We start from the raw sequence: 72089 nt of genomic DNA on the forward strand, positions 1-72089 counted from the left end.
TCTCGGCCGACATATGCAATCTTCGTACTATCTGGCGTGGGATAGAGCTCAAAATGAGACTCCCATCGTCCAAGCCATGTGCAGATTGCTTCTTCGGTTCTTTCCTTTTTGTCTCCCGTAAATGGCTTAACGACAAATGATGGTTCACCTTGTCGCTCATCAGGTCTATTAGTCTCACGTTGTAGACTAATGACACGTGCCTCAAGAGCACTCTGAGATTGCCGAAGTTCGGTCATCTGTTGAGCGGTGAAACTAAGGTATTGGGTTATTTGTGCCAAATACATCTCAGTGGACATTTGTCCAGGAGGATTCCCTTGAGTTCCTTCCGCTTGAGCGGATGACATCGGGTCGTTAATTTGAGCCATTAAAGATTATTTCTGGAAAAGAAATAGGATAAGGTCAGAGATATAGTCATAACATGTTGTCGTGATGTAAACATATCATGGGCGAGCATTAATCGATATCATTATCTCACGTCAATACCCCTCTAGACGTATGAGATGAGGTTCAAGATCAGGTTACTATGGTAACACAAAGGTGTTTTAAAAACCATGGGGGTGACAAATAAATGTCTTTCCCTGATCTCTATATCGATTTTTTCATGGTGGCTCCCCGAGGCTCAACCATGTATGTTCGCGTCATGAATAGTTTATACACGAAAAAAAATGTTAACAATAAACTATGTTTCGGTGCCCACATAAGTGGTTTCGGCTCTTTAAGTCCTATTACGAGGACCCCGAGGTGCACTTAGACCTTAAGTCTAAACATGTGTTATAGTCATATGTATCAAGGATGTTGTATGGTCTTGGTCATATTTGAACTCGAGACCTCGAGAACAAATACATTAAACACTTGAGCCAACCAAGTAAGTTGCTCTTCTCGAATGCTTAATGTTTGATGCGTATAAGAGATATGCGAGGCAATTGATCATATACGTTTTTTTAAAAGAACATATATGTCAAGGGTCCTTATTTCGCCCTCATTTACCAACACTATGTTGGTACGTTACCTAACCTCAAGTCTCGTAATTACGATGGCATACGCCAAAGTGCAACCTAATGGTGAAGCCAAATGAGCCCTCGTTTCGTAGTAGGCTCACGTGGGCCATCACATGGTCACGTCATTACGAATGCCTCTCGTAAGAACGAGCTCATGGTGGCATCGTATCCATGTGACGAGGGAAGGATGTTGGATACGTGCGTCATTGGAGCGACCTCACTTGAAGTGGGTCAAGCCCTACGTACTCAACATCATTATGGCTATTGCGTTTCTTTACGTAACGAAATCGAGGTCATCAACGGGGTTATCAACAATAAAAAATTGTTGAAAAAGGAATGGTGACAACGCCATTCTCACAAAAATGTGAGGACGGCCACCAACATCCTTTTCCCGACCATGACAACTTTCGACATAATCACGTAATAACGAATATACACATATGTTTACTTTTCACATATATACGATCAAATACGTATATATGTGACCACATATGCCTATATTAAACATATCGTTATATTAAATAGCCACAAATGATGTGATCGAGATACGTAATCGAGGTATATACCTCCACGCACACGAAACATCCACAAATAAGAGATCATCGTAATACGCAATGGAGGTATTGACCTCTTACGCATACGAGACCAAACGCATATCGTTTACAACAAATTAAGGTATTAAACTCATACGCAAACGTAACATATGTTCGTGAACGTAATACGTAATTGAGGTATTAACCTCGTACGCATACGACACTCATCACATATTATTAATATGTCAAACGAGGTATTGACCTCGTGCACATATGTAAACGTTTTAGATAATCAATTAAAGACCACTACAACATCATTGATTTAATGAAAAAAATTACATATAAACTAAACACATGATTAGATGGGAGAAGAGAGAATAGAAAAAAAAAATATGGAAAGAGTTACCGAAGTTCTTTGTTGATCGTTGTCTGGATCAAGGCCAACCGCACAATGATCGATCAGCATCAATCAAAAGACAAATGAAAAACAAAGAAACATTAGTAAAAAAATCTGATACCAAATATTATAGATCATAGTACTAATGTAAGCTTAAGATAAGGATAATGAAAAGATAGATAGAAAGGAGAAAGAGAAAGAAGGGTGCCGATCCACCCGACCACCCCCGAGCGAAGGGATCGAGACGGACTCGAGCCTCGATCGGCGTCCCATACCACCGCCGTGGCGTCGAGTCGTACCTGGTGCTGGCGCGCTCGCTACAAGAGTTGACCCACCACACGAGCAGAGTCTCGATGTAGTCAAAAAGATCCTCAAATGAGGGTAGCTAGGCCTCTTATTTATAGCGAAACCCAAGGCCCCCAGGCAAGTTCACACTTGACCTAATGGGTTGTCTCAATCCCGAGGATTAAAAGTAATCCTCCCCTTCTTTACACTCTCATTTAACCCTCACACTTATCCACGTGTATAGAATACTACGGTAAATTCTTACCACGGGATATTATATGGTCATGCCCGTAACACAGATGTTGTACACGAAGGCGGATCAGCCCCATAGGCGTGGTGGACGAGGCGGGTCAGCACGCAATGGAGGCGGCCAACAAGAGCAGGACCAAAGGCATAGAGAACGTGCTGACAACAGTTCTATACCCTCCACAAGCAGGGGGAGTGAAGGCGGCGCCGGAAACCGGCAAGGAAAGGCCGACACAGAATGCTGGTATTGTGGCAAAAAAGGCCATAGGGAAAGCGAGTGTTGGAAGAAGCACGCGATTCGGACAAATCTAGATCCGACAACACTGGTCGGGAGAACCGATAGAGCTCGCACTACGCAGAAGGATTGGAAGGATCCGGAACCAGGAAAACCGGAAAGGGGCCAGCCTTCGTGATGAAGCACAAGGCTAATTCGATGAAGAAGACTACTTCCAAATTGGAGGAAGTATGGTACGTTGATTCCGGAGCTTCGAACTACATGACAAGCCACGAATAGTGGTTCTCCTTTTTGGAGAAACCGGAGAGGACACTCCTCACCCGATTATGCATGTTAGGGAGGTCCCTTTGAGCCATGTCGGATAAAGGGGGAAGTTGATGAACATATTACACGTTTTGACAATCACAAAGAACCTGGTGTCGGTAGGACAAATCGTCGACTAGGGGATGCATGTGCGGTTTACGCACCTCAGGTGCTTCATCGAGGAAGAAGGCCAAATAATTGCGCAAGGGCACAGAGATGGGATGATGTTCATCCTTGACACAAACGACGTCGGCACCACCTTGTTTTTCAAAGGACAGAAGATTGAATCGGATATCGATCTTTGGCACAAGCGGATCGGCCACGTCAATTACTGGAGGCTTCAAGACCTACAATCGAAACAAGTAGTCTTCGGATTGCCGAAATTCAGTGACCGGAAGGCCCAAATTTGTGAAACCTGCCAACTCGGAAAGCAACACCGGCTTCCGTTCCCCACCGAACGAAATCGGAGCCGTAACAAGCTTGACTTAATCCATTCGGATGTATGGGGACCGACACAGAACGTTAGTCTTGGAGGGAGTCAATACTTCATCTCCTTCATCCATGACTACAATCGGCACACGTGGATCTACCTCATCCAGAGGAAGAGCGAAGTCATCGAGTGTTTTCAGAACCTACAAAGCTTAGTTGATTGGGAAACGGAAAGGAAGATCAAGTGCCTGCGATCGGATGGCGTAAAAGAATACTTTTCTGGCCAATTCAACAGTTATTTGTAGAAAAAGGGAATTCTGAGAGAATTCAGTTGTAGATACACACGGGAACAAAATGGTGTGGCCGAGAGGAAGAACCGGTGAATTGTCGACGTGGCAAGGGCAATGCTGGAGGAGGAGAGCATGCCCAAATTCTACTGGGCTGAGGCGGTTCAGATGGTTGTCTACATCCAAAACCAGATCGAAGATAGATGATGAAGCGCTTGAGACTGTAGATGAGAGTCCGGAATCATTTCGGTTGAGCGATCCGAACGAGCGACTGGTTCAAACCAACCAGTCAGATGAGGAACCAATGAGTAGTGGAGACTCTACCGTACTCTCCTTGTGCAAGGAATCGAGAAGACGGTTCACACGCAAAGAGAAGGGGAAGAAGAAGATTTCGGAATACGAAACCGACAAAGGTGAGTCGGATCGGAGCGAATCCGACTTCGGAAAGGAGGAAGGTGGATCTTCGGGAACGAAGTCCGAACCGGCCAAGAAGGGCCCTAAACTGAGTAATGACAGGTTACGCAGGTCTACCTGCCAGAAGAACCCTATAAAGCGGTACAGGTACAATGAGTACATGGCGCATCACTATGCGTACATGACCAAGGTGGCGGAAGTGCGTTAGCCGAAAAGCTACGTAGAAGCGGCAAAGGATGCGAATTGGCATGCCGCAATGGAGGAAGAAATGCGGGCACTCGATGCCAACAACACATGGGACCTCATTTGTAAGAGACATAGACTAATGTAAGCATGAGATAATGATAGAAAATAGATAAATAGATAGAAAGGAGAGAGAGAAAGAAGGGTGCCAATCCACCCAACCACCCCTAAGCGAAGGGATCGAGACGGACTTGAGCCTCGATTGGCATCCCATACCACCGCTGTGGCGTCGAGTCGTACCTGGTCTGACAAGGTCCAGATGGTCCGGTTTGCATCCTACTTTATGTAGATGATCTAGTCATCATCGGACTAGTACTTGATGAAATCGGCTGCGTGAAGTCCTAGTTGTCGGACGCATTTGAAATGAAGGACCTGAGGGACCTTCATTATTTCCTTAGGGTCGAGGTGATCCGGACCCCCGATGGCATATTGCTCTCACAACGACACTATGTGTTGAATATGATGTACAAGTTCGACATGACAGAATGTCGACTTGTCTCCATACCCTTGGACCGGAATCAGAAGCTCCATCCCGACTACAGACCAGCCTGCAATGAGAAACGGTTCCGACAAATTGTCAGAAGCCTTATATATTTGACAATCACCTGACCCGACATTAGTTATCCGGTTGGCGTGATCAGCCAATTCATGTAGAAGCCGACCGTAGAGCAGCTTCAATGCGCACATCGAATATTGTGGTATGTGAGCGGCACGAAGGACCGGGAACTGTTATACCAATTCGGTATAATTGAAGAGCTAGTCGAATACACAAATGCCGGTTGGGTTGGTGATGCATCGGATCACCGATCCACCTCCGGTTACATGTTTTCCCTTGGTAACGCGGTTGTTGTGTGGAGCAGCAAAAAGCAGCCAACAATGGCTCTATCGAGCACTGAGGCTGAATACCAGGGCACTGCCGTTGCCACTTGTGAAGCCATTTGGTTTCGGAAACTGTTGCAAGACTTGCAGATTGAGGTACTGACCTCGATCCTAATCTATTGCGATAACATGAGCAACATTCAGCTCGCCAAGAACTGCATATTCCATGCTCGGACGAAGCACATAAAAGTGCACTATCACTTCGTGCGTGAGCGGGTCTTGAGCGGTGAAGTGGAACTTCGGTGTGTTCAGACGGATTGGCAGGTTGCCGATATCTTCACCAAACCGCTCGGATCAGATAAGTTGCAGGACTTCACCGAAATGCTTGGCATTCAGCATCTTGATGTGCCGCACTTGAGGGGGAGAACGGGCAAAGGCAAAGAAATTGTTGACGGCACCAGACAAGGAACCAGAAAGGGAAGCACCAACACAAGGGGAGACTAGAGGAAAAAGGAAGTTGAGTTGACAAAGGAAGTCGACACATCCGAACAAATCAGAGCAAGCGGTAGCGGCGGCAGAGTCAAGAAGGATAGAGTCGACCGAAAGAAGAAGGCCAAGACCCGGACATGGTCCGATGTGGTGAAGGGCTTGAGACCGGAAGATGAGTTGGAGAACACCGACTCGGACAAGAGCTGGAACGAATCGGAGACAACTGATTCATTTCATTAGTTGGAATTGGAGGAGTCGGATCAATTCAAGGCCAAGTGGACGAGAAGGCAGCGGAAGTCGATGCCAATACGAAGGAACTAACTGTTGGGAGACAGGTCCCTCCGGATGGGAAGGGAGAAGAACAATGCTGATGAACAAACTCGGCCTCGGCCGAAACCGTATGAGGAGTACCCGGCTACGAAGAACCGGATGAGGAGTACCCGGCTACGGAGAGCCGGATGGTGCAGACCCGGTGAGGAGTGCTCACCGGATGAAGAGACATATTAGTAAATATGTTTATGAGAGTCCATCATGGCTATATTTGTAAATAGCCGAAAAGTCATATTAGTATAAATATGACTTAGGGCAAACTTTTAGTTAGTTGTTGTTATTGTTGTTGGTGAAAGGAGAGAGAGAGCACGGAACTGTGTACAGAGAGAGAGAGAGAGAAAGAGGTCGTTGCCTGTGTTGTAACCGCCGCCTGTGGCGAGGATCGTGAGCACGAGGTCGTGGCCTCCGTGAACTCACTGTTGTACATTCTAGCATAGTGATAGTTTGCAGCCTGTGGGCTGCCGTGGTTTTTCCCTTAGTTTGGGTTTTCCACGTAAACATCCTACGTACTCATCTCTTCTCTTGTGTCGTGCATTCATTCCCGTTTTCTATGTATGATTTAAAGCTCGGTTGTGGCCGAGCATTGCGCATAAGGAGCGTTGAGTTCCCGTCACTAATGGGTTGAAGAAGTGCCAAAGTCGCAGTAGCGAGGGAGCTGAAATGGGCCTGCTGAGTAGACAAGCCGACCGAGGAGGTCGAGGGGCGCAAAACCAGAAGGGTCGCGGCAAACAGGACCGGACCGGACGAGGAGCGTGACCAAGGCGGAATGACACCAGAAGGAGCCAGGTGGAAGGACCGGCTACCACGGACATTGGCACCACGATCCGACCTCAAGTTGAGCTTGAGGGGGAGTGTTGAGCGGCAAGCTCAACCAGATCCGGATCAGCTGAATAAGCCTGAGCCAGATCGGCATCCAGACGGTATCCGGAAACAAGAGTCGAATTGGTATACGGATACAACCGGCCGGATCGGCGAGCTGGATTTGAGCGGGAACCAAAAGCCTAATAGTATCCTAGACTACTAGGTAATCATTGTCTCGTAGTCAGAGTCAGTCGCTCGTGTGAGCATTGAAGTACATGGTACTTCTGTCAATCCTTCTAGGACTTGTATAAATAGTGTTGTTGAGCACATTGTATGTACAGAGGAACACACAAAGTGTTGATATTTTTTGAATCAAACTTTTATGTTCTTCTCTCTCTCTGTCTCTCCCTTACTTACGTACTCTTTGTGTGTGTTAAGTTTCCATTAAACTCATTTTCTCATCTTCTATTGCTACCCGGTTGAGTTGGTTTGTGAAATACTTCCGCACAATAAAATTCACAACAAGTCCAAGCCTTGCATATTCTTGGAGTACTCAGAGGATGAGTTCGGGTACATGATGTGGGATCTCCTTGATAAGAAAGAGATAAGAAGTCATGATGTTATATTCATGGAAGACAAGAAAATTCAAGACTGGAGACAACAAAGACCAGAGTCGTCTTCCTAACCAACTACTATTATGGAGTCGGCACTAGTCGATCCCACTTCCACACAACCAGTCGGCAGACAACAGCCAGTTGATGAAGCCAAATCTGAGTCAGTTGACATACAACAACAAGTTGATGCACTTGAATCTGAATCGGAAGATGAGCTGGCAAAAGGAACTGAATCCGAGCCGGTTGCCGAAGGAAGAAGATATCCTCTAAGACAAAGGAAGACCTCTCAGTATCCAACTAGTCAATATATTCTCTTGATTGATGAAGGGGAACCAGAATGCTATGAAGAGGCCATGACTGATGTACATAAGGAGAAGTGGTATAATGCCATGCCAGAGGAAATGGATTCCCTGCATGAGAACCACACCTATGAGTTGATGGAGTTGCTTGATGGAAAGAAGGCACTTCGAAACAAATGGGTCTACAAACTAAAGACTAGAGAAGACGGAAATACACCTAGGTATAAGGCCCATATTATAGTGAAAGGTTTCCAACAGAGAAATTGGTGTTGATTTTGATGAGATTTTTGCTCCAGTAGTGAAGATGGCCTCCATCCGGACTGTTTTGAGTATGGCTGGCAGTATGAATATGGAAATTGAATAGTTGGATTTTAAAACAACATTCTTGCATGGTGAGTTGGAAGAGGAAATCTATATGCAACAGTCAGAGGGCTTTGAGATGAAAGGAAAAGGAAAACTTGTATGTAGGTTGAGGAAGCACTTGTATGGATTAAAACAAGCTCCTAGACAATGGTATAAGAAGTTTGAGTCCTTCATGTTGGAACACGGATTCCACAAAACACAAGCCGATCATTGTGTATTTGTGAAAATGTATGACAAAGGTGATTTCCTGATTCTTTTGTTGTATGTGGATGATATGTTAGTTGTTGGATAAACTGTTAGGAAGATTGCAAGCTTGAAGAAAGCTTTGAGAAAATCTTTTGCCATGAAAGACTTAGGACCGGCAAAACAGATTTTGGGAATGCATATAGTCCGGGACAAGAGTAAAAACATGTTATGGCTGTCACAAGAGAAATATGTGACGAAAGTTTTGCCAAGGTTTAACATGTTTAATGCAAAATCCGTTTGATCTCCATTGTTGATGAATTGTAAGCTAAATTCAAGACAATGTCTAAAAACTGAGAAAGATAAGGCAGAGATGAGGAGGGTGTCGTATGCCTTGGTTGTTTGGGAGCCTAATGTATGCTATGGTCTGCACAAGGCCATGCATTGCATTTGCTGTTGGGACAGCTAGTCGCTACATGAGTAATCCTGGAAAGGAGCATTGGGCTACCATAAAATGGATACTCAGATACCTCAAAGGTACTTCAAGTGTATGCCTTAGATATGGCTCTGGGAAACCTATGCTCGAAGGTTTCACAAATTCTAATATGTCGGGTGATGTAGATTCCAACCGATCCACATCAAGGTATGTGATGACTTATTCAGGGGGAGTTGTGTCATGGCAATCAAGATTGCAAAAGGCTACGGCTTTGTCAAACACGGAGGGTGAGAATATGGCTACAATGGAAGCCGAAAAAGAACTTATTTGGATGAGAGATTTTCTAAGTGAACTGGGAATTAAACAAGAAAAGTTCCTACTTAATTGTGATAATCAGAGTGTTATCCATCTTGCTAAGAATGTTGCCTATCACTCTCATACAAAGCTGCCTATCCATCTTGCTAAGAAGGTATCATTGGTTGCGAGAGAGAGTGGAAGAAAATGAGTTTGTTTTAATGAATATCCATACTGACGAAAATGGATCAGAAATGAAAATCTTGTCTATGGAAAAATTTGTTGCGTGATGACGATGGACTGGTCTGGTTGACTCTCCCCCTACACGACTTAAAGGGGAGTTTGTTATGTAAGATTGTCCCTCCTTCTGGGGGAGTTGGCCGAAAAGCCAAAATGAGAGTCAACTGGCCAAAATCGGTCTAAATGAGAGTTGGATAGCCGAAATCGGTCAGAAAGCCGAAACAAGAGTCGGTTGGCTGAAATGGGATTCGTGTGTGTGAGATAAGTTAGTATATATAGAGAGAATCATATTAGCTGCATATATATGTTGGATAACTCACTGAGAGTATAACTATGTTTGTGTGTGTGTGTGTGTGTGTGTGATAAGTTAGTATATATAGAGAGAATCATATTAGCTGCATATATATGTTGGATAACTCACTAAGAGTATAACTATGTTTGTGTGTATGTGTGATAAGTTAGTATATATAGAGAGAATCATATTAGCTGCATATATATGTTGGATAACTCACTAAGAGTATAACTGTGAGAGAAGCATGAAATTGAACTTGAGAGAGTGTGAGCACCCGAGAGAGAACGCGCGTTGCAAGGGAAAAGCAACAAAGAGCGAACACAATAGTGGTTGTGTGAGTGACATAGCTCAGAAGCTAAGTGTCGGAGGAAGCAAAGAAAGAAGAGTGTAACAGAGAAGAAAGAGAAATAGAATAGAGAAGCTTTGAAAGCTTCGAAGGAGATAGATACCTACGAGTTAGGGTTTGGTGCACTCGACTGAAATTGTGGTTTCAAATAACAACCTGAGAGTACATCCATACCAAATCAGGTTCTATCATTCTATGATTGTATTCTTTCTTGTCTCATCGTGGAAATCTTTGTTCACCATGGTTTTTCCCCGAAATCAGGGTTTTCGACGTAAAATTGTGTGTTTCTTGTCTCGTTTATTTGTGTATCTGTATATCTGTTGTGCTACATCTAAGTACAAAACATGTCATGATCAACTAGTTCCATCACCTATGGACCAACATCCCATCTCATATTGAAGCAAGTGCAAACTAAATCATATGGAAGCAATGGTCCGGATCACAAACAATGGGATGGGGGGGGTCTAACATGTATCGATATATGTGGCTTCTTTGTTTAGCAACGAATATGATTTTGTGATTATGTACAACATACTTGTACATACATACAGAAAAGGTAAACTTGTTTGTAGTTCAAGATCTTAAGACATAATAATCCGTTTCTTAAATGCGCGAAAGCTCTCGGATGGGCCTTGATGTAATTTTTTGCTTTTTCTGCACAATCAAATAATTCTGAGCGAAATTATGACCAACATATCTAAAAGCCTCTGTTTTAAATGGAGTAAGGGGAAAAAAATGCTTCACACAGAATTTAGAGTTATATAATTCACTTTCAATATACAATAAGTGTGGAATCTAACAGCAAGCAGATAACAGAATAGGTAAAGGACTTATTGTTGTGTTGTATGATCTCAGAAAGCTGAAGAAAAACTTAGATTCCACTAACATGGGAGCCTTTTCACCCATTGCTCCCTGGTATCCACTTAACATTCCTGGCTTTAGCAGTAACTGAAATTCCATAGTTTTGCATCCAAGACAAATGTAGTCATTCCTGCATCACATGGACTGCACTAGACCCATCTTTCCTAGAGTTTTGCATGATCGATTCCCCCTTCATCATCAGTGCCGATTTTTTTAGCAGTGGGGTTTACCTTTTCTGAGAGATTCGTGACTGTTTATACTCGCAAATTCACTTTATTCACATTGGAGAGTGCTGGTTCACATACAGCTTCTGAATTGTAACAAATTTTGGGTCGGAGATTACTGGGAATTTTTCCTGCACCAGACACAAACAATGAAGACCATCTTTTCTTGAGTGTTTTGAACATTTTGTTTTCCCCTCGGACATCATCGGTAGTTAAAGTAGTAGTAGGGTTATCTTTTCTGAGAGGTCCATGATCATATTGCAGTTTCTTTGCATTGGGACTGTATCAGTTCACAATCTGGCTTTTGAATTAGAACAGTTTTGGGGTGAGGATAGTTGTAGACTTTCCTGAATCACATGGATTATGAAGACAATCCTTCATAATAGTCCTGTAAAATCATTTTGTCCTAACCATCAGCAGAGTATTTAAATTCAGCTTGTGGATTATAAGAGTTTTTGGGCTGATGAAAATGCAGTCTTTCCAGAGAATTTTGTAAAGCCAGTTTCTCCTCACCATAACTAAGTCCATTTCTCTTTAGTGAGAGGTTCATAAATCACATTCCTCTTCCTCTTGCTTTGCATTTTTCAGTTCACATTCTACTTCTAAATCGCAATATTTTTTGGGTTGAAGCCTAGTAGTACAACCGTTCCTCCTCCATCATTCAAACAATTAATACCATCTTTCTTGGCAAGAAATTTTTTATTTTCTTTTACCATAAAACATATGCTCCATTGGTATTAATAAAAGGCCCGGAGGCAGTATACAAATAGTACATAATATTGTTTCATCTCCACGAATATATATTATCAAAAACAAGACCAAATATAAGCTTTGGCATTTATCAATTCCTCCAACAGCCAAGAACAGTTTCTACTGGAAGCCCAATTACCAAGGCACAAAGTATTCCAATGCATGTAGCAAGCTTTGCTAGGTAGAAGACCACATCTAAAAACTAAAAACGAAAACAATCTCCAACCTAGTTGTCCACCCTGGCTGGTAGTTTGAAAACTTCATGTTCGCCTTTTGTTTCACATGTACTGAAGACCATACCCCACATATAAACAACATCTACGAATATCCAGCTTTTTCGATGGTTCAATCACACAAAGACCAGCATCTTTGAAGGAGAGGAGGCGACAATGTCACCAAATGAGCCACATAATAACACCTCCTCAGCAAACTTATCTTTCACATGATATTCCATGTTCTCTGTCTTCCCAATCATATATGGCAGGTCTGGATCTGTAAGAAGATTCACAATCCCAACATAAACACTTGCAAACAAATCAAAACTGATTCCAGCATTTCTGAATACTGTTGGGGAGAAATAAAATAGAAATAAAACACACCATTGATTCCAGAGTGTTGTTGCAAAACAAACATGGCTGCTCCAATTGACCATTTCGGGCTCTTAAAACAGAACTTCATCCCAACTAAGAGCACTGCAGCAGGCGAGATGGATATCCAAAATCAATTCCTCCAACAGCCAGGAATAGTTTGTACTGGAAGCCCAATTATCAGGGCACAAAGTATTCCAATGCATGTAGCAATCTGGCAGAGACTACCATACGTTCCATTTCTGTACCTACTCATAATATTCTGCTTCACCCCCCACACCATCTTCTCTCATCCTTATCCCTCAAAACAATTTTGCTTCTTAAGCCCACATCAACCATCACGCCGATTACCACCAAATTCCTGTATACATAATAATGAAGTGATTATAAAATGTTTCCTCATCCTCTCATATATTTGCTTCAACCCCCACACCATCGTCACTCATCCTCTCGTCATGAATAAACTCTATAAAGACAATAACTACATGACAACAACTAGAAGACTATCTTGTTTGTTGCACTCCCTAAGATGAAACCTAAAATCTTCTTCACTCCGTGCCATGCCACCAAATTCCATCAAGCATCATCCACAACAACCATCTCGCCTTCTCACTAATCGGCACCAAATTTTGGCTTGCCATGTCCTTGATTTCCTTCCATCAAGCATCCTACCATATAGACCGCAAACAAATTAATGTAAAAAATTCCCCCACGAACTCATGATAATATGCTTCTTCAACCCCCACACCATCTACACTCATCGTTATCGCTCATAAGAAATTGCTTCTTACATCCACAATAACCATCTCGCCTTCTCACTAATCGGCACCAAGTTTTGGCTTGCCATGTCCTTGATTTCCTTCCATCAAGCATCCTGCCATATAGACCGCAAACAAATTAATGTAAAAATTCCCTCACCAACTCATGATAATATGCTTCTTCAACCCCCACACCATCTACACTCATCCTTATCGCCCATAAGAAATTGTTTCTTACATCCACAACAACCATCTCGCCTTCTCGCTAATCAGCACCAAGTTTTGGCTTGCCATGTCCTTGATTTCTACCAACATCACTTATCCTAACAAAAATATCAACAGTCATCTATAGTATATCATGTTATTTATACTAAAGATGGTGCCGGTGGCAAGAATAACCACTGAGGTGGTACATAGTTCCACTTGACATCAGCGGCTTCATTCAACATAATAGGTATAGACGACCAAACTTTACGAATTCTCATTCTTTTCTTATTAGTTGTGTGACCAGAACCCTTATAACTATCATATTCACCTTTAACTGTATGTACCAATAAGTTCCAAAAAGACTTAACTTGATCCACGATATGAGTGTTTTCATCATTGTATAGCTTGGAGCACCTAGGTTTCCAAAGAATCCATAAAGCCAAAGAGGAGACAATTTGCCAGACGTGACTACGGGAGAAAAACTTGATTCCCTGCAAGGAGGTTGAAGTATAGTATACCTGCAAACTTGTGGCACGTAATGTCAAAGAAGAATAATGATGATGATAGAAAGTCATTTGTTGATCTAACCTTCCCCATAAGACTGCACCCCACGTAAAAATCCCCGACCTATACTTACGACCTAGTAGCCTAAGAATTCTAAACCAATTTTTTTTTGCGACAACACATTCCCAAAATACATGATGCAATGACTCACGTACATAACCACACATAACGCATGACCGATCAGTTACAGATCCCCTCATCAAATCACCTACTGGCAACACATAATGAATCATCAACCAACGAAAGTGTAATATCTTGTTCATACATTTAATTGACCAAAACTGTTTCCAAAACATCATCATCTGAGAAGATGATACATTACCTTCGTCCCAATACTTTTTTCCCGCCGGTATTGATTCAATCTGACTCAACATAAAGTTTCTCCCAAACGCCACCAAATATGTGAAGAATGGGAGGACCTTAGTGGAATTATTAGGCATGGGCAATTTCCAACCATAATCCGCAGGATCCCACTGCAGATCCACAAGTGGTCTAGCGTGTACAACCCAAATCTAGGATGCATAGTTAGCAATTAAGGGACTAGGGTCAATAACCAATTTTTCATCCAATCTAGCAATTACTCGCACTGGTAACTACTTCGCAGCAGACATGATTGTAGACTCGTCATCTACTAATACCAACCTACCATTATCCACCACTTCATAGAAGTGAATATTACCATTTTGATGATATAAACGAGCACCTATAAGTATATTAAGTGTCAAAAACATACCGTACCACCTTTGAAAATGATCAAGCTGCAAAGTTGGTACTGTGACCTGATACACCATGGACAATTGATCTACCATTATATTTTCCCCTCTTAAACTAGACAACCTATTCTTTCGGTCCTGAGCCAATGTCTGCAAGAAGTTTATCCAATCCACAATTGTACGGGTTGGACCATTATCCATTGCAGCCCAAGATAACCTAGGTCATAGACCCAACACACATGCAGCTTCATCCGTAAATAAAGGGTTCCATATCAAAGGTTGACGCATGAATTGAGTATAAGTTTCGGTGGGAAGAAAACAAGTGCTTGGCGAATACTTTCCCATGCTCGAAATATTCCGTTAAAAAAATCTAAGGATCCAACATTAGACTTCGGCGATGGAAAATCTGCATTAAAAAACCATCTAAGACTATCTTTCCATTGACCACCTGTTGATGGCTTGACATTATGTAAATGCCGAATCCATAGCTTTTTCCATAACTCCTCTCCTGGCATTAAACTCCTAACGACATGTTTGGAAAGTAAGGCTTTACTTTGCATAAAAGGATCAATCAAACCTAAACCTCCTTTTCGCTTAGATTGTATAAGAACTGTCCAAGCGACCTTTGCTACCAAATTGTTAGACGCATTGTTCCCCCAAATAAAATTCCATATTAGGCATTGAACTTTAAGCATTATTGTCCTGGAAAATAGCCATGTAGATGTTATATACCAAATCGAGGACAGAAGGACCGAATTAGCTACAACTATCCGACCTGCTAAAGATAGCTTTTCCTTATTCCAGTATATTAGCTTATTCCTTAATCTTAATAACAAGGGTGCAACCATATCCTCTGCCTTTAATCCCAAGCCCACTCTATAGCCTAAATACCTAATGGACTGACCTTTAGGTATCCATGTGAATCCTGAGGAAGGCACATTAACTAGCGGATCTCCCGGAGCAACCCAAAAACTTGATGACTTATCACAATTTATCAATGCACCCGATGCATCTGAAAAATCATCCACAGCCTTTTGCACCTGTGCTAAATTTAATCGTGAGGCCTGAACATATAAAGCTATGTCATCAGCAAACTCGCTATCCAGAGCAGCATACGACACTGGTAATGCTAACCCTTTAATATTTACATATTGAGAATTTAGATGTACAGAAAATGATTCAGATACTAATAGAAACAGGAAAGGAGCAAGTGGACATCCTTGTCTTACTGATCTTAAGATCAGGAATCTCCTACCAACATCCCCTGCAAATAAAAGAGAGTTATACGCATTATGATATAATGTTGATACTCCTCTTATCCATGCGTTTGGGAAACCCATCCTAACCAATGTTCCCTCCATAAAATCCTAGTCCACTCTGTCATAAGCCTTTTCAAAATCAAGAAATAACACTAGTAAGTCTCGCTCACCCATATTTCCCGAATCTAATATCTTTTGGTAGGCTTTGGTCAATCCATCACCTATCAAATCCCAATATTGGATATACCACTAGACTCCCAACCCATCCAAGCCAGGACAAACATCTTTAGCAAGGGCTTTAGCAGCTTTAAAAACCTCTTGAGAATTTAGCGGTTGTAAAAGACAATCTATCAATTGTCCAGATACCCTATTCTGAATCTTTGACCATATGATGTCCCTTTTAATCAAATCATCCTCAGAAAATGATCTAGCTTTCAACAAAGTCTCATAATAATCTGAGGTTATTTCCCTCATCTGACTAGAATGCGTGGTATAAGAGCCGTCCTGACATTTTAACCGAGAAATACTAACGGTTGTCTTATGATAATTATGCACTACAAAAAACAGTTTATTTACTTTATCTCCCGATTCTGCCCATGAAGACAATATATTATGATAATTAAAATCCGTTGAAATCGTTTGTAATTCCAATATCTGGTTCCCTACTTGTATCACACGGGAATTTATATACCTCGAATATTGTCTTCTCTCTTGTAGCTGTTGCAAAGATTTCAACCCCCTAGGAAGTCTTCCTATTTTAGTACAAGTCTTCCTATTTTAAAGAAATTTTGCTCACCATCAAACCTGGCAATTGTTAGATATAATCAATGATCAGCCCGAACTTTTAAATCTATCCCCATGTCTGCTCTTAGAGTGCACATTTTGTGATATCGCCCAAAATGAGGAGCGGCTAGTGTGCAAATCGACCATATGGGTCGATAAGGTGTTAATCTAGGAAACCGTAGATGCGTAGGACACAATGTATTTAGGAAAGAGCAAAATAGGTAATAGGATTGGCTAATCAAGTCAACAAGAATATTTTTTGGGCAAGTTACGATGTACTTAGTCTTGAAGTATGTGCCATTGACTCCAAGATAAGTACTATCTAGCACTAGTCTGTATCTAGGGAGTTGGGTCATATTAAACGACAAGTCAGTTGACATAAAAGGAATATCTCCACTACTATCAACTAACTTGCACATTTAATGTTATACTCAGACCAAACATAGAACATAATTCACTTTCTTACACAATGATTGGATTGATCATCAATCCCCACTAATTTTGTAGTGAGTTGGTCCATATCTTATCTAAGCTCTAGGGTGGGAGAGCATGTGTAAACTACCATTGTGAGCTACTCTCATATGTAATAGAAGTTTTGTTTTCATATATCCATCTCTATAATTGTAATTCTATATACCCATCTAATCAATTCTCAACAGTTCTAACATGGTATCAATACTGAGAGGTTGATCTAGATTAGGTATATACGGGTGTTTTCCAAGTTAATAATATCAGTTCGGATCACTCTATTCTTTTCCACTTTGGTCATATTGAGATGGGGATAGTCCAAGCTATATTGGAATAGGGGTAGTGCATTTATACTCATCCCATGTGACTCGAACCATTGCTGCATTTCAGCATACCAACAATGAGTGTCTCCATTTTCAGCCAGTTGTCTTGATCACATAAGTGCCAACCTTGGGTACCTTCGTTTAGGGAACTCCCAAAGACGTTGGATAAATGTCACTGATCGGAACAACGCCTCGGTTATTATAGGTGTTGCTCCCATCTCTAACCGGATTATATCGTGGGGCACCGATGCTTTGCTCCTTATCATGCGAGCAATCATTGACACTAAAGGTCTCTCTAAATCTTTCCAATGATTTGCCTTGTTAAGACTCGGTCCCCATGTCTCTACTCCATAGAGAAGAGTTGGTGTGACAAGTGTATCAAATAACCATAGCTTAGTCTGTGGCTCGTGGAACTGCAAATGTGCACATTGTCTTTCAAGAGCACCAAGGGCTGCATATCCATGAGAAAGTCGGGCACAAGTGGCCTCTTATAAGGAGAACCTAGGTCCTGTAAATGTTACTCCTAGGTATGTGTAGGAGCGTGTGTATTCCACCTTTTCCTCTCCCAAGAAGAATTTTGGTTCTGATCTTGTTACCCATGCTTGGGTGGTGTTAAACACCATCACTTTAGTTTTATTCATGTTGATTGACAAACCTTTGTCCGTACAAAATAGTTGTAAGGCATTTAGATGTCTTTCTAGTCCCTCCGGAGAGTCAGAAATCAGCACAATATCATCAACATATAGTAATATTTGTATAGCTATACCTGCTAGGTGTGCTCCGGAACCACCAAATCTCTCTATGTACTGTGATACCTCATCTATATAGAGATCGAAGAGTGTGGGGGATAGTGGGCATCCTTGATTCACGCCAATTGTGCTAGCCACCGCCTTTGACAAGCCCTTAAGAGACCGAACTTTTCTTGAAATAGATTCAAAGAGTGCATAGATTCCCCATTGCATATCTATAGGAACACCAATGGCCTCTAGCCGCTGCATAAGCCAAGCACGTGGCACAGTGTCAAAGGCTTTTCGAAAATCCACAAAGCAACAATAAATCCTCTTATTGTGGGCTCTGCCCTCCTCAATAAGGGCCCGGAGGGTGAATATGTGATCCAAAGTTGTGAAACCCTTCCGAAAGCTTGCCTGTCCAATTGAACGGCAGCCATTTTGCTCTGCCCATATACTCAATTCTGATAGTTTAGCCAAGTAATGGCCAAACATGATTGTCCTATAGTTGCTTGGCATCATGGGGTCTCCACTCTTGAGGATTGGCACAATGGTATGCTGAGTCCATCTAGTAGGAAAACCTTCGCACATGGCTCTATTAAATATGTGTGCTAGCAATGGGAGCAAGGTGTCACGGGCATAGATAAAGTGTTCACCCACCAATCCATCATGATCTTGGGCATTCCCAAATTGTAGCCTATCAATGGCATTTCTTACATTTTGTGGTGTAAAGAAGGTTCATTCATGTGGGCGTGAGGCATTCGGGTGGGGAAGAGGAGGTTGCCCCAGGATATCATATAGGACCTTTGCATATTCGTGCCACACCTGAGGTGAGGTCAGTTGTGTGGTGGGTTGCCTCTCATTAAAAAATTTCCATGCTCTTTTACTCTCTCGTCCTAGAAACAAGCGATACAAATGATCTTCAAATTTAGCCAAATACAATCTCTTCTTCCTCCTTATGAGGCGTTGGAAGGTTGCTCTCGCTTGGTTGTGTGTATAAATGCCCCAAGTTACATCACATTACAAGCATCTCCTTGTATCACGACATTCATCATCATACCAACTATTTTGTATTACTCTACCGAGTTTGGGGGGGTTAGCCGTTGTGTGAGGGAAGGCATTTGTGGCTGCTTTATGCAATGATTTGGATAAACCTTGGGTAAGTTCTTCAAGGGGTGCGAATGGATCCAAATCTAGCATGCCACTATATACACCACAACTATAGACATCAATTGTCTCGCGTGTGAATAGATACCTAGCCAGCCCACTCTCCTTAGCATATACATCCTTTGTGCATCCATCCTTTACCTCAAAGCGTAGATATGCATGATCAGCTCCCAAGCCAATAGGTCTTCCTGATATAGTGAACACTTTTATTTCAGGTATAAGAGATAGAGATCCCATTAGATAATCGGTTGTGCTTGTACCCCCTTTTGGGTTTCAACATGTCAAAGCATCTGATCTAGGCCATTGTAACAAGCCATTATATATCACAAGTTCATGCGCGCTTCCCAAGGCTAGAAAGTGTTTTCCGTATTCAGTTATAGCACTCATATCTTGAGCTTTTCTCTTTAGACCAACCTCTTCCGCCATAACTTCTCCATAGAAAGCCTCATCGGTGTTAAATATAGTTGTTTGTTCATCCTTGGTTCATGCATTAAAATCTCCTAATAGTATTATAGTCCCCATAGTAGCAAATCTTATGATATCATCATATAGTGGTAGATATGGTGAGTCACCTAGAGGTGCAAACCTTGAATAGGCAGGTGGAAAGTAGCAAATTGCAATATATAGCTCCCTAAGATCCCCTCTTTTTATGCATATCCACATGTAGCATGCATCCACATCCTTATGTACAACATGCACTCTACCATGGAGCTCCTCTTTGTATAGCATAGCCACTCCTCCCGAACCTCTAATGCTTCCTCATGTCCGAGGTTGGGGGCGACATATTGACTCCCATCTGTATCCTTGTACCTCGGGGAGTTTGCTAGCCATACATTGGTGAGTCTCTGTATACATAGCAATATCTGTGTTTTTCAATGTATCTTCAAAATATCCAACATCTGTCCGTAGAGAGCCATTGCAATTCCATATGGTCATGCGTAGGGTCTCATAGGCCATATATCATCATGCGGTTCTCTTCTCTGTAATAATGACCTTGCCGTCTCTATATACGGCCCATTTACCTTCCTTTCTTGCATCAAGCACTCGTGGCATGTTTTCTTTGCGGTGTGCCACTTGGGCTGGAGTGAGATCGTCATCTAAGTATATCTTTTCACCCTTGAGTGCCTTTCTTTTAGAGAGGAAAGCTTTTTTCTTGTCAACATCCATGAAGTGGATGATAAGGGCTTTAGCTCTAGACTCATCTCTTCCCACTCTCCACGCCGAAGCAAATGGAATATCTAATGCTCCAATCTTTGTTGCGAGATTCTTGGCATCTTCTTGTGGATTTCCCTTTTCGGCCCAACCAACCACTCGTACATGCAACGCATGAGCTTTCCTCTTGGCTTCTTCTTCTAAAGTAGCATTCATCATTGCCATCCTATCCATGGATGTTCCTTTTTGCTTTTTTACTACCTCTATCCAAGGAGCATTTGCTTTAATTTCGTTTTGGGCGTGCTCGGCTTGAGCTTTGGCATCTTTGGCAATGTCTGCCCATGTTTGCATTTCCTTCGTGACATTGGCTTTCACTGTAGAGATGCATCTTTCCACTGCTTCTTGTCCTTTTTCGAAATCCACTTTTATAGCTCCTAAGTCAACCTTACTTGAGGATATTTTATCCTTAAGATATTGTGTCATGTCATCCTTGAGCTCTAAGTGTGATTTCTCCACATGGCTTATTATGTCTTTCCGCATCTCTTCTAATAACTCAGCCTTGATAGAGGCGTACAATTATGATTTCTGTTTCTCTATCTCCTTTTTCATTTCTTCCTTTAGTGCTATTTCGATATCTTCTTTAATAAGGTTGATCTCTTGCGCAATCAAATGGCGTAAAAGATCATGTTTCTCATTTTTGACATTGAATGGAATGTCAGATGTATCAATGGCCTTGTCCACGAATGTTGGAGCTGCTCCACTGTGCATTTGCCCACCTCCATTGTCTGATGGAAAGCTAGATGGAACCAACTACATTCTATGGAAGTTCAAAATGTCTGCCATTTTGGACTCCTATGAGTTGTTGGAGACAATCATGGGGCCCACAAGAGGAGACCCTGAGCCCATGGCGACCTTTGACCCTACACACCCTACCACATCAATCCCTCCCAATGTTGATCTACTTTGAGCCTAGAAGAGGAGTGTTGATGCATTGTGTACCATAGTCACTGATGTATGTGACTCTGTACTAAATTAGTGCAACATACAACTAGGGCACATGAAGCTTGGAGCATATTGGCCAGCTAGTATGAAACTAGAAACTATACAAGGATACAAAACCTCGAAAATCAGCTTGCTGCAAAGAAGCTTGCTGATGGAGAGAAAGTAGAATCCTTTGTAAAATGGATTAAGGATCTTCAAGATCAGCTAGCGGTTGTTGGAGTAGTCGTCTCTCTAGAGGATATGGCTTGTCGGTGCATTCGAGTACTTCCTTTCAAGTATGATGGCATTGTGACAGCATTGAACACTCAGGTTTGACCCACTCCTTTAAAATTTGATGAACTAAGTGTGTAATGTTGCTTGAAGAGGAGCTTTGGCTGAAGACAAGAGAAAGAAGGGAAGATTTAGCATTTGTCTCTAGGACTAAGGTTAAAGGGGCATCCAATTCAAACAATGCGAATAGGATACCAAAGAAGAAAAAATTCAATGGATCGTGTTTCCACTGTGACAAGAAGGGTCACACAATCAAGGATTGTCGGAAGAAGATGGTGGATGAGAAGAATGGTTCTAGTAAGACTTCTTGGAGAGAGCCCAAGTCCGCCAACAACATCATAGATGAGCTTGAGTTATGGGTCGCAATTGAAGAAGTGTGTTCTTCAATTGAAACTCAAGTTGTCGACGACTCTTGGATTCTTGATAGTGGAGAGTCCCAACATATGACTAGTAATCGTGACTGGTACAGCTCTTGGACATCTCTAAAAGAGCCCATCAATGTTGTGGTCGGGAACAATGCTCGATGTCTAGCCAAAGGAACCGGAATTGTCCCCCTCAAAGCAACGACTGGCGGGACAAAGCATCTCTCAAGTGTTGTACGTGCCAAATCTCAAGAAGAATCTATTGTCCATTTCTACACTAACCGACAAGGGTCTTGATGTTCCATTCAAGAAGTCGGGTGCAAAAATAACAGATTCTGGTGGCAAGGTTGTAGGAATAGGGGTACGGCGCAACAATCTCTATGAGTTGAGCACGTTTACAATTTCTACTAACCACAACACTGTTAGGTGTAAAGGCCCGTAGTTCACACATTAGGTAATTATTCATATATGTGAACACATTGTTCACCTAGACAAGACACCTTCTTTTGTAATGTGAACACATCTCTTTGTTTGTAGGGCTAACTAATATAATAAACTTTTTCTTTCTTGTGTACCAATCAATGCGATTGGGTACACCAAAACAATCTGTGTGTCTTTACTCTCATCTCCCTACTTGAATGTTCACATTAGACCTTTAAGTGGGAGGTTGTTAGGTGTAAAGGCCCGTAGTTCACACATTAGGTATTTATTCATATATGTGAACACATTGTTCACCTAGACAGGACACCTCCTTTTGTAATGTGAACACACCTCTTTGTTTATAGGGCTAACTAATATAATAACCTTTTTTTCTTGTGTTCCAATCAAGGCGGTTGGGTACACCAAAAAAATTTGTGTGTCTCTACTCTCATCTCTACTATAGTCCTTTTTTTGTTGAACGTCATCTCTCAATAGCTGCTCCCTCAAACATCCCTCTTTACCTTTAACAAGTACTAACACAAATCAATGGCATGAGAGATTTGGGCATCTCAATGTTGTTGTGTTGAAGGAGATGAAGAAGTCGAATATGGTAGTTGGGTAGCCAACCCTATTTGACTTAAGTCATGTTTGTGATGCTTGTATGATGGGCAAGCATCAAAGATCAGCCATTCCAAAAGAGAGTCAAAATCGGACAAAGACTCCTCTACAGCTAATACACATCAACCTCTTTGGAAAAATGGTGACTTCTACAATGGGTGGATCTCTCTACTATATGCTGCTAGTCGACGATGTCAGTAGAAAGATGTGGGTTTACTTCCTTCGGGAGAAGGCTGAAGCTTTTAAAATCTTCAAAAGATGACATAAGTTTGTCAAGCGAGGGTCTGGAAAGTTAGTGAAGGAGTTACGCTCAGATCGAGGTGGAGAATTCTTATCTATAGAATTATGTGAGTATTGCAAAGAGCATGGAATTAAGTGCCTACACCCCACAACAAAATGGTGTTGTCGAATGTCTAAACCAAACAATTGTCGAGATGGCTAGGTGTATGTTGAAGGCACAAGCATTACCTGACCCATTCTGGGTTGAAGCAGTGAATACAACAGTTTACATCCTCAATCAGAGCTATACGAAGGCACTTCAAGGGAAAACACCTCAAGAAGCTTATTCAGGCAAGAAACCTTCAGTGCTGCACTTCAGAACCTTTGGGTGTACATGCTACGCACATGTTCCAGATGTGAGCAAAAAGAAGTTGGATGCTAAAAGCAAGAAGTGTATCTTTCTCGGATATAGTGAAGAGTCAAAGGCCTATCGACTCTACGATGTAGAGGCAAGAAAGATATTGACAAGCCATGATGTGATGTTCAATGAGGAACGACCACAGCTAGCTGAGAACAAGTTATCTCATCAATGAAGAAGTATTCCACCCAATCTTGACCCACTGTCCAAAAAAGGAAGCCGAACCATCTGTTGGTAATGGCTCGATAGTTCAGCCTATGCCAGTCCCACATGTAAAGAAAATACCTAAGTGGGCTAAACAACTCTTCAATGACAGTCCCTAAAGAGGAAAGGTTGTGTAGGTTATGTCACAAAGAGATAGAAGATGAACATCACTTTACATGTAAATGTCCAACTTATGCCAAGATAAGCGAAATACCAAAACATACTAGGACCCTCTCCCACCCTCTCCAAGCTATTAGATACTCTGGATATAAAGAGACTAGGTAGGTATATCTTAGAGCTAAAACAACATAAGGAGAATAAATTACAAACTGTTAATGATAACCCTTTTAATATCCACCAACATGAAACTAATGTGATTTTTTTGGAACAAGGGGAGACAATAAATGTGGACACACCTACGCCACTCGGCCTCTCTCGATGAAATGGAAATGCAAAGAACAACCAAACGCCCTCGGATGTTGAGCTTCAAAGCAACTCGACGAGGAGTGGGAACAATTAAGAAGATAAGGGAATGTGAGCTATGCCACCTAGAAGCTATGGTTGGGGTACCTCTTACATTGGGACCACAATCCACATCCGCATCGAAACCCTTTGACCTCCTGCTTCTTTTCAAGAGACTTGGATGGAAATGAAGCTAAGCCTAGTATAAAGCCATTTCCTTATAAAACATGTTTTTTTACTAGAACCATTTAGCTTAAGCTCTTCTTCTTCTTCTTTTTTCTTTCGATGAATAGGTAAATACCCCATTTTTGTTGTAATCCAATTGTCTCATGGGCCAATTTTGGCCTTAAAAGACGTTAATATAGCTTTCTTCTTTCTGTCATACATGCATAAGCACTAGCAACTACCACATGTCTGCTCGTCTTTCGTCTATCCACACCCTCGTACATACATAAGCACATATGTGACTAGCCATGCTCAAACTATCTTGCTTGCATCCTTGCCTTTCATGTCCCATGTGTGTAATGCATTAACTGATTACCTCCTCGCAGATAGTCGAATGCCGAGCAATTGTTTTGGAGAAATAGGAATCATGAGGTGCCCATTTGTTGAGTGGTTCGTCAATACATAGACTTCAGGAATCAGCAACGGTTCGGTTTCGGCTTAGCCAGTTTGGCCTTGTCCAACTGGTTAAGCCTTAAAACGGTTTGACGGTTCGGTTTGGCAACTGAGTTCAGGTTTGCGCCAAGCCGTTGTCTACTCCTAGTCTTTAGATATACTTCTACTCTCTCTTCAAAAATTAGTCATGGGTTCGATTCCTCTCTCCAACTTTCAGAGGCGTTTTTAGATCCCTGTTTCTAGAAGGAAAACTCAAAGATATATTGCAAGGAAGCCGTCTTTCACACACTGAATCTTTCACCTATTGCAGAAATGCATCAAGGAATAGGACGCTATTGCCATAAGGTCTCTGCATTCTATTGCTGTTATCCATCAGCTTGATTCCATCTCCATCTCCAATCTTTTGATTCAAGCGTTTGGTTCGTGTGGTAGCTTGCTAGAAGTGAACTTGGTTTTTTCTGGAGTATTGACACCATGTATTTCTACATGGAATTCTCTTGTTTTAGCACAAATTAACCATGGAAAAGCTCTGAGAGCTCTTCAATTTTACTATGAATCTCGTCGATCGAGTGGGTTCAAGCGAAACCGTGGTTTATATCCCTGTATAATAAAAGCTTGTGCAAAGCTAGGGGATTTGGAGCAAGGAAATTTGATCCATATTCATGTGCTTTGTGATGAATTTGAATCAGATGTTATTATAGGTAGCTCTTTGATTGATATGTATGCTAAATGTGGAAGCATTGAAGATGCACGAAAAGTTTTCAATGATTTGCCTAATAGAAATGTGGTAACATGGAATGCTATGCTTACTGGATATATACAACAAGGAGATGGCTTCTCTGCCCTTGACCTCATAAAGAAAATGCATGTTGACGGCATTCAACCTGACAAAGTATTATATTTGTGCATTCTCCAAGCATGCAGTGGTATAGGTTCTTTGTATGAAGGTAGACTCACACATGATCAGATTATAAGAGAAAAGATCAGTCTTGATTCACTTCTCGGAAGCACCCTTATCGACTTGTATTCAAAGTGTGGAAGCTTAGAAGATGCTTGTAAAGTTTTTGAGAACTTCACACATAAGAATATGGTTTCAATGGGGGCGATGGTTGCTGCATATGTTCATCATGAACAAGACATGTGTGCACTCAAACTATTCTATGAAATGCAAGAAATCAATTTAAACCCAGATAAAGTTACGTGCCTTTGTCTCCTAAGAGCATGCAGCAACATTCATTCATCTATTCATGGGAAGGTTCTACACGATTATCTCATCAGGAACAACATGGAATCAGATGTAATGGTTGCGAGTACACTTATGAGCATGTATTGTAAGTGTAGAACCGTGAGTGAGGCTCGACATGTTTTCAACACTTTGAAGAATCGAGATGTTGTCTCATTTGGTGTGATGATTACCGGTTATGTTCAGCAAGGTCTTTGTCATCTGCACTTGAGTTGTTCTGGAAAATGGAAAAGTCAGATGAAGCTGCATTTGTTTGGAGTTTACAAGCTTGCACTTTAGATGAGGGGTACCTTATTCATTGCCAAGCTGTTAGAGATGGGATGGAACTGTATCCAGCTCTTGTAAGAGCTCTTATTGATATGTATGGTAGGTGCAAATGTTTGACGGAAATGGACGATGCATTCCATAGTTTGTCAAACAAGAACATTCTATTATGGAGTGCAATCATCGCAGGCTATGCCAAGCAAGGGTATCCATCCAAGGCTTTGTTCATGTTTGATAAATTGCAAGAGGAGATGGTATTGCCAGACAAAATCACATATTTATATGCCATGAAGGCATGCATTGATGCAGAAAGTTTGGAGAAAGGGATGCAGTTATACTGTCAAATAGTGAGCTTCGGACTTGAGTCTGATCTAGGTATCGGAAGCACATTGATTGATATGTTTTCAAAATGTGGAAGCTTGAGAGAAGCACATGCTGTTTTCAATAGTTTGCCACAGCAGAATGTTGTGATATGGAGTGTTTTGGTGTCTGGTCATGCGCAGTCTGGACATATTTCTGTGGCATTTGAATTGCTCAATGAAATGCAAGAAAAGGGAGTCTATCCTGATACAGTCATATTTTTATGCCTTTTGAGTGTGTGTCCCTCTTTTGGCACAGTTGCACGATGTAAGCTCATACACGATCAAATAGTGAAACATGGATTTCATTTGGATGCGGTTCTAGGGAACTCTCTTGTTGATTTTATGGTAAGTGTGGTTATATTATGGAAGCTCGAAGAGTATTTGATAGATTGTCTAATCGAGATATCATCTCATGGTGCTCGATCATCTCAATATATGCAGAAAATGGAGTTATATCTACCGTCCTCCAGCTTTTTAAGACTATGCAGAAGGAGACCATTCAGCCCAATGAAGTGATACTTTTATGTGTTATTAAAGCATGCTGTAATGAAGAAGCCCTGCAAGAAGGAAGATCGACTCATCATGGAATTATACACAGAGGATTGGGGTCAGATGTGGTCCTTGGAAGGGCTCTTATTGGCATGTACTCTAAATGTGGGTGTGTTGATGATGCATATGGCGTATTTAATTCTTCAAAATATCATGATGTTGTATCATGGACTGCCATGATGACAGCATTCACGCAGCATGGAGAGGATTTCTCTGCGCTTGAGCTTTTCCACAAGATGAAAGAAAACAGAATAGAACCTAATGCGGCATCCTTTCTTGGTGTGGTAAAAGCATGTGGTAATATTGGAGCTGTAGCTCAAGGACAGTTGATACATAATTTGATTATGAAAAGTGAATTCTATTCAGATGGATACCTTGGCAATGCTTTAATTTATATGTATGCAACCTTTGGAAGGTTAAAAGATGCATTCAAGGTTTTTTCAACATTACCTGAACAAGATAGGATTTCTTGGGAAGATCTCATTGGTGAACTTTCCCAACAGGGAAATTTTGATCTGGCTAGGAGATGCTTTGAAATAATGCAGCAGAAAGGGCTTGTTCCTCAGGATACAACTTATTCTAATATACTTTCAGCTTGCAGTCATGGTGGTGAGGTAAATGAAGGAAATATTTACTTCAAGCATGGTGGGGATCAAGAGGTTGAAAAGTGTACAAAGACCAAGCATTTTAACTGCATGATTGATCTTTTTGGCTGTGCAGGATGTCTAGAGGCAGCAGAAGGGATGCTTTTAAGCATGCCGAACAATCCTGACATAATTGGTTGGATGACTTTATTGTCTGCCTGTAAAATGCATGGACGTGTAGATTTAGGGAAGCGATGCTTCCAGCATGAAGCAGCTGGTTATGCACTAATGTCAAGCATATACAATGATGCTCAATTATCAGAAGATGTAGATGGAATATTTGATCTAACCAAAAGTTTGGGAGCTTGGAAAATACCAGGGCCAGTATGGATTCAACTGGACGATAACCTGGACAAGTTCATAGTAGGAAATGATAGTTTTGACCACCATGTAGGTGACCAAAGCCAAGGTTCTGTAGATGGATTCAATATCATGCTTACGAGGGATGGAGGATGTATCCCATGTATAGATTCTGTATTGGAAACAATGCAAGGATCATGTAGATTGAAAAAGTCTCCGGACATTGTCTTCTTCTAATTACCCTTCAAAACAAGATATTGATATCAAGAAATTCAATTTGGATTCTAGTACATGTACTAATATAGTTTCAGATTCTAATGACGAATTCAAAGAGAGCCTGAGACCAAGTCTTTATATGTGACTTGCATGTGTTTAACCAAAATAACTTTGTTCTTGTTTGTAGGTGTCTCATTTATAATGACCCACTCCTAACTGACAGCATTGTTTCCCCACCATTTTGCACTCAATGAGGACTAACCATCTAAGAATCTTCCTTTACATAATCATGCCAAGTAACATGCGTTCCCCTTCTATTGATAGTTATCCACATCATTTTAATCATTTGGGACATTTAACTGCCTAGTTAATCTGATGGATGAGATCATAACAATCCAGCACCAGATATTTTCATTCAGAGAACTAAGAAATCAGATTGCAAAGCATGAGAAATGTATATACCTTTATGTGTGGTTTTTAATTGTTATGTGGTGTTCAAGTCAGACAAAAATGAAGAAATAAACCAAGTTAAGCATATGATGTTTGAAAAAGACAAAATCTTCAAGATATCTAGTGGTTGACATCCTTTGCATTTAGAACCAAAGGAACCTTCAAAATTTCAAAGTTGGTTTAACAGATTTGTTAGTTTTTGCATGAGATGACAATAGATTCGATAACTAAACCATAAAAAGAGCGCAGCCTTATATGATCTTCAAATATGCAATAACGTTTTCAAGGATTGAAGTGGACTATATAAATCTAGAGAAAGCCACAAATCACTTGAATAATAGGGAACAGATGGTCTTGTTAGATTTTTAAGCTTTGATGTGTCAATACACTTTCTTTGTTTGTTTTCAAAGGGCGGTTAAAACCATGGCGGAAATCATACACCTGAAACTGTTTCCATAGTTCTGTTTTCCTTTTTCCACCCCCCATCCAGTCTTGATTAGCCAATACTCTTCCAATGGATTTCCTTGCATTATTTGTGTTTTGGTTGCTAGGAATTGTTTGTCAAGAATCCTTAAAGAAATTCCTCCGTTACTTTTGTTTGAAATAAATATATTCCATTTGTACATGAAGAGGAGATTTCAATTGTTTATGATGGCGAATGTGGTTGTATTTGACCAAGTTGACATTGAAATTTGCATCACTATTCAAACATGCTCACAAAAAACTGATGACAAAGAGTAATGCTTACAAACACTGTTCCTGTTGCAGCAAGTGGCTCTTTCAAGAAGTGGGTTATATGAATTTGCAAGCAAAGGAGATTTCAATTGTTATGAATGGTTTTCATGAAGGTGAATGTGATTGATTATATTTGACCTAGTTGATATCGAAATTTGCATCGCTATTCAAACATGCTTGCAAAAGCCAATGACAAAGAGTAATGCTAGAAACACTCCTATCGTAGCACATGGCTCTTTCAAGAAGTGGGTTATATGGCATATACTTCGGTGAATATTGGTACAATGGGCAATGGGCATCTAATCCTTCAACTCAGCTCAGCTCCTCAAATCTCAAACAACAAATGTTTCGAGTGAGCATTAACCATATTGCATGATTTTGATGGATTCTCTTGTGAGAAGGTAAAACATGTGATATTTGCATGTCAGGGAGATTGGTTGTCCTGTCAAGGATGATTAAGGCATGAAACCCTCAAACCATACACCTCACCAATGTCACTATCTACCCATACATACCATCACGACCATTCATCCGTAGATGCAACACCTTCACCGATGAAACGACCTATTTATTGCAGTATAGTTACTCTCAGAAATTTACACTGTCACCAATGAATTTATACAAGGGATTCTTCTGATTCTTGTAATTAGTTACTCAGGTAAATATGCAAAAGAGGGAAGGACATTTTTCTGTTCTTCCCTTTTATTTGTCATAAAAAATCGAAGGACAAGCTTTGTATTGCATTCAAGTTTCAAAAAGAATAAAACTGTAAAACTCTAGAGTTGATTGAAAGTTTATGCTTTATCGGAGTTCTCACAATGTGTGATTTTGGTACTTGGACATTTACCACTCCATTCTAAATCATGCATGAATTTTTAAGTGTGCAAGGTTAAACAGATATGAAGAATGATTGAAGTCTCTGCAATTACTTGTTGTCTACATCATGAAGTCCTGGTGAAAAAGACACCCGAACTACACGCTCCTTAATACCTGCAATAAAGTTGTCTATTTCCGTTTCCTTCTTCTCATAAATGTAGAAGACTATGAACAATAGTGCAAACCCTGAAATAAGCAATAACGACATTAATATTTCTTAGACAAAAACAACACTAGTGTAATTTCCACAAGATTTTCTTTCTCACCTGTTAGCAGCACGTTTGAGAAGGGATATCTACCAAGAATCCTCACCCCCAACACAACTAACATTATCTGTGAAAGGGGTAACGGTTCAGTCAGAATGATTTCTAATGATCAAATCAGAAACTGAGCTTAGTTCTCCAACTACCTTCACAAAAGCGAGTGAATCGCATTTTATCACGGCATCTTCAATGGAGTTCCAGATAAAATTCCAGATGCTTCTCAAATTCTGTGCAGCCATGATCACAGTATCTAGGGATACCTCAAATGAAGGTGGAAAAAAGTCTCTTTTTCTGCCACCAAATCGGAAGCAAAACATCTTAAGATTTCTCAAGTTCTCAAACAAAGTATAACTAGAAAGGTCAAACAATCAAGATAAAATATAGAAAGTGGTAGGAATCGGGCAATTTGGCTAGAGACAAAAAAGAAGATAATAAGCATTAAGACAAGTGCTCAGCAACTCGGCAATATGGAAACGTTAACAAAATACTTCTTATTTTCATGAAAATCCTAAACTATCCTTCAGCTATCTCTGTTTGTCTCTCTAGAGCGGGAAAGTATAGAGTGATTCTTGCGAGATGATGATGCTATAATAAAGTCCATGGCTACCATAACCCATCAGTCGAGATTTTAGAAAGAGTCTACAAAATAATGTAGCATATTGGGATGACAAGTTTGGGAATTTCAAGCTATTTGGGATTCTAAAATCATTGAGGTGTTGTTCAGCATATCATGAAAAATGGGGTATTATGGTAAATTTTTGTATGATATATCTTACAGTGAAGCCGGCAGGTAGTTTTGGAAGAATAACCCAGCAATAAGCACCATACACAATTTTGATACTGCAGATAAGACTGTAACACTAGATATGAAGAGAAAATATATCAACATTGATATGCCAGTCCCAACTGCAAACGTGTGCTTCTCATTTTTCCAGAGTAATAGATCAGCAACTGCAGGTAAAAAGCATTATCTAATTATACCATAATATCTTGAACTATTCGAAAATGAAAAATACTTGGCTTTCTTTGATACCTTTGCCACCTCCAAGAAATTTGTGAGCTTTTGAAGTACTATCTAATCCTCTACTATTGATCACATATGCTTCAGCTCGAAGATGGGAATATGATTCAATAGTTCGCTTCATTCCTTCCTAAATCAAGAAAAGAAAAAGGCAAAGCACCTGAGACAAGGAAACCCCACATGAGCATATCGATGACTTTGATATAGCAAACCTCAAGGGAGATAATTGGACTGTATCCTAGGAGTTTAGTAGCCCTGTCAATGTTGAATGTCCGCCAAGAAGTCACTAATCTTAATCTTGAAGGGGTGAATTGTGGAGATGCATCAGAAACTGGAAGATGTAGATAAATCCACTCAACAAGGGAAGCCAAGGGCATCAATAATCCAACAGGGAGATGTATTTTTGGCCTGAAATCCAACTAATGAAATTCATCAATGTTTGTTGAGAACTTAACTATTGAACTTGCTCAATATATCACCATACCTCTCATATCCAAGACCCTCTAAGATTTCTGAAACAAAATCCCAAAACCGTTTGGGCTCCTTGTTTGTGATAAAATAAGCCTGAAACAAGAAGTAGGATGGTGGCATTATTCAACAAAGGGGGGAGATTGATTGCCATTATGTTATTTAATTCTTACTTTCCCAGCAGCAACATCATCTCCATAGCATTTGGCAGGATCTAGGGCTTGTTCAGCACAAACATGTGCGTGAGCTACATTCTCTACATAAGTGAAGTCGTACATGTTTTTTCCATCCCCCAGTATAAACTGCAATAATTATGCAAAGTGAGTTATTACACAATTGTCGACTTTATACATGTTTCATACTTGAGCAAAGAGATATGGTTTTGCAAGCTGTTGCTACTCAAAAAAGTCACTATTAGAAATATTTTTTTATCATGATGTTTCTGTCACCAACGGCAACTGGTCCCACAAGTTGCTGTGTCCATAACTTAACAACATCAAAGCCATTGTCACGCAGAATCAGAAACACCTTTCTTGTACCTTTGCATATTGGATCATCCCATGATGGATATTTGTAGAGGGCAGCAATTCAGTCAAACGATCAAGCACCAAGCCTGATTTTTTATTATTCATGAGTGATTACATTTAAAAAGCCAGTCACTCCCGTTTAACTTACCACTCTCATTTAATGATCAAGCACGAAAGCTGATTTTTTATTACTCATGATTCTTTACTCTCTCATTTAGCCCGCACACTTTATTCATGTGAATAGAATACTAGGTACAAACTTACCACAGGATAATATATGGTCATGCCCGTAATAGTCGATGCCTTGATAAAAAATGCGGCAGTATCAAATGCATCTTTTGTGTAACAAAATGGCTGTATCCATATCCTTAACATTGACATAAAAAAGAAATGACACCATGACACAAGGAGAAGGGAATAAAATTCTGATCTCACCTTCATTTTTCCCGATCTTGCTGCAGAGACAAGTGATGGGACTAACAACCTGTCCCCAGGTCCAAAGATACTGCTTGGACGGATAGCACATGTAACTAAACCTGACTTCCCATTAGCAGCGAGAACAAGTGCCTCTCCTTGTGCTTTTGTCTCAGAGTATGTATCATTGTGCTGTGATTCAGAATGAGAATATATTAGTATTTTGAATCACATATACTAATTGCTTGAAAAATGTTGCAAAGAGAGACCTTATCAGGGTATGGCAGCGACTCATTCCCATTCCTTATTCCATGAACACCATCGAAAACAGTACTGGGTGAACTGGTGTAAATGAGCTTAGGAACATTATTATGAATGCATGCATTAATAATATTACGTGTGCCTGTAGATATAATGCATTGTTAAAACATTGAACGGCCACTCATGATCAAGAACAAATCCCGATGTGTGATGTTATAAACACTGTTAAAAAAGCAGCATCTGCACACTAAATTCTGAAAATCACTATGAAACAATGTTGCAAGTACCTGCCGTTTTAATTTATGATTAAGAATACCAAAAGTTGTCAATAATTGAGTTCAAAACAAAACTATGTTTAAACTGAGTAAAAGAAACAGTAATGCCAATCCAACCTTCAACAGTAACACTGTAGTGTAAATTAAAACTGTTGATAGACGAATCTGGAGCTGCCATATGGAAAACAGCTGAAGCTCCTTTGCAAGCTATTATGGATAGACCATAAAAAAAACAAAATATCCCATGTTAGACAAAGTCACAAACTAAAAAATCAAATATCCCATACATAGTTCATTACCATCTCGGTTATAGTCTCTAGCATATTGAGCATTGATGTAAAGCAAACGAAAATTTGAGTTTTGGTGTCATATACAGATATTGAAAAAGGAACTTGGGATGATGAAGAGCACCAAAATGAGACTAGCACCATCCATTATAGTGTTGAGGAGTTGGATGCCATAGACAATCAGGAATCAGACCCCCCATATAACATGCAATGCTCTAAATGCAAGGAAAGTATTCTAAACGAGGCATAAAGCACCAATTTTACTCAACTTATGTCCCTATATTTCCTCCCTATAACAATGCCTAGAAACTGTCACAACACATCACTCAACCGATACTAACCCAAGATATTAGCAAGATTTTATAAAGATTTACAATAGTAATGTACGATTTAGATGTAATCAAGCACCCAAATCAAATGTAGCCATTTCCAATCAATAAACAATGTAGAGATGTAATGCGGCTTGCATGCATGGGTGTTTATTACAACATCAATAAGAAAGTCATGAAGGATTACCTGCAAGGACTTGAATGGGATCTCTAAGATCTGCACATATATATTGTGCTTTTCCAAAATTAAGGCATTGAGAGAGAAGGCTGTCCTCTTCAAGAGGATCTAAAGTGATGCTTGGAGATAGATCCATAATACGAACCACATTCCATCGATCACTCTTCAGAAGCTCAAGAACGAGATGGCGAGCCGCAAATCCACGACCTCCAGTAACGACGCAGACCTTGACCATACTGAGAGACAATGTCCTTACAATATATATCTTTGACTTCTTCTATATCCAGAGGCGTTTACACGGATCTCTGCTCTTTGATGCGTAAGCTGCAAAAGCTCATCCAGCCCACCTCTCGCTCTCAATCACTTTTACAATTTGTCTCACACTCACACACACATCTAAATGCCTTAAAACTATTTTGTACGGAGTAAGGTTTGTCAATCAACATGAATAAAACTAAAGTGATGGTGTTTAACACCACCCAAGCATGGGTAACAAGATCAGAACCAGAATTCTTCTTGGGAGAGGAAAAGGTGGAATACACACGCTCCTACACATACCTAGGAGTAACATTTACAGGATCTAGGTTCTCCTTACAAGAGGCCGCTTGTGCCCGACTTTCTCGTGCATATGCAGCCCTTGGTGCTCTCAAGAGACAATGTGCATATTTGCAGTTCCAAGAGCCACGGACTAAGCTATGGTTATTTGATACACTTGTCACACCAACTCTTCTTTATGGAGTAATGACATGGGGACCGAGTCTTAACAAGGCAAATCATTGGAAAGATTTAGAGAGACCTTTAGTGTCAATGATTGCTCACATGATAAGGAGCAAAGCATCGGTGCCCCACGATATAATCCGGGCTGAGATGGGAGCAGCACCAATAATAACTGAGGTGTTGTTCCGCTCAGTGACATTTATCCAACGTCTTTGGGAGCCCCCTAAACGAAGGTACCCAAGGTTGGCACTTATGTCATCAAAACAACTGGCTGAAAATGGAGACACTCATTGTTGGTATGCTGAAATGCAGCAATGGTTCGAGTCACATGGCATGAATATAAATGCACTACCCCCGTTCCAATATAGCTTGGACTGTCCCATCTAAATATGATCAAAGTGGAAAAGAATAGAGTGATCCGAACTTATATTATTAACTTGGAAAACAAGATAACATAGATCAACCCCAAAATACCACTTGCTACAAAGATGGCCCACTATAAGACACACTTCTTGCATACATTGGAGGATGGATTTGTCATCCGGCCACCTTATATCTATCCTATGCGCTGCGTATTGTGATAGGGCAGCTGTGAACTTCATCACATCAGCTACAGATTGAGGTAGGCAGATATACATGACTACCTCTAGAAGAGAGAATTTGCCAATTGTGTCATCAAGGAGTAGAATCTGAAGAACACTATGTTTGTCATTGTAGTGTCTTTTATGAAATCAGAGGGAGATACCATTGCCTCTTTAAACAAGGCTTTGGCCCACTAAGCAAGGTAATGGAATATAAGGACCAACAATGCCTAGGACTTTTCTTGCTAAAGCTCAAGAGACATCGGGAAAAGTTGTTGAAGAATACAGCCACACAAGCTCATCCACAAAGAACAATCACAACTTTCTTTAGCCCCATCACTCCTAATGCTAGAAGTCAACCTCGAGATACACAAATGGGCTTCAGACCAGGACATAACAAAGGGGTTACAATTGATCAGGCAATGGCAATTTGCCGTGCACGTAGGCCTCAGCCCCGTGGACCACGACCTCGACACCCTTGTCATCAACAAATAAAAGCCATTATCTCCCGCCATCATAGGTGCTTCCCTCGCTTCGGAGACATTTTCATTCTTGATCGACCTATGATAGATATCTTTCGAAGACAAAAGCTACAATATACCTAACTTGAGAATCTCACATGTGCAAATAACCAAATTCCCTTGTTTCTTTTCTTTTCATCTGATTTACTTTTATATTTACTGTGTAATGTTTATTTTATTTTGATTTGTTCTCAAAGATGAGACAAAACTTGAGACGTAATCTCTTATTTGGTCTTATAGGCCATTTTGGTCTCTTAAAAGAGGTTAATATATCTTGCTTTCTTCTCTCTCTCTCTCTCTGTCTCTCTCTCTCTCTCTCTCTCTGTTTTTCAAGAAATCTATGTTAGTCATTAAACGAGATTGATTAATAGAAACTCTCTCTCTCTCTCTCTCTCTCTCTCTCTCTGTTTTTCAAGAAATCTATGTTAGTCATTAAACGAGATTGATTAATAGAAACTCTCTCTCTCTCTCTCTCTCTCTCTCTGTTTTTCAAGAAATCTTTGAGAGACAGTGTCCTTACTCTCTGATCGTCTACACGGAGTTCTGCTCGTCTACACGGAGCTCTGCTCGTAAGATGCGTAGTAGCCCCACCATATCTCGCTCTCAATCACTGTACAACTGTCTCTCTGTCTCTCTGTCTCTCTTTTTCAAGAAATAATTATTCGGAAGGCCACCATCATTTTCTTACATAAACTCTAAGACAACATATTCCATGGTTACCAAGCCAAGCCTTTGCCATTTTATTAAATTGTGAGTTGAGACTTTCTTTTCCACCCCAATGTAATACATATATCCTTGAGGTTGCCAATACCTTTACTTGACACATCTTCTATGGTTACCAAGCCAAGCCTTGTCATTCAATTGGATTGTGAGTTCAGACTTTCTTTGCCACCTCAATGTAATATATCCTTGAGGTTACCAATACCTCTACTGCCAAATAATTATTATATATTCTATACTCAAGGCACCTCGATCAGTTAAACCAATTCAAACATCGTTGCCAAGAAAGCAATAATTGTTGAACCATGGTAGATTCTAAACATTTTAATGCTCGAGCATTTTTAACAACATGCTAGCTACCACAAAGATGTAATTCTAATTTCCCCATGGTATATGCCCACTATCTCCATAAAATGACAAATTATTCCTTCCCAAGGTTCAGTGCCTATTCACATACCTTTTAATAGGTTAAATCTTTGAGCCACCATATGATTTTCTAAATTTAGTGAGGTTGCTCCTCCTCCGCATTTTAGGGTACATGTATTGCTCCATGAAACTTAGACCATATTAAGTTTTGACTCTTTCTTTCACAATCTATATTTTAGTAAACGAGCCAAATGATCAAGTGATTTCTTTGTCGTCGTAATAATGACAAAAAATAAAAATTATCGGAATCATTAGTGCGTGTACCACTTTGAGATGAGTACCAAGCAACAAAGTTTGAGACTTCTAATACGTAAACTTTCAAACTTTGGGATGGTGAAATATGAACACTAGTATGGTAACCTAAGTGTTGGCACACATTCCCTTTGTCTAATATTTGACTACACCATCCAAGTGCAACCAAATCACTCTTAGTGCATCTAATAAGCACTAACTTTTGCATGTCAATATGTAATTTTGATGTGAATGGAAACAAACTCAACACCTCTGTGACTTTAGCTATATTATCATGTACAACTTTGAGAAACAAAAACGAATCATGTGTCAATGCTTGCATTATGTTTCCCCGATGGTAGAGCTAGAGCAACTATTTCCCCACACGTTGCCAACTCATTCATATTAACTAGGATTGGTTATGCAATATCGACAAATAAATAATGAACTCAATGGGCATCGTTCTCTTAGTGACCTTGTCAACAATATCACCTTAATAACTCCACTAATTAACATAACATGTGATGTTGCACCTAACCTCAACATCAAAGAGAATTGAGACATCCTTTCACCAACACCCATATGAGACATAAGTTGGGTAATAAAACACCAACTTACATTATCATAAGCCTTCTCGATATCAATTTGCATCGTTACAATTTGTTTTATGATTCCTTTGCACAAATTATTGTCATTTGCACATTCAAAATATTATGAAGGATGTCCCTTCCCATAACAAAACCATATTGCATAGGATTGACCATCAAGGTAACACCTTTTGAAGTCAATTTATTACTACTTTTGTCCCATTAATGATATCGATCACCATTGGGCAACAGACACAAGCATCTTATTAAAACTTTCAATAAAATAAGTTCAACGATATTAACTTTCCATGAATCAAGCATCTTATTAGAACTTCACACTTATTGGAACAACATTATGAGAAGGCCTTTGAGTTGTTTCACAAAAACTTAAAAAATATCATTTGTAGTTCCATCCCAACCCAAACTTTTATACATTCGAAAGATGTGACAATACACACTCCACCTCTTCTTCCTTTATATCCTCTTCCAATTCAATCATGACATGTTATCCACCAATACCCTTGACTAATTGAAATAGCTTTAATCATATGACCATCTTCGCTTAGATGCCCCCCAGTTCGAGGTAGGTGACTTTGTTTGGCTTCTCTGTCACAATATTGCCACCACTCGTCCTTGTCAAAGCTTGATTACAAGAAGCTAGGCCCTTTCTGAATCATCAAGAAAATTGGTTCCATAGTTGTCCGCTTAGAGCTACCATCCCACTTTCGTATTCATAATGTACTCCATGTCTCCCTTCTTGAACCTCACCATATATCTGAAATCCCCAGTCAACACCCTTCACCTCCACCACCAATCCAGCTCTTGACAGGAGAAGAATATGAGGTCGACCAAATTCTTGTCTCTTCCATCACCAACTTCAATACCTTGTCCTCTTGAAAGAGTACCCGATGTCCGAAGCAACATGGGAACCGGCACAACATCTCAAGCATACCCCGAACGTAGTTTGGGCATTTCATGAACGATATCCATAGAAACCTACATCAGGTCCTGGGAGGTGCGCTTGAAGGGAGAATAATGTCATCAACAAGATGCCACATGGAATGTAGGGGGTTGAACCCATAACCTCCTGATCTTATTGGGCAACCTTACCAGTTGAACTACATCCATCGATGGATTATTATATTATATAAGATTCAACTTAATACATTGTAGATTAATCACTAGAACTTTCAAGAAACTTCTAGAGAATGCATATTCATGCACTCTCTACAAGTTTCCTAGCTTACATGCATACCTCCACATTCTTGTATAAATACTCGAGTGCACCTTGATTACGATCAAGGTGAACAACACTACTATTCTCTCTCCCTCCCTCCCTTTCTTGTTCTCTTGCTTATGCTCTCTCTCTCTCTTAATATTTAGCCTCGTCTACCTGTCCGTGACAATTGCCGTATAGGCGCCATTTTACAACTTTTACTGGATGCGTATAACAGGATCTGGATCGATGTATCTTACACTAAAGTAATATAAGTTAAGGATTTGTTTTGCCATTCCATTGTCTATCTGCTTGATTATCTATCTTTTATATTTGTCGTCCGTGTGATAACTAATGATCTTACACGTGTAATTAAGTGCCAAATACGTTGTATGTATTCCAAAAGAAACCTGATAGTGTTAACTGAATGAGTGCAGAATCATCATCCATATCTCCGACCACCCCTTTGGATAGATGTTCCAGAAGGAGCACCTTGTGTTTGTGGCTAGTTCGGCCCAAGATAAACATGGAGAACCACTCTTTGTGGTCGTCATGTGATTGGAATCTCCAAAATCCACATACCACACCTCTTTCGACTTTGAGGCGGATACTCCCATCCGATTGGCCTTATGTCTTATTACAAGGGCCAATCCTGATCCAACTCTCTCTGAGCCTTCCACGAAGTGCGATCGGTGATGTCTATCTGCGTCTCTCTAGCTCGATCTAGCTTTGTCTGAATCAACCCTTTTCTTCTAGCACTCGCTTTCTTTGTGGCCCTTCTGACCATAGTACCAACAGTCTATTGCAGCCTTCCCTTGCTGGCTCCCAGCGCTACCTTAACTCCCCATGCTTGTGGAGGGTCCGGTACCATTGTCGGTACCATCTCTGTGCCTCTGATTATGCTCTTGTCGAACACTTCCATTGCGTGTCAATCCGTCTCATTTGCCACGACCATGGGGCCTCTCCGCTTCCGTATACAACATCTTGATGTCGGTGTGTACTCATTGATGCACCTCCATGGTTCTCCTCTACAAGGGGCATCCACTATAAGTCGAAAAACGAAGGTGTATTCTCCCTCGTGAAGTTGGCATTCAGAATGCCCCGAACTTCGACGCCAAGCCCCCGAGGCGGACCTGCACCATTTCATCCTCCTCAACTATCACGTTGATGGAGGCAAGGGAGTCGCGGATCTCCTTGATCCAGGTTGTGTAGTCATCCATTGACATGTCTTTCTGCCAGACATTGCTTAACTACTATCAAGTTGCAACTTCCGGCTCGTGGTGCTTGCGGTGAATACCCTTTTCATATTCATCCAAGCTTCCTTTGGCATCTTGGCATCCTAGATGTGGCTGAGTAGTTGATCACCGACACTGGACGTGAAGCAATACATTACCATGTAACTCCAGTATCCATGTCCAAGCAGGTACAACTGCATCTTGTACGACCAAGATGCGTAGTTGCTTCTGTTGAGCTTCTGCGTTGGAAGCGAGTTGGCCATTCCTCTGTCCATTCTTTCCGATCTATTTTTTACCGGGTGTTAGGTTTTATATGTAAGAGTCTCTTGTTAGTAATAGAGGATTCTCAACCCTCGTGCTTTGATACCATGTAAAAGTTAGCGTGTGAATAAGCGAACAAGTCCAACCAGCTTTGCCAAATAGCAACTGAACATAGAACGAAGGTTTACTGGAAGCTTAAGAATACACAATATGTAGGAGAGAGAGAGAGAGAGAGAGAGTTGAACAGACAACGTTTATTTCAAAAACTAACTCAATACTTTGTACATACAAATGTCCTAGAGAACACTTTTTATACAAGTCCTTAAAGAAGGGACAAATGTACTAACAAGTACTTCAATGCTCAGACTGAGCAACAGATGATAACTACCAAAAATATGCCTATGTACTAGGCTAGGATCGTAGGCCTCTAACGACCTACCAGTATCACATTGATCCGGATTACCATCTGGCTCCTGGTTCCGGATGTCAATCCGGCTCTAGCTTACTTACTCAGTTGATTTAGATCATGTTGAGCTTGTCTGCTCAACAGTGCTTCCTTCACTTCACCTTGCTTGCTCCACGTCCTCTAGTCGCCTCTCGAGTTGTCGAATCCGTGCGGCCAATAGCTCTTCCTAGTTCATTTCGTCCATCTAGTCAACCGCCATCAAGGAGGTGATGGTCCTTTCTACCAACATGATTGGCTTTTGTTCGAAATGAGCTCGGTTGATATGTGTCGTGTTACCGAACTATGCATAGTCTGGTCAACCCATAATGCATATGGCAAAAGTCACGACCAATTTCCGACCCATTCATTACAAGATTGTACAATTGCCTTCACAATCGATCCATGCCCTCGTTCGACCTTCCCATTCACTTCCAGATTGTACACCGTCGTGAGGGAGAGCATGACCCCTAGTCATTCGAACAACTCCATAGCTTTGTGCACGTCTGGCTCCCCTCGATCAGTCACAATCTTCCCGATGCATCCCTATCGGCAAATAATGTCCTCGATCAGGAAATTGCATACCTCCGTAGTCTTCTTGTTCGTCAGAGTCCGTCCTTCAACTTGGTTCATCAAATCCTCTCGCGCCAACACCAGGTACCTCATCTGGCCTACCCCAATGGGTATCGTCACTAAATAGACCATCCACTTGAAGTGAATTGTTGGTGGGTAGGTCGGATACAACTTGTCATAATGTTTGACTCCGAAATGTACTTGGCAGGTTTCACATATCTTCTCCATTACGAGCACTCGGATATGATAAAACCATACCTCAATATGTTTCGTCTTCACATGATAGATTGTATTCCAAATGAGGTGTATTGCACTCTGTGAGTGGCAATAGATGGTCGACACTAAATGGTCAATTCAGTATGTCACCCAAAAATCGGTCAACAATCAGTGCAGCTAGATTGCTTCCTTCGTTGATTCTGACGCATCAATGTACTCCGCCTCTATGGTCAATAGGGTCGTGCACTCTTGAAATTTTAATTTGCATGATATGGCACCACCACTATAGGTGAATATATAGCCTGATATTGACTTCTAATTGTTTGGATTGTTGCCATAGTCAGGTTGAGTATAGCCTTCGATCTCGGTCGGATTTGTTGATCTGAAAGTCAGTTGTACATCTTCGGTTCCTCCCAAATACTTGACGATTTGCTTGACATCCTCCCAATGCTTCCGTCCTTGGTCAGACGTGTATCAGTTGACGACCCGTTGTCGGGGTAGTTGTGGTTCGTGCGGCGAAGTCGCGGGGACTAAGGTTAAGGGGAGTTGAAGGAACTTAACTTTTAATAAGGCTTGTATGGTGATGATAGAATGGTTAAGGATAGTAAGAAGAAGAGTTACAAGTAATGTGTGTGTGTTTGTGTGAGAGAGAGAGAGACAAGCATAGATAAAAGATAGAGACAATGTATGATTCAAGAAAGAAGATTGAGACAAAGTATGATTCAAGGAACAAGAGTATATGATATAAACATGATGTATATTAAAAATATAATATTTTACCAACTTTACAATCCTTGACCGCAAGATGAATCTTTTCAATATCGACCCTTGATTTGAACCCACGACTTCCACTTTGAAACGCAAGGCTCTTCACCAAATAAGATATCTTCAATACTTACTTAAATTCTTTTCTCCCACTTTCTCTTTTTGATTGATCCCCTTTTGTTTTCCTTTCCCCTCTTTTTATAAGTATTTCCATGCATATGGTAATGACATGCATGTAATGCATGAGTTACATCTAATGCATGATCACCATTTGGCGCACATGCATTGCATGTGATGCATGATAGCCATCATCCTCATTTGAGCTCCCATGTATTGGGATAAGTATAATGATGGATATAACCCTAAAACAAATAACCTAGCTTAGTGGTGTATGGTTTGTGCTTGATATACAAGGTTGAGGATTCAAGTCCCTCAATTTTACTTAATACAATATTTAAGTTTATTCTTATATAGTGAAGCACATTCTTGACGACATTTCTAAAAACAAATAGCCTACCCTAGTGGTATATACATTGTGCTTGGTTTATAAGGTTGTGGGTTCAAGTGTTTGAAATATTACTGAATTCAATATTTAAATTTATTTTTATATCGTGAAGCAAATCCTTCACGACACCGTATGACATTCTTGTATATATAGTGAAGCACATTCCTGACGACATTTCTAAAAACAAATAGCCTACCCTAGTGGTATATACATTGTGCTTGGTTTATAAGGTTGTGGGTTCAAGTGTTTGAAATATTACTGAATTCAATATTTAAATTTATTTTTATATCGTGAAGCAAATCCTTCACGACACCGTATGACATATGCAAGGTTGGATCGGGTCACCACCATTACGTACATGATACTTCCTACTGCCAATGCACGTTGCATGTAGTACGTTTATACGGAAGTGTTTGTTCGAATCTTACAGTTGTGTACAACAAACAACATATGCACATAAGATCGGGAAGGCAAAGAGATAGACTTACACAGATACAACTTTAATGGAAAGCTTCTTATTTTCTGCAGAACTCGTTTCTCTATTAGAGATTACAATGCTCTTCTCTTCGTCTCTATCATTACAACATTAAGTATTCACTTATATACTAAGCCCTAACTTAGTAGTGAGTTCACACTCGGACGGATACAAAGTAGAAGGATTCGGCCTTTTATGCCAACAAACTCCCTCGTAAAAGGACTACTCTTTTAACATATACAAATGTTTTTGGGGTTATCTCCGCCGTAAACCTAGATTACAAATTTAACTAGATTTAATATTTACAAGTCTGTTGACGTGCAGCCGAGTCGGCAAAGGTATAGTATGATTGTCGATCAGTTCTTACCTTCTGCTCCTCGTTCGGCTTTCTTCTGCTCGGTCGCTTGTGGTAGCCCCATCTTCGTCCTTAGTGCTCTGAAGCGTTGATCTGGGAGTGGCTTCGTCAGGCAATCAGCGATGTTCACCTCGGTGTCGATCTTCCAGACTTCGAGTTTCTTCTCTGTATGAGCTCCCGAATATGATGATACCGCACCTCAATGTGCTTCGTCTTCGCACAATAGACGGGATTGTTGATGAGGTGTATTGCGCTCTATGAGTCGCAATAGATGGTCGGTGTTGGTGGGTCAGTTCGGCCTTTGGTTCCAAAATTTGCAGATAGACGGTGCAACCAGATCACTTCCTTCACTGCCTCCGATGCTGCTATGTACTCGACTTCTGTGGTAGACAGAGTTGTGCACTCTTGAAGTTTCAACCTCCATGATATCGCACCGCCACCATAGGTGAAGATGTAGCCTTATGTCGATTTCCGATTGTCTGTATTACCAGCGTAGTCAGAATTGGTGTAGCCTTCGACTTCGGTTGAGGTTGTCAATCCGAAAGTCAACTATGCATCCGAGGTTCCTTTCATATACCTATGGATGTGCTTGACGGCCTCCCAATGCTTCTTTCCTGGGTTTGACATGTATCGGCTAACCACCCCTACGACATAGTCTAGGTCGGGTCAGGTTGCCACCATTGCGTACATGATACTTCCTACTACCGATGCGTAAGGTATCTTTCCATTAAGCTCTCTCTCCTTGTCTATTGTAGGAGAGTCTTTGTCCGATAGTCTGATCGACATCGAAAGTGGTGTTAGTGTTGGCTTCGCATTCTCCATGTTGAAGCGCTTCAACACTTTGCGGATATAGTCGGACTAGGAGAGTCAGAGTGTCCTAGTCTTCCGATTTCACTCTATCCTCATGCCCAGTATGTGTCGGGCTTGTCCCAATTCCTTCATCACGAACTTTGCGTGAAGGCTCCGCTTGAGCTTGCCAATCTCTGCTTGATTGCTCCTTGCAATCAGCATTCGTCGACGTAAACGATCAGATAGATCCTGGACTCGTCGGTTAGTTGCCAAACGTACATGCATGGGTTAGAGTCTGATCTTTTGTATCCAAGCTACCTTATGTAGGAATCAAATTTTTGGTACCACATTCTAGGCCCTTGTTTGAGGCCATATAGACATTTCTTTAGTTTGCATACGAGGTGACTGTCTTCCCCCGACATCAGCCGATCAAGTCTAGCTTGAAATATATGCCCAAACCGGCCATGCCATAGGTTCGGGCCGGTTTTTTTGGCTACGTTCACGGCCCCTTCAGGGTTGATCGCTATCAATGGGTACAGGTTGTTGTACTTGTACCCGCTCCCAATTTTGAGGTTTCCTCTGCTGATCACCATGTTGACTCGTGTAGAGTCGTTTTGTACCCGTCTTCGGCTAACGTGAATATGCGGAATAATCCTCGACCACAACCGAGTCTTCGAATCAACCACACAGAAATTGGGAATAGGAAGTAAGTACACAAAGTCACATAAACAGAAAACAAGAGAAAGTGCACAGGATGTTTGTGTGGAAAACCCTGAATGGGAAAAACCACGAGAGTCCACAAACTCCAGACTATCACTATGTAACAAGAATACAATGGAGAGTCACAAAGGCAACGACCTCGTGCTCACAATCTTCGCCTGGCGGCAGTTACAATAGAGACTCTTAGAGGTCTCTCTCTCACTCACTCACTCTCTCTTTATATCTTTGTACAACAGTTACAACATACAACAATGATGGCAACTAACTAAAGTGTTGCCCTAGGTCATATTTATACTAATATGACTTTAGGACTATTTACAAATATAGCCCCAATGGGCTCTCAGAAACATATTTACATATATGTCCCTTCATCCGGTGAGGGATTCTCACCGGGCCTGCACCATCCGGTTCTCACCGGGTCTTCCTTGTCGGGTACTCATCATATCCCATCCAGAGGGACCGAAATCCTAACAAACTCCCCCTTCACTCCGGCATGGGATGCCTTGTCAATCCGATCCGCTTCCGACATGCATCCAGCTTGTCAGGTGTCAACACTTTGGTCGGCATATCCGACCCGTTCTCCTCCGTGTGGATCTTCGCTAGCACGAACTCGCGATCTTCCACTCGCTCTCGGATCTAGTGGTACCTCCGCTGGATGTGCTTCGTCCTGGAGTGGTATGTTGCGTTCTTTGCAAGGTGGATGGCACTTTGACTGTCGCAGTAGAGCCGATATTCCTCTTACGGGATCCCTAGCTCTCCGATGAAGTTCTTCATCCATAGTATTTCCTTGCCGGCTTCCACCACTGCTATCTACGCCACTTCTGTGGTTGACAACGCAACCGTCTTATGTAGCCTCGACTTCCACGAAATTGCTCCCCCTACATAGGTCATGACATAACCGGATGTTGATGGGCTGGTCTCTGCATTAACCGACATGTCCGGATTCTGTGTCCTTGAGCTTCGGTAACCGGCGCCTCCATTTGTTTCGAATCTGAATCCGATTCGGGGTCTTGGCCGGTTCCGGTTTTTGTTTCTTTTTCTTCTTCTACCGGTTCGGTGTCCTCACCGTAACCGGCCGGTTCTTCGAGTGTTAACCGACTCCTTGCCGGTTGGAATTGCATCTCACCGAATTTATCCTTACCAGTCGACTTGGAGTTCATTATCTTCTTCTCTGACTCCAAGTCGGCAAGGGTCTTGTCCTCCATGAAGATAATATCTCAACTTCGGAAAACCTTCTTGTCGACTGGATCCCACACTCGGTAGCCAAACTCATCATCGTTGTATCCGAGGAATATGCATGGCTGGGTCTTTGGATCCAACTTTCCTCTCCGGTCCTTTGCAACATGCATGTAAGCGAGACACCCGAACACTTTCAGATGCCGGTAAGACACTTCCTTACCGGTTCACACTCTCTACGGTGTGTCTCCATTCAAGGGCATTGAGGGTGATATGTTTATCACATACGTCGTTGTTGACAACGCCTCAACCCAAAACGTCTTGGGTAACTTGGCATGTGCCAGCATACTCCGGACCCTCTCCATTATGGTCTGGTTCATCCTCTCGGCCAACCCATTGAGTTCTAGCGTCTTCGGCATGGTAAATTCGAGTCGGATTCCCCTCGAACGACAGTACTCCTCGAACTGCCCCCGGTATTCTCCGCCATTATCTACTCGAACCGCTTCAGCTTCCAGCCGGTTTCTCTTTCCACTCTCGCGTGGAGCTCCCTGAAGACGGATAACACCTGATCCTTCGTCTTCAGCGGTGTGGCCCACAATTTTCGGTTGTGGTCGTCTATGAATGTCACAAAGTACTGTGATCCAACATGTGACTTCATGTCCACTTGACACACATCAGTATGCACCAGCTCCAGTGGTGCATTACGTCTCATCGACTGCCTTGATCGGAAGGAGGTCCGGTTTTGCTTACCAGCCAGGCAATCGGTACACCTCTCAAGATGTACATCCTTCACCGAAATGAGGTTGTCATCGGCAAGCCTCTTCATCCCCTTCTCGCTCATGTGACAAAATCGCTTGTGCCACAGCTCACCGGCAGTGTCAAATGCCACATTCACTTCTTCCGGGCATTCATCAGGTACAATGTGTTAGACTTTCCGGGCCCGAGCCACTATTAGGCTCCCCTTGTTGAACTTCATGACTCCGTTCCGGATGTTACCTGCGTAACCTTCATCATCTAGCCGACCGACTGATATCAAGTTCAGTTGAACCTTCGGAACATGTCATACATCCTTCAGCAACAACTTGCATCTGGCTCCTATGCCGACAATTCGGCATGTACCTTCATTCCCCATCTAGACACAACCGTGCTCACCTGCTGTGTAGGATGAGAAGCATTTCCGGTCCAGGGTCAGATGGAACGACGCCCCAGAATCGACAACCCACGTTGTCTCGTCGCTGGCAAGATTCATCTCACTCTCCTCGGTGATGAGCATCAACTCTTCTTCACTTGCCGCAACCGCCGTCGTTCCCTTCCGGTCCGCCCCCCTTCGATCTTTGTGGTTCTGGTCTGGTGACCGCTTCAAATCGGTACTGTCGATTTCCTTGTCTTTCTGGAAATGCCGACAGTTCTTCTGGAAGTGCCCCGGCTTCCCACAGTAGAAGCAAGTATGCCTCCCTCTTGACTTCGACCGTGTCCCCGACTTTTCCCGGTTCTAGGGACTGTGGTTCCTTTGTCTTCCTCATTCCGATTCAGTAAAGAGCAATTTGGAGTCAGAGCTCGTATCCTTGTCTTTTCGACGTGCCTCCTCATCTAGCAAACTCGACTTGACTCTTGCTAGGGATAACTATTTTCCTTCAGGTCCGGCGTTGCCCAACGTGACAACCAACGTTTCCCAGCTATCCAGAAGGGAACCGAGCAGGAGTAATGCTAGTACCTCATCGGCAAGAGGTACTTCCAACGACGTGGCTTGGTTTATCAGCCCCTGGAAGGTATTCATGTGCTCCGCCATACTGGAGCCATCTTGGTACCGGAGCCGCACTAGCTTCCAGAATACCGAAACCCGATTAACGACATTCTTGTTCTGGAACATAATGCCAATCTTCTCCCAGAGCTCATGAGCCTTGTTCTCCTCATTGAAGTTGTTGTACAAGCTGATGTCGATGAAGCACCGTATGTACATCGTTGTCTTCATGTGCATCACCTCCCATATCGTGGCATCGATCTTGTTCGGTCTTGCGTCCCCAAATTACACCGGCAACCAAAGATCTTTAACCACGAGCATGTCCCTCATCTTCGACTTCCACACTGAGTAGTTGGAGCTGGTGAGCTTGAACATGCCGCCAAACGAATCTTCCATTTTCTATGTCGTTTCACACTGATACCAGATTGACACGAATATGCGGAATAATCCTCGGCCACAATCGAGTCTTCGAATCAACCACACAAAAACTGGGAATAGGAAGTAAGTACACAAAGTCACACAAATAGAAAACAAGAGAAAGTGCACATGATGTTTGCGTGGAAAACCCTGAATGGGAAAAACCACGAGAGTCCACAAACTCCAAACTATCACTATGTAACAAGAATACAATGGAGAGTCACAAAGGCAATGACCTCGTGCTCACAATCTTCGCCTGGCGGTGGTTACAATAAAGACTCTTAGAGGTCTCTCTCTCTCTCACTCACTCTCTCTTTATATCTTTGTACAACAGTTACAACATATAACAATGATGGCAACTAACTAAAGTGTTTGCCCTAGGTCATATTTATACTAATATGACTTTAGGACTATTTACAAATATAGCCCCAATGGGCTCTCAGAAACATATTTACATATATGTCCCTTCATCCGGTGAGGGATTCTCACCGGGCCTGCACCATCCGGTTCTCACCGGGTCTTCCTTGCCGGGTACTCATCATATCCCATCCGAAGGGACCGAAATCCTAACATCGACTAACATGCCGATGGAGACCAGACTCCTCTTTAGATCAGGTACATGCCAAACTTGGTGCAGGGTTATTAAGTTGTCATTCGGCAATTTGATAGGAACTTCTCCGGTTCCAACAATGTTGCACTCCTGCCCATTTCCTAGTCGGACCGTGCCGCTAGCATCGGTTGAGTAGTCCGAAAACCACTCTTTGTTGGGGGTTATGTGGAATGTAGCACCAAAGTCTAGTAGCCACGTATGTGCAACTTGTGCACTATAGAGGACTTCTACGATCATCGAGTCCTCTAGGGAGAGGATTTCTCCGGATCAGGTGTCGGTAACATTGATTTGGTTTCCGACAGGATAGTGGTCCGAGTCGGAACGTTCCCTATTCTGCTCGGATCGCTGACCACTCTCTTTTTTCTTTTTCGACCAACAATCGGAAACATTGTGGCCAACTTTCCTGCAGTGTGTGCAATACTCGCTTGTTCGGGCCGTTTTCGACTTCGACCGTTGTTGGTCCCCTCTCGTTCTTGATCGACTATATTGTCAACCAGTTCTGTCGACTTGTTCTTTCGGTCGAACGAGTCGGTCAAGTGGTGGGCTTCTGCCGACTCATCGATGGTCATTCCCATTGATTTTCGCTTGATGTCCTCTGTGAGGACTTAGCCAATTGTTTCGTCCAGGTTCAAGATTGGTCGGCTATTGGCGTATGTCATGCAGAATACCTCCCAACTCGTCAGCAAGCTTGATAGGAGGGCAAGGGCTTTTACTTCTTCTTCGAAGTTGATCCCTTGGGATGAGAGCTCTAACAACACCCGGCTGAAGGTGTTGATGTGGGAGGTCGTCGGATCGGTCTCTTTCATATTCATGTTGAACAATTGTTTGATTAATATCAGTTTCGAAGATGAGGACTTCTTCTCGTAGACGTCTTGTAACTTCTCCCACAATGAGAACGTGATCTTCTCTTTTGCCATGTTGAAATAGAAGTTTTCAACCAGATGCATTCGAATGGTGGATCTTGCTATCTTGTCCAATGACCTCCACTCTTCTGCTTTCATTGAGTCAAGCTTTTCGTTGTGCCGAATGGTCTTGACTTGTCTTCTAATGATCAACACATCCTACATCATCTCTTTCCACAGGGCAAAATTTTTGCCATCAAATTTTCTGATTTCAACTCCTATTCCAGATGTTGAAGTCACATTCTTTCTGTGTGTTTGAGATTTCTGACCTGGTCTTTTCATTCAGCTTCTTCTTGTTGTTGTTGTTGTTTGTTGACGTCGCACAACAATATCGACTCTGATACCATTTGTTGCGTGTAGTACGTTTATGCGGAAGTGTTTGTTCGGATCTTACGACTGTGTATAGCAAACAACATATGCACAGAAGATAGGGAAGGCAAAGAGATAGCCTTACACAGATACAACTTTAATGGAAAGCTTCTTATTTTCTGCATAACACGTTTCTCTATCAGAGATTACAATGCTCTTCTCTTTGTCTCTATCATTACAACGTTAAGTATTCGCTTATATACTAAGCCCTAACTTAGTAGCGAGTTCACACTCGGATGGATACAAAGTGGAAGGAGTCGACCTTTTCTGCCAACAATGCATAGGGTATCTTTTCATTAAGCTCTCTCTCCTTGTCGATCGAAGGAGAGTCCTTGTCGGTTAGTTGTGTTGACGTACAGAGCTGAGTCGGTGCCAGCTTAGCATTGTCCACGTTGAACCTTCTAAGCACCTTTCGTATATAATTGAATTGGGAGAGCCGAAAAGTCTTCGTCATCTGATTTCTCTCAATCCTCGTTGTCGTGATGTTGCACGTCCAACGAGAGAAGTAGCGAGTTCACACTCGGATGGATACAAAGTGGAAGGAGTCGACCTTTTCTGCCAACAATGCATAGGGTATCTTTTCATTAAGCTCTCTCTCCTTGTCGATCGAAGGAGAGTCCTTGTCGGTTAGTTGTGTTGACGTACAGAGCTGAGTCGGTGCCGGCTTAGCATTGTCCACGTTGAACCTTCTAAGCACCTTTCGTATATAATTGAATTGGGAGAGCCGAAGAGTCTTCGTCATCTGATTTCTCTCAATCCTCGTTGTCGTGATGTTGCACGTCCAACGGGAGAAAAAGTGTGATTCCACACACATTACACAAACGATTATAAATATGAAAATTATCCTAGTAGGGTCTAGTAGCAATTCAATAGATACAAAGGGGTGAAAGTGAAGTTTGAACATTGCACCTTTAGCATAGAAGACATTTGGCTTACCACTACGATTACTATCATGTACTTCAAATTTGATATGTTTTGTTTTCATATTCAATTTACACGCAAAACAACCATATGAAAGACCGAAGAGAGAGGGCCAAAGGCTGGGTTCCCGTAGGGCGGGAACTCTAGCAACCAACTCCATGTGCATTGGTTTTTTTCATGTTACAAAGCAAAACCATGTGCATAGACACCATGGCCCCAAACCCATGGTTTTGTGCATGGACTAACCTAGAAAACCCTACTAGGGTTGTGTAAGGGTAGGGCTCAATATGTGATATCACCATCATCATCACCATCAATATAAAATTCTTCTCATAATTATACTTCTTATTGTTGTTCTTCTTCTTTTATCTTCCATCAATATTATTATACTTCTTATTGTTCTTCTTATAATCTTCAATCTTTCAATCTTGTCAAGTGTAACAATGTTTCCTTGACTCGAAAATTGACATTGTCCTCTTTTCGATAACTTGGCAAACATCCTCATTGGCGCAAATGTTCTCCCCGGTCCAAGACCCCAGTGGTCCTGCTCAAGTAGCACATGCACCCGAGCATTTTCGTGACATCGTGCCCAAGATATGTCGGGCTTGTTTGAGTTCCTTCATCGAGAATTTATTGTGAAGGCTCCACTTTAGTCTTCCAATTTCGGCTTGATTTCTCCCTACAATCAACATATCATCGACATAGTCGAGGTCCGGTTGGTAAAACTTCGTTCGCCTAACTTGTTTGAATCTCCTAGGTGACAATTTTTTCGGTTCGGATCCTTCGATCAGCACGATTGACCAATCAACAGGACTTGAACCATCTTTAGGAGTCTGTCTAGATGATCCGCTCCTACAATTGGAGTGCGTTGTTTTTGGATCATCCTCCCCTTCTTCGGGATTGATTGACAGAGGGATTGGTTCCTTGGTTGTTTCGACTCAACCTTTCGTGACTTAGACAATTTGGGCGAGTTGGTCGATTCAACTTTGTCCTTTTGGCTCTTGTCGATTTTTTAGTCCAATAAATTTCGACTATTGGACCTCTTGTCGTTCTGGATTCAGCAAGATGGTGGCTGGTTTGGTCATCTTCGACTATTTGTCGAATTGCCAATTTAGCCCGGTCAGTCGGTCCTTCTATGACCAATCTATCAAGGTCAAATGAGAATTTTTTACAGATTTTCTTAGGCTAGGTCGGGTTGGAGAGTATTGAGTCTTCATTGAAGACTAGGTCGCTACTTCGGAACAATGTTCACTTCTCCGAATCCCATAGGCAATAATTGAAGTCTCCATCGGTTCCATAATCGAGAAATATACACTAAAGTGCATGGGATGCAAACTTGACCCTTTTATATCGGGGAATGAAGGTGTAGGCTTCACATCCGAATATATGGATTCTATTGTAAGTCGGCTTGCATGTGCCACTTTGAGCTGCACTATTCTCAACGGTGATAGCTTTATCAAGTAGGCAACCATCTGTAGTGCCTTAGCCCAGAATTCTAGCTTGAGACCGGATTGTTGGAGCATTTCCATCACCCTCTCTTGGATTGTATGGTTGATCGATGCCATTTTGCATGGGAGTATATGGGACGATCGTTTGGTGCCAAATCCCTTTGTCAGACAAGTACTGTTTGAAGGCTCAGGAGGCTTATTTGTTGGCATAAAAGGACGTCTCCTTCCACTTTGTATCCGTCCGAGTGTGAACTCATTATTAAGTTAGGGCTTAGTATATAAGCGAATACCTAGCATTGTAATGAAGTGATGAAGAGAAGAATATCGTATCTCTGAGAGAGAACGAAGAAGAAATAAGAAGCTTTCCATTGAAGCTCGAAACTGCGTAAGTCTCCGCCTTATGTATTTTTTTTGTGTGTTGTTTGCTATTCATAGCCCACAAAAGATCCATATACGTTTCTGCATAAACGTGCTACTTGTAACAAGTGGTATCAGAGCCAACCTTGCTGTAACAAACAATAGAAGAATCTAAAAGAAAAGACCAAGTCAGAAATCTCAAGCTCACAGATAGAATATGGATTCAACATCCGGAATAGGAGTTGAAATAAGAAAGTTTGATGGCAAAAACTTTGCACTTGGGAAAGAGATGATGTAGGATGTGTTGATCATCCGACGACAAGTTGAGGCCATTAGGCACAACGAAAAGCCTGCGTCGATGACAACAGAAGAGTGGAGATCAGTGGACGAAATAACACGCTCCACCATCCGAATGCATCTGGCTGAAAACGTCTATTTCAGCACGGCGAAAGAGACGACATTGTTCTCACTATGGGAGAAACTTCAGGTTGTATATGAAAAGAAGTCCTCATCTTCAAAACTGATCTTGATCAAACAACTGTTCAACATGAAGATGAAAGAGACCAGTCTGACAACCTCCCACATCAACACCTTCAACCAGGTGTTGTCAGAGCTCTCGTCACAAGGGATCAACTTCGAAGAAGAAGTGAAAGCCCTTGCCCTCCTATCGAGCTTGTCGGCGAGTTGGGAGGTATTATATACGACATACACCAATAGCCGACCGATCCTAAATCTGGACAAAACAACCGGCCAAGTCCTCACAGAGGACATCAGGCGAAAATCGATCGGACTAACCATCGATGAGTCGGTAGAACCCCACCAATCGACCGAGTCGTTCGACCGATAGAGTCGAACGAAAGAACAAGCCGACAGAACCAGTAGACGCTATAGCCAATCGAGAACGAGGGGAGACCGATAGCGGTCGAAGTCGAAAGCAGGCCGAACAAGTGAGTATTGCACACAATGTAGGAAAGCTGGCCACAATGTTTTTGACTGATGGTCGATAAAGAGAAAAGAGGGTGGTCAACAATCCAAGCGGAACTAGGGATGTTCCGACTCAGACCACTCTTTAGTCGGCAACTAGATCAATGTTACCAACACTCAATCCAGAGAAATTCTCTCTCTAGAGGATTCGATGATCGGAGAAGTCCTCTACAGTGCACAAGATGCACATACGTGGTTACTGGACTCCAGTGCCACATTTCACGTGACCCCAAGTATCGAATGGTTTTCGAACTATTCCGTCGATGCCAGAGGCATAGTCCGACTAGGCAATGGACAGGGGTGCAAAGTTGCAGGAACTGGAGAAGTTCCCATTAGATTGCCGAATGGCAACTTAATAACCCTGCACTAAGTTCGGCACATACCTGATCTAAAGAGGAGTCTGGTCTCCATCGGCATGTTAGCCGAAGACGGGTACAAAACGACTCTACATGAGTCAACATGGGTGATTAGCCGAGGAAATCTCAAAATCGGGAATGGGTACAAGTATAACAATCTATACCCATTGATGGCAATCAACCCTGAAGGGGTCGTGAACGTAGCCGAAAAGACCGACCCGAACCTATGATATGCCCGAATTGGCCATATGTCTCAAGCCGGGCTTGATCGGCTGATATCGGTTGGCTACATCCCGAAACTCCAGGCAAAGACAGACTTCTGTGAGCATTGTTGATATGGGAAATAGACCCGAAGTCCGCATTCTCTCCATTACGAGACGGTACGACAACCCCTAGAGCTCGTGCACACAGACATATGTAGGCCCATGCCAGAGCGATCACTAGGAGGCTCTTGGTACTTCATCACTTTTGTAGATGACTGTACACGGGCATACTCCATCAAGTCCAAAGATAAAGCGCTCGAGGTCTTCACTCGGTGGATAGTTGAAGTGGAGAACCAGTCAGGACACAGAGTCAAGACACTCCAGTCCGACAATGGAGGTGAGTATACCTCCAGAGCCTTCAAGCAGTACCTATCTAACAAAGGAATCCGGCATCAAAAGACCGTTCCTTACACACCCATTTAGAATGGGGTGGTTGAACGGCTCAACCGAATGATCCAGGAGAGGATGACGACAATGCTCCAGCAAGTCGGACTGAAGCTGGAATTTTGGGCCGAAGCATTGCAGACGACAGTTTATCTGATAAATCTGGCACCGTCAAGAGCAATCAGGCTCGAAGTGCCACAGGCACTATGGTCAGGCAAACAGCCGACCTACGATAGGCTCCGTATATTCGGATGCGAAGCCTACGCGTTCATCCTCAGGGACAAGAGGACGAAGTTGGCACCCCATGCAACGAAGTACATATTTATCGGTTATGGGACCGATGGGGACTTCGGCTACTGGCTATTGGGACCCTGAGAACCGGAAATTGATTTGGAGCAGTGACGTAGTCTTCAATGAAGATTCTATCTTCTCTCAGAAGAAACAAACAGAAAACAGTTGGTAAGAAGGTATCCTTCGAAGATGACAACACTGTCGTAGAATATCTCGTCGTGATAGAAGACCTAGAGCTAGAGTAGATGGACGTAAAGACATCATTCCTAGACGGAGATCTGGAAGAAGACATATACATGTCTCAATCGGCAGGCTTCACGACAACGGGGGAGGACAATCACCTCGTATGCAGACGGAAGAAAAGCCTCTATGGCTTGAAATAAGCATCGAGGATGTGGTACCAGAAGTTTGAATCCTATATCATGCAGCTTGGATACCGGCGATCTGACTTCGACCCATGCATGTATGTTCGGCAACTAGTTGACGAGTCCAGGATCTACCTGATCCTATTTGAACAATCCAGGATCTACCAGGGAGCAATCAAGTAGAGATCAGTAAGCTGAAGCGGAGCCTTCATGCAAAGTTCGCGATGAAGGAACTGGGACAAGCCTGACACATACTGGGCATGAGGATAGAGCGAAATCGGACGACCAAGACTCTCGCAGTCCGACTACATCCGCAAGGTGCTGAAGCGCTTCAACATGGAGAATGCGAAGCCAACACTGATACCACTTCCGACGTCGATCAGACTAACGGACAGAGACTCTCCTTCGACGGACAAGGAGAGAGAGCTCAATGGCAAGATGCCCTACGCATCGGCAGTAGGAAGTATCATGTACGCAATGGTGGTGACCCAACCCGACCTAGCCTATGTCGTAGGGGTGGTCAGCCGATACATAAACCCAGGAAAGAAGCATTGGGAGGCCATCAAGCACATCCTTACGTATCTGAAAGGAACCATGGATGCTCATCTGACTTTTGGACTAACAACCTCAGACGAGGTCGAAGGCTACACCGATTCTGACTATGCTGGGAATGCAGATAATCGGAAATCGACATCATGTTACGTCTTCACCTATGGTGGCGGTGCAATATCATGGAGGTCAAAACTTCAAGAGTGCACGACTCTGTCTACCACAGAAGCCGAGTACATAGCAACATCAAAAGCAACAAAGGAAGCGATTTGGCTGCATCGACTCTATGCTGACTTCGGAACTACAAGCCGAACCAACTAACCAACGTCGATCATCTATTGCAACTCACAAAGCACAATACACCTCATCAACAATCCCGTCTACCATGCGAAGACAAAGCACATTGAGGTGCGGTATCATCACATTCGGGAGAGCTCGTGATAGAGAAGGAACTCGAAATCTGGAAGATTGACACTGAGGTGAACATCGTCGATTGCCTGACGAAGCCACTCTCAGATCAATGCTTCGGAACACTAAGGATGAAGATGGGACTACAACAAGTGATTGAGCAGAAGAAAGTTGAACGAGGAGCAACAGGTAAGAGCTGATCAACACACATACTATACCTCTGCCGACTCGGCTATATGCCGACAGACTTGTAAATGTAAAATCTAGTTGAATTTGTAATCTAGGTTTACGGGGGAGATAACCCCAAACATTTGTATATGTGTAAAAGAGTAGTCCTTTTACGGGGGAGTTTGTTGGCATAAAAGGCCGACTCCTTCCACTTTGTATCCGTCCGAGTGTGAACTCGTTATTAAGTTAGGGCTTAGTATATAAGCGAATACCTAACATTGTAATGAAGTGATGACGAGAAGAATATCGTATCTCTAAGAGAGAACGAAGAAGAAATAAGAAACTTTCCATTGAAGCTCGAAACTGCGTAAGTCTCCGCCTTATGTCTTTTCTGTGTGTGTTCTTTGTTGTTCATAGCCCACAAAAGTTCCATATATGTTTCCGCATAAACGCACTACGCTCAACATTATTCACCTCCATTGTCGGACCAAAGTGTCTTCACTCGGTGTCCTAATCAATTCTCTACTTTGGCTAACCACCGAGAGAAGACCTCGAGCACTTCACCTTTGGACTTAATCGAGGAAGCCCATACTTTCCGTGTGCAATCATCTGCAAATGTGATGAATTACCAGGAGCCACCTAGCGATCGTTAGGCATCGGCCCACATATATTAGTGTGGACCAGTTCTAGGGGTTGTCGTACCATCTCATAATGAAGAGAGTGTGAACTTCAGGTTTGTTTCCGGTAATGACAATGCTCGTAGAAGTCTGTCTTTGTCTGGAGTTTTGGAATGTAGTCGATCGCCATCAGCTAGTCTAGTCTGGCTTGGGACATATGGCTGAGTCAGCCATGGCATAGGTTCAAATCATGTCATTCGGCTACGTTCACTGTGCCCTCTTGATTGATCACCATCAGTGTATATAGATTTTTGTATTTGCATCTGCACCCGATTTTCATGTTTCTTTGGATGATCATCCATTATGACTTCCTGAGAGTCGTTTGGTACCCGACTTCAACTAGCATGCCGATGGAGACCAGACTCCTTTTTAGCTCGGGTACATGCTAGATTCGGTGTAGGGTGATGGTTTTATCATTCAACAATTGAATGGGAACCTCACCGATCCCTGCGATTATGCATTCTTGCCCATTGTTGAATCAGATTGTGCCGTTGGCCTAGTTGAATAGTTTGAAAACCATTCGATGTTGGAGGTAACCTGAAATGTGGCAATGAAATCCAACAGCCACATTCACACATCTTGTGTGCTGTGTAGGATTTCACCGGTCGATGTCTCCTCCAAGGAGAGGATTTCACCAAACCAAGATTCGAGGACATTGACTTGGTTGTCGATTGGAGAATGGCTCGAATAAGATTGTCCTTGTATTAGATCGAATTTCTGACCATTCTCCTTTCTCTTGATCGACCAACAGTTAGAAATGTTGTGGTCAACCTTTCTGCATTGTATGTAGAAGACATTTGACTGATTATTCCTTGACTTTTCTCATACATGGCTTGCAACTTCTCCCACAGAGAATGTCGTCACCTCCTTTGCCATCTCGAATAGACGTTCCTGGCTAGATGCATTGGATGGCTGACCTGGCTATGTCATCCATATATCGCCATTATTTTGTAGTCATTGAAACCGACTTATCGCTATGTCGTATTGCTTCAACTTGTTGTTGGATGATAATGACATCCTACATCATCTCCTTCCACAAGGCAAAGTTCTTTTCGTTGAACGTTTGGATTTCCACGTTTGTGCCGGATGTAGAAACCATCTTCTCGAAGTGCGGTTTTGCTGGCTTGGTCTTTTCTCTCAGCCAAATAACTTCTCTTTCTCAGCTAGCAACAAGAACACATTTGAGCATTGATGGTAGACTTAGATTATTCTCTCTCGTTTTTATTGTAAGTACCTTCCCCTAGTGGTAAGTTGTTACACTACAAGCATTATGTCTTGGATTTGAAACCCAATTATGCCACCTCTCTATTATATACTTAATATATATCTCTTTTAATTCACCAGATGCCATTGTGGAATGTAGGGGTTTAACCCGTGCCTGTTGGTCTCCATTGGGCAACCTTATTAAGTGAGCTGCATCTATCTAGGTTCTCTCTCTCTCTCTCTCTCTTTCTCTCTCTCTTTTTCGTAAATCAATGTTTTGTTATTAAAACAAGATGATAATACAACCCTTGCTCTCTCTCTCTCTCTCTCTCTCTCTCTCTCTCTCTCTCTCTCTTTATTTTTTTGTCGTAATTGGCTTACCCTAGTGGTAAGTTGATAGCACTATAAGCATTGCGTCTTGGGTTTGAAACTTAATTTTTCCACCTCTCTATACTTCATCTCTCTCTCTCTCTCTCCATAGGAAATTACAACATAGGAAATCCATGGACCACACAGGATTGCGAGCCGAGCACATCATATATGCTCGAGAGTGCCTAGCTCCCCTTCTCACTCTAATCTTCAACCGCGCCCTCGCCGAGGGTTTTCCACCACAATGGGCCATGAACACTGTGGCCCCTATACATAAAGGAGGGGACCCAATGGACCCAAATACATATAGGACCATTATGATAGGTCATACGCTTGCTAAACTATATGGTGCAGTAATGGAAGCGGAGCTCAGTGATTATATGGAAACATTAAGTCTTCGAGCACCTGAGCAGGCTGGCTTTAGACGAGCCTTCTCCACTATTGACCACATCTTCACACTTAGGTGCTTAATTGACCAAACAAAGGCTCGTAAGAAGAAACTATATTGTTGCTTTGTGGACTTTCGCAAAGCCTTTGATACAGTTCCTAGGGAGAGGTTGTTTGATAGACTTAAGAGCTTGGAGATACCAAATGACATGATTTGGGCCATTTATGCCCTATATGAGCAAGTCTATGGGCGTGTAAGATGCCCAGGTGGCCTATCCGATTGTTTCACTAGCACCATTGGTGTAAAACAGGGTTGCCCCCTATCACCGACTCTTTTTGGGATCTACATTGATGAGATCACTGATTTTATTGCTCGTAAGGGAGGCAAAGGAGTGGCTATTGGGGATACGCAAGTTAGTCTCTTACTCTACGCAGACGACATTGTCTTGCTCTCGGAGTCGGAACACGACCTACAAAAGCATCTTAATGCCCTAGATGACTTTTGTACACAACGAGGACTGGTAGTGAATCTAGCGAAAACTAAAGTCCTTATCTTTCATACATCGTCCAGAGTTAGGAGTAAATGTCACCTCATCCTCTCTCATAAACTAGTTGAGGTGGTGGGATCTTATGTATACTTGGGAGTCACTTTTAGTGCTCGCTCAGGTAAATTCTCGATGACCCAGGCAGCCAAAGATAGGCTAACAAGAGGATATGCATCCCTCTCACTCTTAGAGAGACAATGCCACCAAGCATACTTTCAAGAGCCACGGACTAAGGGATGGCTTTTCGACTCATTAGTGACCCCGTCCCTCATGTATGCATCAGTAGTATGGGCTCCAGGTCTACCATCTTTCATGTGGACGCAATTGGAGAGACCTTTAGTGGTGATGTTATCACGTCAACTCCGAAGCAAATCGACAGTACCACATGACATTATTAGAGCGGAGTTTAGCCTACCCCCGATGTTAGTAGAAGCACTCTTTCAAGTGGTAGCTTTTATTCATCGGATACATAGTCAACCACAAGATAGGATATCCCGTCGAGCCTTTGAGGCATCCCGATCCTTACATGTGTCTGGAGACACCAACTCTTGGTATAGCATTGTGGTGAGTTGGTTATTTGCAAATGGCATAGACATTAATAACCTACCTCCCCTTAAGTACAACCATGGGACTGATCAAACTTTAATCTCTCGTGAAGATCGTAATAAAGTGATACGCCAAGAAATATGGCAAATCTACACTCGATACAAATGGATCACCCCACGAGAGCCACTCCCATCTAAAATGGTGTACTATAAGGAACACTTCTTGCACTTCTCTAAGTTAGGGTTTATTACACGACCAAGATACCTAGATACTTTCTTATCAAATGCACTAAGGGTGGCCATTGGACAACTTAGGATATCATCTCACCAACTTGAGATTGAGAATGGTCGAGCTAATAGAGTCCCTAGAGAGGAAAGGCTATGTAGGTTATGCCACATAGAGATAGAGGATGAGTATCACTTCACATGCAAGTGCCCAACTTATGCCGAGATACGGGCGGAATACCAAGACATACTAGGACCCTCTCCCACCCTCTCCAAACTATTAGATACCCCGAGTGTAAAGAGACTAGGTAGGTATATCTTAGAGCTAAAACAACATAGGGAGGATAAACTACAAAGTGTTAATCATAACCCTTTTACTACTCATCAACATGTACCTAGTGTAATTTTTCAGGAACATGGGGAGACGATGAATGTGGATACACTTATGCCGCTCGGCCTCTCCCTTGAGGAAGCAGAAATACAAAGAGCAACCAAACGTCCTCGGATGTTGGGCTTCAACACAAGTCAACGTGGAGTAGAAAAGATTAAGAAGATAAGGGAACGTGAGCTACGTCGACTCGAAGCTATGGTTGGGGTACCTCTTACATGGGGACCACGGGCCACATCCACATCATGGCAACCCTTTGACCCCCCGCTTCTCTTCGAGAGACTTGGATGGAAATGAAATTAGGCCTAGTATAGAATCATTCTCATTGTAGAACATGTTTTTTATATAGAACATGTTTGTTGTTTTCTTAGAACTATTTAGCTTAAACTCTATTTTATCTTATTTTTATTTTTACTTTCGATGAATGGGTAAATATCCCATTTTTGTCGTACACCTTTTGTCTCATGGGCCAATTTTGGCCTTAGAAGACGTTAATATATCTTTCTTTCTTTCTTTCTTTCTCTCTCTCTCTCTTTAGAACCCCAATTATGTCACCTCTCTATTACATACCCCATATATATCTCTTTTAATTCACCAAATGTCATTGTGGAATGTAGGGGTTTAATTTCTATAACTATGAAATCGATACAAACACTCTAAGTACCCATAATGGAGAGGGAGAAAGAACAAATGATGCTCCCTTCAAGACTAACAGTAAATGAAAACTCAACTCAAGAGGACTAGTCCCACTACTCACAATGTATGGAATGGAGATACCTACGACCATGTGGAGAGTTTCGAGACCATCATGCATGTTGATGACCCTTAGTACAGATGTGTGGCCGACCACTTTTGAGCTGCTCAGTATGGATGATCCAGTAGTGGCTGGTTTATGAGGCCCTCTTGAAAGAAACGATGGAAAAGATTCCGAGCATGTAAAAGATAAGAAAAGGAGGAGTTTCTTGACCAGGCTAGTGTTGCCAAGACTAAAAAAGAACTGAACGGAATCCCGCCGCCCATAGATTCCCCGGATCAAATTCTTAGCCACTAAAAACCATACACATGACTACATCGGGTTTAGGGTTTACGCCATCAAAGCGAACATATGTGACGAAAAATGCACATAAAGCCATCTAGGGTTTGGTTTGGCAGAACAAGTTTAAGTTAGGGTTTGTTTTTTTGTGTGAGAGTGAAAGACTTGGGGTTGGGGGCACACAGCTTTGAAAAGCCTCCTCCTATTTACGGCCCCGCATCCATAGGTCGTCCGATCTTTGAAGATCTGACGGTCAATAAGCTCTGCAAACCCTCTGCCTATTTGTGTGTGTGTGTGTTTTTTTTTCTGTCTGATGATTTTTGCTTTGTGGGTTTGATTTTTTAGGGTTTTCAGAGGGGTCCCTCAATTCTTTTTTTTTTCTTTTTTTTTTTCTGTTTCTGCTCGGCAATTTTCCTTCTTCTTCTTCTTCTTCCCATCAATTTTGATCTTTCCTGGTTTTGATGAAGGTATTTTATTTTGTTTGATGATCTGATTTAGACACATCTTTACATCTGTTTTTGCCTGCTGTTTTCACTAATCTTCCCTTTTTATTTGCAGGACCCATTTGCACAGACTTTTCTTTCCTCTGTTTTAGAAGTTAGGAAAAACTGAGTTTCATCCTATATCATTTTTGATTTAGTGAATACATATTTCTGCCTCCCCCCAATTCTGATTAAAAGAAGGAGAAAAATAGACTTCGTGATCAGCTTCAATATTTGGCAAATAAATTCATCTAAGACTAAGCTCAAGGTGAGGTTCAGATGTCCATCTTCTTTCTATGAGTTTTGGTTTTAAACTCGGTTTTTTAGTTTTAACATACACCTTTGCTCTTCTTGAAATTTACACAGAGATCCAATCAAATAACAGCAGAAAAGATTCATATTTTGTATATACTGTGCCGATTTGTAAATGTACATGTTTGGGTTGATATGTGACCATATCACACGAAGGCAGTAACAGGATACCTATATATATATGTCCATGTGCTTGATATCAGACAGTGATAACAACAGGTCATCGTTCCGCCGGATGTAACGATTTTCTTTCTGTAAAAGTCATCATCCTTTTTCATCTGTCCTAGTCGAGATTTTGTTGGAATTTGGAATCTAGTTAGAATTCCAGTTTGGATGGAATCTGGAACCTTGTGGCAGGATTTGTTCAGCTAAGGTGAATTCTATAATCTAGTGGACAGTTTGTTTGGTTGTGTCAGAGAGTGGAGCTACTCTAGATTTGTTTCCGGTTAAGTTGGAATAAATTTGGAATCTTGTTTAGAGAGGGTCAATCTGGTCTAGTTAGAATCTGGTCAAAGTTTGGTCAAGTCAGTTGTTGGGATCAGTATGGCAACCGAGAATCCCATGAGAATAACGGGAAATCTTGGGATGTCTGAGAGCGAGAGAACATCTTCGTCTTCTTCTTCTTCAACTGATAGTGTGGCACAAGAGCTAGGTTTGTTACTACGGAGTCATTCACGCCTCGACAATCTTCTCAATAAAAGAGACCTAATGCCACACCGGAGTGGAAGTGCCCCTCCTAGTGTGGAAGGGTCTCTAGCATCCATGGGTGGTTTATTAAATCATCGATTCTCAGGTGTTTCAGTGTCTAAAGAAAGTAACAGGACTGTTGATTCAGAACATGACTTAAGATCTGATCCTGCCTATTTAGCTTACTATTACTCTCATGTTAATCTAAACCCAAGGCTTCCTCCACCTCTTGTTACAAGGGATAATTATGTTCTTGCCCAACGATTGGCTAGTGGTGGCGACAAGAAGAAGCTGAGGTCCTTCGATGATATAAACAGTAGGTCTTTGTTCTCCTCACAACCCATGCTTCCTACTCATGATGAAGAGCCCGAATTCTCGGAAGATGAAAAATCTCCCCTGGGTGGTTTGATGACACATGTATGGAATGAACAAAATGCTGATGGGCAGTTGTACGGGAATAACCGGCCGAAAAGCTTGGTAGATCTTATACAGGTACACATCAACATCTTGTTTGGTTATCTGCTATTATCAAAATGTTAAGGTCATAACGTAGACATTGTTTTCTTTTTTGACTCGATAGGTTGTAGCTGTACTTAGATTCCTGCTAGTTGCCTTTTATGTTAACAAGGTTCTAGATAGCCTTAAGCTTGACTGGGGTTTTGACTAGACAGATTGCAACTGGTCTAGGTTTCTGTCAGACAGGTTTTAGGTGGACCAGGATTTTGATCAGATTGGATGCTGCCTGATCTAGCATAAAGTGATGGCTATGAATATTGTTATGCATTTTAGCTTGATTATAGATTTGAACTCAGCAATAGTTTTACGAGTTCGTTTTTATTTTAACCAGGTTTTATTATGATCTAGTGCAATCAACCCCTAACAATGTGTGCCCATAACATAGAGATTTGGCAGGACGCATGTATATGTTGTTAGGGTCTTGGTAAGAGAGCGTTCGTCTTGACCAGGATTTGAGTAGGTAGATATTATATTGATCTAGCATTCATTAACTACTAATGTTAAGGTTTTCATAAAGTGTATCTTCACTAAGATTTTGCTGAGATATTTTTTTCTTGACATAGATTTTATTAACCCCCTGATAATATACTTATGCACATGCTCAATAGCAGAAAGATTGGCTACATTTTATTCGTTGTTGTACTTGCTCAGGTGGTTTTTTAATTCGACAGATTTTAGGGTTAATATCTTGTGGGTTTCTTAACAGGAAGATTTTCCAAGAACACCATCCCCGGTTTTCACTCAGTTGCGACCTTCTAGTAGGATTGCTAATGAAGAGGGTTCTGATGGAACGTCTACATTAGGACAATTAACACAAATTCGGGACTCATCATCAATTTCTGCTGCTGCTATAACTGAACTTAATGCTGTTCTATTAGGTTCTCGTTCAGCCACACCCATAAACAGTGGCCTTGGTTCTCGATCAACAACACCAAACCCCATTGTGGGTTCTCGTTCATCCACTCCCAACCCATCTCTAGGTCACATGATGGGAAACTCTTCTTGTCCTGTGGCAAGGCGACCCGCGCCAGAGCCCGATATCTCTATGTTAAATCGAGGCTCAAATATAGGATTAAATGGATCCTTATCTGGTGCATCTGGATCCACCGATTTGTCTGTTTCTTTGCAAAAGCTAAGCCTTTCATCTGAGATGAAGTTGGATTCAAACCAACAAGAGTTATTATTAAATAATCAACATTCTTTGCATCATCTACACACATCTCAGCTTAATAATCGCTCTCAAGTGCACAGTAATTTACAAGTTCCAGAAGCTCCTCAGCAACGGAGGTCAGATTTGAACAATCGAGGGCAAGCAAAACATAATCCTTTGAGTGGTCAGTCTTCCCAGTCTGTGAATCTACAAAATGAAAGTCTAAATAATATGTATGCAGCTGCGGCTGCCGCAGCTGCAATGTCGTATATGGCAGCTAATCCTTACTACCAGAGTTTACAAGCCTATACTCCCTATGGATATGGAGTGAACCCCACGCTGATGCCTTCTATGATGGCTAATTATCCATCTCCGGTGGCTTATGATTCGGTAGCGGCAGCAGCAGCAGCAGCAGCTGCTGCCGTAGCTGCTGGGATTGGTGGCAGATCACCATCCTCTGGGTCAACCAATGCTGATATGTACAAGTATGCATCTCAAGGTGGAGGATCTTCACAATCTCACTTGCAAAACCCTTTGTATTATCACTACTTGCAACAGTATGCAATGGAGGATGCTCGAGGCGCTTTAAATCTCAATGATCCCTCCTCCAATTTTGGAGGTTATAATCATCGTGTGGACTCTGTAGAGATGCAAAAGAATCATATGCCTGGATATGATAAAAAAAATCAGTACTCAAGAAGTGGGTCATATGGGATACCTATGGCGGGCAATACTAATTCTCTCAATCTCAATCCCGGCTTCTATGGTAGCCCTCCGGGTGTGGGTTTCATGATGCCATATGCAAGCTCTCCGGTTTCAAGCCCTGTGCTGCCTGGGTCTCCTTTAGTTCCTGGGGCCTTCTCCACGAGGCATGGAGAACGCAATTTACGCTTCTCCTCAGGAACTAGAAGTACAGGTGGAAATGCATATATGGGTTGGCCGGGTCAGAATGCGAGTGATATGGGTGAAGAACCTAGAGGGAATTCTCTGTTAGAAGAATTGAAAAACAATAAAGCAAGGCGGTTGGAGCTTGAAGATATAGTTGGCCATGTGGTAGAGTTTAGGTAAACATTTTATTCAATTCCTGGACTTTGAGGTATGAAACTTGTTTTTGTGCTTTTCTGAATACTATTTAATGCGTCTGGATGTTTTTTTGTGTCCAGTGCTGATCAGCATGGAAGCAGATTCATCCAACAGAAGTTGGAGACAGTATCTATGGAGGAGAAGGCATCAATATTTCAAGAAGTCTTACCTCATACACTCACTCTAATGACAGATGTATTTGGAAATTATGTAATTCAAAAGGTATATGAAGCCTGGGCTACGTCTTTGATTGTGTGAAGGTCATTTAAACAAAGGGTTGGAATCATTTGTAAGAGCATCATCATTATTTTCAAGCTATATTGCATTACCTGAAAACTTTTTACAAGCAATATAGTTGTATATTATTCGCATAATGGAAAGTAACTTATCTAAATGGAACTGATGCTTTGTTTACACTAGAACTCATCCGAGCAATCTTTGTTTGCAGTTCTTTGAGCATGGAAGCCCTGAACAAAGATCAGAACTTGCAGAGAAACTTGTCGGCCACGTTCTTAACTTAAGCCTTCAGATGTATGGTTGTCGAGTCATACAGAAGGTATAAGACACCTCTATTTCTTCAAGAATTGCTTCTTTGGTCAAATGCATTTTTCATCAACAGTTGTTTACCAATGTTCGTGTTTTTTTATAATAGGCACTGGAAGTGATAGATTCAGAGCAACAGATTCGACTTATTTCAGAGCTGGATGGACATGTAATGCAATGTGTGAGAGACCAGAATGGAAACCATGTGATTCAGAAATGTATAGAGTGTGTGCCTCCGGATCACATTGATTTCATTTTATCAGCTTTCCATGGTCAAGTGGTAGTGCTCTCTACACATCCCTATGGTTGTCGAGTTATCCAGGTTAATCTTTGTCTCCAATGTGAATGTGTCAAAATTTCAAATTAAAAGACTAATTGTTTAGATACATGTTCAATTATTATGAGTTTTATGATCAGATTTTACATTCCATTTAAAGATTATCTTGTACCTATATTTGCATTTTTCTAAATTTGGCATCTTTATTATCTCTAATAGGTACTAAATTGTGATGAGCATTAAATTAAAATCTCTCATGCTACTTTATTTGGTTTGCAATTTCTGCAGCGTGTTTTGGAGCATTGTACTGATGATCAGAAACAAGATGGCGTAATGGAAGAGATATTACGCTCTGCTTGTACTCTAGCGCAAGACCAATATGGTAATTATGTTGTACAGGTGCGTCTTTTGTCTGATATGAGGTTCTTGATAGTGTTTACAATGGGCAGTTTGATTTATATAGATATCGTGCCTTTTGGCAGCACATTTTAGAACATGGCAAAGCCAATGAACGTAGTGAGATATTGACGAAAATGGCTGGACAAATCGTGAAGATGAGCCAGCACAAATTTGCTTCTAACGTTGTCGAGAAATGCTTGGAGTTTGGAGGTGCTGACGAGCGTCAGATTTTGATCCGAGAGATGTTGGGGCTAACAGACGAAAATGAACCCTTGCAGGTTGGCCTTATATGCTTCATATCACGGGATTAAGGTATTTGGGTAGATTCGTGGAAAACTAGTGGGTTTTACCTCAAAAGCTGTTCATGAGGAGAGAGCTATTAATTGGTATGGTTTTTGCTATCGTCAATTGTTTTGCTGGATTCTAAGCAATGCTACTGGGCTAAATATTTCCTGCAAAGTAGTGTTTTTTTTATAACTCAACAACTGGTTTTTGATCCAATGGGATTTTTCTAGTTTTTGAGTATTAACGGTGATGTTTTTTAAATTCACTCTGAAAAATAGTTGGTTTCACCTCCACTTTGATTATTTTTCATTGCTTGGACGTTTTTTGATATCATGAGATCTCATTAAATTCCAAGTGGATTCTAGGCATGGTATTGGCTAAACACGTGCTTGGAAATAGTGGGTCCTGTCGTTACTAATAGCTAAAGAGAACTATCAAATGGTTTGAGTTTAGTTTTTGCTGTCATGGGATATCATTCAATTTATCTATATTAGCTAAAAACCTTCTGTAGTGTAAAATAGTTGTTTTTTTCTTTAATTAAAAATATATATACCCTAAGAAATAAATCCTAAATCATGAAACGCACTACCATAAACTCTTGATGCAAAATTCATAATTCAAGTCCTCTACCTAAACCCTTTAAACCCTAAATTCTAATTCCTCCCTAGACCAGGCTGTTATTCTATTCTTTTGATCAGTAAGGGCATGTTTAAAAGAACTTAAAAAAAGATTTCATTATTGCTGTCTTTCAGGCTATGATGAAAGATCAATATGCTAACTACGTTGTCCAGAAAGTTCTCGAAACATGTGATGATGAGCAGCGTGAGATGCTGCTCTCTCGAATCCGAGTTCATTTACATGCATTGAAAAAATACACTTACGGAAAACATATCGTGGCACGGGTGGAAAAACTTGTAGCTGCTGGAGGTAAAACTTTAATCTCTTTCTTTTTGGCTACTCCTGGAATTAGAAAAGATGTCTTTTTGGTTTTTAGTTAATCGGTTCAGTGTTGGCTTCATTTGAATGCTTTCAAAGTCCTTTTTCTCTATTCAATTTCTCCAAGGAAAACTTTAAATTGGAAATAGACCATTGTATTTGAGAGTTCATATTTAATTCTTTAGTTCAATTCTCATTTGTACTTCAGATTTATAAACAGTGTAGAGAAAGAAGATACATTTAATGTTTTTTTGCCCATTTTACTAGAGCGACGTGGTGCCCTCGTATCGACAATGTGAAGAAGAAATCTCGTGTATATAATATATATACGAGACCCAATTCAAGTTTTTATTATTATATAAGATCTCAAATGTATTTTTGTGTGAATACTTGATTTGATATCAGTCTAGGATTTTGTAACTTTTTTTGGGCTTAGAATTGCCCAAAAGTTTCTTTTTCTCTTCTTACAGAACTGAATTTTTAACAAGACAAGAAATATATAGCTATATGTATTAGCTGTAATACACGCTTGTAAACAAAAAAAGAAGCTTCAGCTAGTTCTGTACAAACCCGAGGATAAGAAGCAATCACCAAGTGTATAGTCTTGGAAAAGTTTTTCTTTAAACGCATTTGGCTCCCTGGAAAAGTTTGATTTCTTTATATTCAACTCCCTGTTTCTAAAAAGGATTTGAGTTTTTCTCATCTTTCTCTGTACCGTTTTTTGTAGGATTGATAGTTGTACAGATTATAATTTAAAGATTATGATTATCGCATTTGCTGTGTCTTTAAGTATTATTGTTTTTAAACATCAATATGAACATTGCCATGCATTCATTTTTAGTTCATATGGGTTTTAACTGAGATATTTGGTTTTTCTGGTCTGTCTTGTACAAAAATTGTTGAGATCTTTGGGTTCCGAGGAACTCGAGGATTGGATGTATAAAAAGTTGTTCTGAACATATTGATCCCACAGCTTTACATGAAGTACAATGGTTTGAAGGCGTGTTTGAGATTCCTTGAAAAACAATGTTTCATCCGATGATTTATACAAGCCTATATGGAATTTTGTTCTAGACATGAAACCAGTTCAGCTAGATACTAAAGGGTAGTCAGAGATGAGCTCTTCCACATGAGCAGAAATGTGTCCTAAATTCTTTCTAAGCTAGTAAGAACTTCAGATGGCCTTTTACGTGCGTACGCAACATTACCCTAAATGCTTTTTGCCTGTTAATGTAAAACTGGCATTCATAAAGTAAAACACACCCAGGTGGTTACGAGATCTGTTGGGGCTCACCTGGAAAGGGTTTATCGTTCTAGTCAATATTACTTACTTTGATGTATGTCAATGGTGGTACATGATCAGTTCATGCAGAGTTCCAAAACACAACAGAAAAATGGCCAACTCAAATATGGTTAGGTCCTAGGGATCCAGCTTCTGGTCCATTGGGATTGTTGCATTTGCTCAAAGGACATTGTTGCCTTACCAAGAAAAACATTCCATTGAACGTTACTTTTATTTTATTACAACTGACCTCTTAAAATGGACAATGTCAAGTACTGGTCAATAGATCATGATTATTATAGATCAAGCTGTTAAACAAGGTTTGCTAAATGATTCACTCATGAATTGAATTAAGCCAATTTTTAAAGCAAAAATAAAAATAAAGTATCAAATTATTGTACAATCATGACGAGCTTAACTATTGTTAAATTGTATACCACTATCATGGAGCAAAAGGTAAGTGCATGGGCTTAACTATTGTTAAATTGTATACCACTATCATGGAGCAAAAGGTTGTCTGTGAGTTAAAAATAGGGATCGACAATGGTTTAGTTTAGGCTTAGTTGGTTTGGCCTCATCCAAGCCAAACCGGTTAACCCTAAACCGCTTTGGGGTTATCAAACCTTAACCAAACCAAATAAAACTAATCCCTAAATCAGTTTGGGAAACGTCTTGGAAACCTCCCTCCCACCTCCCCTCTCTCTCTCTCACTCAAACAATCCACTATGTATTGTACAACCTCTCTCTCTCTCTCTCTCTCTCTCTCTCTCTCTCTCTCGTCTATGTAGTCTCCTATCTCCCTCCCTCTCCTCTCTGTCATGGCCATGGAAAGCGTTGTTGAAAAAGCTTAAGGTTCAAAAAATCCTCTCACATCGACTTCTTAGAATTGCATGGGAAGCAAGCAAAAAGATGCAAAAGATGCATAAAAGCAAAATTTTGTGTTCTGGTTGGATGCAAGATTTAGAAAAATGGTTTGGTAGATGGGATGCAAGACACTTGCTTCATGATGCGTCACTAGACTCCTATGTAAATGAGGCCTTTTTGCA

General features: G+C 41.5%; 2 protein-coding genes and 1 pseudogene across 2 annotated transcripts; 2 read left to right on the forward strand and 1 right to left on the reverse strand.

Annotated features, from left to right (window-relative positions):
- Positions 1-23526: 23526 nt before the first annotated feature.
- LOC147857179 (pentatricopeptide repeat-containing protein At2g33680-like) lies at positions 23527-28694 on the forward strand (annotated as a pseudogene).
- A 1864-nt stretch (positions 28695-30558) lies between these two features.
- LOC147857180 (3beta-hydroxysteroid-dehydrogenase/decarboxylase-like) lies at positions 30559-34955 on the reverse strand. Its single transcript, XM_087328718.1, has 12 exons — positions 34685-34955; positions 33999-34088; positions 33615-33748; positions 33367-33537; positions 32578-32706; positions 32421-32500; positions 32149-32344; positions 31949-32066; positions 31692-31866; positions 31062-31206; positions 30919-30985; positions 30559-30838 (listed from the first exon to the last, which is right to left on the reverse strand). The coding sequence occupies exons 1-12, from the start codon at positions 34908-34910 to the stop codon at positions 30702-30704; spliced, it is 1668 nt and encodes a 555-aa protein (XP_087184844.1). The 5' UTR covers positions 34911-34955; the 3' UTR covers positions 30559-30701.
- Positions 34956-63401: 28446 nt separating this feature from the next.
- LOC147857181 (pumilio homolog 1-like) lies at positions 63402-70463 on the forward strand. The gene is made up of 11 exons (XM_087328065.1): positions 63402-63558; positions 63650-63841; positions 63940-65064; positions 65795-67302; positions 67402-67543; positions 67770-67877; positions 67974-68186; positions 68430-68540; positions 68624-68818; positions 69578-69752; positions 70029-70463. The coding sequence occupies exons 3-11, from the start codon at positions 64429-64431 to the stop codon at positions 70058-70060; spliced, it is 3120 nt and encodes a 1039-aa protein (XP_087184191.1). The 5' UTR covers positions 63402-63558; positions 63650-63841; positions 63940-64428; the 3' UTR covers positions 70061-70463.
- Positions 70464-72089: the final 1626 nt, after the last annotated feature.

This window comes from Azolla caroliniana, unplaced genomic scaffold, assembly GCF_043228905.1.
Source record: "Azolla caroliniana isolate FFs.n. ecotype wild unplaced genomic scaffold, voAzoCaro1.0.p SCAF_12, whole genome shotgun sequence".
Classification (NCBI taxonomy): domain Eukaryota; kingdom Viridiplantae; phylum Streptophyta; class Polypodiopsida; order Salviniales; family Salviniaceae; genus Azolla; species Azolla caroliniana.

Excerpts from the sequence above, each read along its gene's own strand:
- LOC147857181 (XM_087328065.1), top strand. The coding sequence starts at position 64,429 with ATGGCAACCGAGAATCCCATGAGAATAACGGGAAATCTTGGGATGTCT. Across the intron at positions 67,303-67,401 it reads GGCCATGTGGTAGAGTTTAG|TGCTGATCAGCATGGAAGCA; the intron begins GTAAACATTTTA and ends TTTTGTGTCCAG. Across the intron at positions 68,541-68,623 it reads ATGGTAATTATGTTGTACAG|CACATTTTAGAACATGGCAA; the intron begins GTGCGTCTTTTG and ends GCCTTTTGGCAG.
- LOC147857180 (XM_087328718.1), bottom strand. The coding sequence starts at position 34,910 with ATGGTCAAGGTCTGCGTCGTTACTGGAGGTCGTGGATTTGCGGCTCGC. Across the intron at positions 33,749-33,998 it reads CTACAGTGTTACTGTTGAAG|GCACACGTAATATTATTAAT; the intron begins GTTGGATTGGCA and ends TTATATCTACAG. Across the intron at positions 30,986-31,061 it reads ATTCACTCGCTTTTGTGAAG|ATAATGTTAGTTGTGTTGGG; the intron begins GTAGTTGGAGAA and ends CCCCTTTCACAG.